Consider the following 72,089-nt stretch of genomic DNA (forward strand, 5'->3'; position numbering starts at 1 on the left):
TACTTGTCCTGACGCTAACCCTAGTTGTCCTGACGCTAACCCTACTTGTCCTGACGCTAACCCTAGTTGTCCTGACGCTAACCCTAGTTGTCCTGACGCTAACCCTAGTTGTCCTGACGCTAACCCTACTTGTTCTGACGCTAACCCGAGTTGTCCTGACGCTAACCCGAGTTGTCCTGACGCTAACCCGAGTTGTCCTGACGCTAACTCGAGTTGTCCTGATGCTAACCCTAGTTGTCCTGACGCTAACCCTAGTTGCCTGATGCTGACCCTAGTTGTCCTGACGCTAACCCTAGTTGTCCTGACGCTAACCCTAGTTGTCCTGACGCTAACCCTACTTGTCCTGACGCTAACCCTAGTTGTCCTGACGCTAACCCTAGTTGTCCTTACGCTAACCCTAGTTGTCCTGACGCTAACCCTACTTGTCCTGACGCTAACACGAGTTGTCCTGACGCTAACCCGAGTTGTCCTGACGCTATCCCGAGTTGTCCTGACGCTAACCCTAGTTGTCCTGACGCTAACCCTAGTTGTCCTGACGCTAACCCTAGTTGTCCTGACGCTAACCCTAGTTGTCCTGACGCTAACCCGAGTTGTCCTGACGCTAACCCTAGTTGTCCTGACGCTAACCCTAGTTGTCCTGACGCTAACCATACTTGTCCTGACGCTAACCCTACTTGTCCTGACGCTAACCCTAGTTGTCCTGACGCTAACCCGAGTTGTCCTGACGCTAACCCTAGTTGTGCTGACGCTAACCCGAGTTGTCCTGACGCTAACCCTAGTTGTCCTGACGCTAACCCTAGTTGTCCTGACGCTAACCCTAGTTGTCCTGACGCTAACCCTAGTTGTCCTGACGCTAACCCGAGTTGTCCTGACGCTAACCCTAGTTGTCCTGACGCTAACCCTAGTTGTCCTGACGCTAACCCGAGTTGTCCTGACGCTAACCCGAGTTGTATTGACGCTAACCCTAGTTGTCCTGACGCTAACCCGAGATGTCCTGATGCTAACCCGAGTTGTCCTGACGCTAACCCGAGTTGTCCTGACGCTAACCCGAGTTGTCCTGACGCTAACCCTAGTTGTCCTGACGCTAACCCGAGTTGTCCTGACGCTAACCCTAGTTGTCCTGACGCTAACCCTAGTTGTCCTGACGCTAACCCTAGTTGTCCTGACGGTAACCCTAGTTGTCCTGACGCTAACCCTAGTTGTACTGACGCTAACCCTACTTGTCCTGACGCTAACCCTACTTGTCCTGACGCTAACCCTACTTGTCCTGACGCTAACCCTACTTGTCCTGACGCTAACCCTACTTGTCCTGACGCTAACCCTACTTGTCCTGACGCTAACACTAGTTGTCCTGACGCTAACCCTACTTGTCCTGACGCTAACCCTAGTTGTCCTGACGCTAACCCTACTTGTCCTGACGCTAACCCTATTTGTCCTGACGCTAACCCTAGTTGTCCTGACGATAACCCTAGTTGTCCTGACGCTAACCCTAGTTGTCCTGACGCTAACCCTAGTTGTCCTGACGCTAACCCGAGTTGTCCTGAAGCTAACCCTAGTTGTCCTGACGCTAACCTGAGTTGTCCTGACGCTAACCCTAGTTGTCCTGACTCTAACCCTAGTTGTCTTGACGCTAACCCTAGTTGTCCTGACGCTAACCCTACTTGTCCTGACGCTAACCCGAGTTGTCCTGACGCTAACCCGAGTTGTCCTGACACTAACTCGAGTTGTCCTGACGCTAACCCGAGTTGTCCTGACGCTAACCCGAGTTGTCCTGACGCTAACCCGAGTTGTCCTGACGCTAACCCGAGTTGTCCTGACGCTAACCCGAGTTGTCCTGACGCTAACCCTAGTTGTCCTGACGCTAACCCTACTTGTCCTGACGCTAACCCTGCTTGTCCTGACGCTTACCCTACTTGTCCTGATGCTAACCCTACTTGTCCTGATGCTAACCCTAGTTGTCCTGACGCTAACCCTACTTGTCCTGACGCTAACCCTAGTTGTCCTGACGGTAACCCTAGTTGTCCTGACGCTAACCCTAGTTGTCCTGACGCTAACCCTAGTTGTCCTGACGCTAACCCTACTTGTTCTGACGCTAACCCGAGTTGTCCTGACGCTAACCCGAGTTGTCCTGACGCTAACCCGAGTTGTCCTGACGCTAACCCGAGTTGTCCTGACGCTAACTCGAGTTGTCCTGATGCTAACCCTAGTTGTCCTGACGCTAACCCTAGTTGCCTGATGCTGACCCTAGTTGTCCTGACGCTAACCCTAGTTGTCCTGACGCTAACCCTAGTTGTCCTGACGCTAACCCTACTTGTCCTGACGCTAACCCTAGTTGTCCTGACGCTAACCCTAGTTGTCCTTACGCTAACCCTAGTTGTCCTGACGCTAACCCTACTTGTCCTGACGCTAACACGAGTTGTCCTGACGCTAACCCGAGTTGTCCTGACGCTATCCCGAGTTGTCCTGACGCTAACCCTAGTTGTCCTGATGCTAACCCTAGTTGTCCTGACGCTAACCCTAGTTGTCCTGACGCTAACCCTAGTTGTCCTGACGCTAACCCGAGTTGTCCTGACGCTAACCCTAGTTGTCCTGACGCTAACCCTAGTTGTCCTGACGCTAACCCTACTTGTCCTGACGCTAACCCTACTTGTCCTGACGCTAACCCTAGTTGTCCTGACGCTAACCCTAGTTGTCCTGACGCTAACCCTAGTTGTCCTGACGCTAACCCTAGTTGTCCTGACGCTAACCCTAGTTGTCCTGATGCTAACCCTAGTTGTCCTGACGCTAACACTAGTTGTCCTGATGCTAACCCTACTTGTCCTGACGCTAACCCGAGTTGTCCTGACGCTAACCCGAGTTGTCCTGACGCTAACTCGAGTTGTCCTGACGCTAACCCGAGTTGTCCTGACGCTAACCCGAGTTTTCCTGACGCTAACCCGAGTTGTCGTGACGCTAACCCGAGTTGTCCTGACGCTAACCCTATTTGTCCTGACGCTAACCCGAGTTGTCCTGACGCTAACCCTAGTTGTCCTGACGCTAACCCTAGTTGTCCTGATGCTAACCGTAGTTGTCCTGACGCTAACCCTAGTTGTCCTGACGCTAACCATACTTGTCCTGACGCTAACCCTAGTTGTCCTGACGCTAACCCTTCTTGTCCTGACGCTAACCCTACTTGTCCTGACGCTAACCCTAGTTGTCCTGACACTAACCCTAGTTGTCCTGACGCTAACCCTAGTTGTCCTGACGCTAACCCTAGTTGTCCTGACGCTAACCCTACTTGTCCTGACGCTAACCCTACTTGTCCTGACGCTAACCCTACTTGTCCTGATGCTAACCCTACTTGTCCTGACGCTAACCCTAGTTGTCCTGACGCTAACCCTACTTGTCTTGACGCTAACCCTAGTTGTCCTGACGCTAACCCTAGTTGTCCTGACGCTAACCCTAGTTGTCCTGACGCTAACCCTACTTATCCTGACGCTAACACGAGTTGTCCTGACGCTAACCCGAGTTGTCCTGACGCTAACCCGAGTTGTCCTGACGCTAACTCGAGTTGTCCTGATGCTAACCCTAGTTGTCCTGACGCTAACCCTACTTGTCCTGACGCTAACCCTAGTTGTCCTGACGCTAACCCTAGTTGTCCTGACGCTAACCCTACTTGTCCTGACGCTAACCCTACTTGTCCTGACGCTAACCCTAGTTGTCCTGACGCTAACCCTACTTGTCCTGACGCTAACCCTAGTTGTCCTGACGCTAACCCTAGTTGTCCTGACGCTAACCCTACTTGTCCTGACGCTAACCCTACTTGTCCTGACGCTAACCCTAGTTGTCCTGACGCTAACCCTAGTTGTCCTGACGCTAACCCTACTTGTCCTGACGCTAACCCGAGTTGTCCTGACGCAAACCCGAGTTGTCCTGACACTAACTCGAGTTGTCCTGACGCTAACCCGAGTTGTCCTGACGCTAACCCGAGTTGTCCTGACGCTAACCCGAGTTGTCCTGGCGCTAACCCGAGTTGTCCTGACGCTAACCCGAGTTGTCCTGACGCTAACCCTAGTTGTCCTGACGCTAACCCTAGTTGTCCTGACGCTAACCATACTTGTCCTGACGCTAACCGTAGTTGTCCTGACGCTAACCCTAGTTGTCCTGACGCTAACCCGAGTTGTCCTGACGCTAACCCTAGTTGTCCTGACGCTAACCCTAGTTGTCCTGACGCTAACCCGAGTTGTCCTGACGCTAACCCGAGTTGTATTGACGCTAACCCTAGTTGTACTGACGCTAACCCGAGATGTCCTGACGCTAACCCGAGTTGTCCTGACGCTAACCGGAGTTGTCCTGACGCTAACCCTAGTTGTCCTGACGCTAACCCTAGTTGTCCTGACGCTAACCCGAGTTGTCCTGACGCTAACCCTAGTTGTCCTGACGCTAACCCTAGTTGTCCTGACGATAACCCTAGTTGTCCTGACGCTAACCCTAGTTGTCCTGACGCTAACCCTAGTTGTCCTGACGCTAACCCTACTTGTCCTGACGCTAAACCTACTTGTCCTGACGCTAACCCTAGTTGTCCTGACGCTAACCCTAGTTGTCCTGACGCTAACCCTACTTGTCCTGACGCTTACCCTACTTGTCCTGATGCTAACACTAGTTGTCCTGACGCTAACCCTACTTGTCCTGACGCTAACCCTAGTTGTCCTGACGCTAACCCTAGTTGTCCTGACGCTAACCCTACTTGTCCTGATGCTAACCCTACTTGTCCTGACGCTAAACCTAGTTGTCCTGACGCTAACCCTAGTTGTCCTGACGATAACCCTAGTTGTCCTGACGCTAACCCTAGTTGTCCTGACGCTAACCCTAGTTGTCCTGACGCTAACCCTAGTTGTCCTGACGCTAACCCGAGTTGTCCTGACGCTAACCCTAGTTGTCCTGACGCTAACCTGAGTTGTCCTGACGCTAACCCTAGTTGTCCTGACTCTAACCCTAGTTGTCTTGACGCTAACCCTAGTTGTCCTGACGCTAACCCTACTTGTCCTGACGCTAAACCGAGTTGTCCTGACGCTAACCCGAGTTGTCCTGACACTAACCCGAGTTGTCCTGACGCTAACCCGAGTTGTCCTGACGCTAACCCGAGTTGTCCTGACGCTAACCCGAGTTGTCCTGACGCTAACCCTAGTTGTCCTAACGCTAACCCTACTTGTCCTGAGGCTAACCCTGCTTGTCCTGACGCTAACCCTACTTGTCCTGATGCTAACCCTACTTGTCCTGACGCTAACCCTACTTGTCCTGACGCTAACCCTAGTTGTCCTGACGCTAACCCTAGTTGTCCTGACGCTAACCCTAGTTGTCCTGACGCTAACCCTACTTGTTCTGACGCTAACCCGAGTTGTCCTGATGCTAACCCGAGTTGTCCTGACGCTAACTCGAGTTGTCATGATGCTAACCCTAGTTGTCCTGACGCTAACCCTACTTGTCCTGACGCTAACCCTAGTTGTCCTGACGCTAACCCTAGTTGTCCTGACGCTAACTCTACTTGTCCTGACGCTAACCCTACTTGTCCTGACGCTAACCCTACTTGTCCTGACGCTAACCCTACTTGTCCTGACGCTAACCCTACTTGTCCTGACGCTAACCCTACTTGTCCTGACGCTAACCCTAGTTGTCCTGACGCTAACCCTAGTTGCCTGACGCTGACCCTAGTTGTCCTGACGCTAACCCTAGTTGTCCTGACGCTAACCCTAGTTGTCCTGACGCTAACCCTACTTGTCCTGACGCTAACCCTAGTTGTCCTGACGCTAACCCTAGTGTCCTGACGCTAACCCTAGTTGTCCTGACGCTAACCCTACTTGTCCTGACGCTAACACGAGTTGTCCTGACGCTAACCCGAGTTGTCCTGACACTAACTCGAGTTGTCCTGACGCTAACCCGAGTTATCCTGACGCTAACCCGAGTTGTCCTGACGCTAACCCGAGTTGTCCTGACGCTAACCCGAGTTGTCCTGGCGCTAACCCGAGTTGTCCTGACGCTAACACGAGTTGTCCTGATGCTAACCCGAGTTGTCCTGACGCTAACCCTAGTTGTCCTGACGCTAACCCTAGTTGTCCTGACGCTAACCCTAGTTGTCCTGACGCTAACCCGAGTTGTCCTGACGCTAACCCGAGTTGTCCTGACGCTAACCCTAGTTGTCCTGACGCTAACCATACGTGTCCTGACGCTAACCCTAGTTGTCCTGACGCTAACCCTAGTTGTCCTGACGCTAACCCGAGTTGTCCTGACGCTAACCCTAGTTGTCCTGACGCTAACCCGAGTTGTGCTGACGCTAACCCGAGTTGTATTGACGCTAACCCTAGTTGTCCTGACGCTAACCCGAGTTGTCCTGACGCTAACCCTAGTTGTCCTGACGCTAACCCGAGTTGTCCTGATGCTAACCCTAGTTGTCCTGACTCTAAACCTAGTTGTCCTGACGCTAACCCTACTTGTCCTGACGCTAACCCTAGTTGTCCTGACGCTAACCCTACTTGTCCTGACGCTAACCCTAGTTGTCCTGATGCTAACCCTAGTTGTCCTAACGCTAACCCTAGTTGTCCTGATGCTAACCATAGATGTCCTGACGCTAACCCTAGTTGTCCTGACGCTAACCCTAGTTGTCCTGACGCTAACCCTAGTTGTCCTGACGCTAACCCTACTTGTCCTGATGCTAACCCTACTTGTCCTGACGCTAACCCTACTTGTCCTGACGCTAACCCTAGTTGTCCTGACGCTAACCCTACTTGTCCTGACGCTAACCCTACTTGTCCTGATGCTAACCCTAGTTGTTCTGACGCTAACCCTACTTGTCCTGACGCTAACCCTATTTGTCCTGACGCTAACCCTAGTTGTCCTGACGCTAACCCTAGTTGTCCTGACGCTAACCCTACTTGTCCTGACGCTAACCCTAGTTGTCCTGACGTTAACCCTAGTTGTCCTGACGCTAACCCTAGTTGTCCTGACGTTAACCCTAGATGTCCTGACGCTAACCCTAGTTGTCCTGACGCTAACCCTAGTTGTCCTGACGCTAGCCCTAGTTGTCCTGACGCTAACCCTAGTTGTCCTCACGCTAACTCTACTTGTCCTGACGCTAACCCTACTTGTCCTGACGCTAACCCTAGTTGTCCTGACGCTAACCCTAGTTGTCCTGACGCTAACCCTACTTGTCCTGACGCCAACCCTAGTTGTCCTGACGCTAACCCTAGTTGTCCTGACGCTAACCCTAGTTGTCCTGACGCTAACCCTAGATGTCCTGACGCTAACCCTAGTTGTCCTGACGCTATCCCTACTTGTCGTGACGCTAACCCTACTTGTCGTGACGCTAACCCTAATTGTCGTGACGCTAACCCTAGTTGTCCTGACGCTAACCGTAGTTGTCCTGACGCTCACCCTAGTTGTCCTGACGCTAACCCTAGTTGTCCTGACGCTAACCCTACTTGTCCTGACGCTAACCCTAGTTGTCCTGACGCTAACCCTAGTTGTCCTGACGCTAACCCTACTTGTCGTGACGCTAACCCTAGTTGTCCTGACGCTAACCCTACTTGTCCTGACGCTAACCCTACTTGTCCTGACGCTAACCCTAGTTGTCCTGACGCTAACCCTAGTTGTCCTGACGCTAACCCTAGTTGTCCTGACGCTAACCCTACTTGTCCTGACTCTAACCGTAGTTGTCCTGACGCTAACCCTACTTGTCCTGACGCTAACCCTAGTTGTCCTGACGCTAACCCTACTTGTCTTGACGCTAACCCTACTTGTCCTGACGCTAACCCTAGTTGTCCTGACGCTAACCCTAGTTGTCCTGACGCTAACCCGAGTTGTCCTGACGCTAACCCAAGTTGTCCTGACGCTAACCCGAGTTGTCCTGACGCTAACCCGAGTTGTCCTGACGCTAACCCGAGTTGTCCTGACGCTAACCCGAGTTGTCCTGACGCTAACCCGAGTTGTCCTGACGCTAACCCTAGTTGTCCTGACGCTAACCCTAGTTGTCCTGACGCTAACCCTAGTTGTCCTGACGCTAACCCTACTTGTCCTGACGCTAACCCTAGTTGTCCTGACGCTAACCCGAGTTGTCCTGACGCTAACCCTAGTTGTCCTGACGCTAACCCTAGTTGTCCTGACGCTAACCCTAGTTGTCCTGACGCTAACCCTACTTGTCCTGACGCTAACCCTAGTTGTCCTGACGCTAACCCTATTTGTCCTGACGCTAACCCTACTTGTCCTGACGCTAACCCTACTTGTCCTGACGCTAAAACTACTTGTCCTGACGCTAACCCTAGTTGTCCTGACGCTAACCCTACTTGTCGTGACGCTAACCCTAGTTGTCCTGACGCTAACCCTACTTGTCCTGACGCTAACCCTACTTGTCCTGACGCTAACCCTAGTTGTCCTGACGCTAACCCTAGTTGTCTTGATGATAACCCTAGTTGTCCTGACGCTAACCCTAGTTGTCCTGACACTAACCCTAGTTGTCCTGACGCTAACCCTAGTTGTCCTGACGCTAACCATACTTGTCTTGACGCTAACCCTAGTTGTCCTGACGCTAACCCGAGTTGTCCTGATGCTAACCCTAGTTGTCCTGATGCTAACCCGAGTTGTCCTGACGCTAACCCGAGTTGTATTGACGCTAACCCTAGTTGTCCTGACGCTAACCCGAGTTGTCCTGACGCTAACCCGAGTTGTCCTGACGCTAACCCGAGTTGTCCTGACGCTAACCCTAGTTGTCCTGACGCTAACCCTACTTGTCCTGACGCTAAACCGAGTTGTCCTGACGCTAACCCGAGTTGTCCTGACGCTAACTCGAGTTGTCCTGATGCTAACCCTAGTTGTCCTGACGCTAACCCTACTTGTCCTGACGCTAACCCTAGTTGTCCTGACGCTAACCCTACTTGTCCTGACGCTAACCCTACTTGTCCTTACGCTAACCCTAGTTGTCCTGATGCTAACCCTAGTTGTCCTGATGCTAACCCTAGTTGTCCTGACGCTAACCCTACTTGTCCTGACGCTAACCCTAGTTGTCCTGACGCTAAACCTAGTTGTCCTGACGCTAACCCTAGTTGTCCTGACGCTAACCCTAGTTGTCCTGACGCTAACCCTAGTTGTCCTGACGCTAACCCTACTTGTTCTGACGCTAACCCTAGTTGTCCTGACGCTAACCCTAATTGTCCTGACGCTAACCCTAGTTGTCCTGAGGCTAACCCTACTTGTCCTGATGCTAACCCTACTTGTCCTGACGCTAACCCTAGTTGTCCTGACGATAACCCTAGTTGTCCTGACGCTAACCCTACTTGTCCTGACGCTAACCCTAGTTGTCCTGACGCTAACCCTAGTTGTCCTGACGCTAACCCTAGTTGTCCTGACGCTAAACCTAGTTGTCCTGACGCTAACCCTACTTGTCCTGACGCTAACCCGAGTTGTCCTGACGCTAACCCGAGTTGTCCTGACGCTAACTCGAGTTGTTCTGACGCTAACCCGAGTTGTCCTGACGCTAACCCGAGTTGTCCTGACGCTAACCCGAGTTGTCCTGACGCTAACCCGAGTTGTCCTGACGCTAACCCGAGTTGTCCTGACGCTAACTCGAGTTGTCCTGACGCTAACCCTAGTTGTACTGATGCTAACCCTAGTTGTCCTGACGCTAACCCTAGTTGTCCTGACGCAAACCCTACTTGTCCTGACGCTAACCCTACTTGTCCTGACGCTAACCCTAGTTGTCCTGACGCTAACCCGAGTTGTCCTGACGCTAACCCGAGTTGTCCTGACGCTAACCCGAGTTGTCCTGACGCTAACCCGAGTTGTCCTGACGCTAACCCGAGTTGTCCTGACGCTAACCCGAGTTGTCCTGACGCTAACCCTAGTTGTCCTGACGCTAACCCTAGTTGTCCTGACGCTAACCCAAGTTGTCCTGAAGCTAACCCTAGTTGTCCTGACGCTAACCCTAGTTGTCCTGACGCTAACCCTAGTTGTCCTGACGCTAACCCTACTTGTCCTGACGCTAACCCTAGTTGTCCTGACGCTAACCCTATTTGTCCTGACGCTAACCCTAGTTGTCCTGACGCTAACCCTATTTGTCCTGACGCTAACCCGAGTTGTCCTGACGCTAACCCTAGTTGTCCTGACGCTAACCCTAGTTGTCCTGACGCTAACCCTAGTTGTCCTGACGCTAACCCTACTTGTCCTGACGCTAACCCTAGTTGTCCTGACGCTAACCCTATTTGTCCTGACTCTAACCCTACTTGTCCTGACGCTAACCCTACTTGTCCTGACGCTAACCCTACTTGTCCTGACGCTAACCCTAGTTGTCCTGACGCTAACCCTACTTGTCGTGACGCTAACCCTAGTTGTCCTGACGCTAACCCTACTTGTCCTGACGCTAACCCTAGTTGTCCTGACGCTAACCCTAGTTGTCCTGATGATAACCCTAGTTGTCCTGACGCTAACCCTAGTTGTCCTGACGCTAACCCTAGTTGTCCTGACGCTAACCATACTTGTCTTGACGCTAACCCTAGTTGTCCTGACGCTAACCCTAGTTGTCCTGACACTAACCCGAGTTGTCCTGACGCTAACCCTAGTTGTCCTGACGCTAACCCGAGTTGTCCTGACGCTAACCCGAGTTGTATTGACGCTAACCCTAGTTGTCCTGACGCTAACCCGAGTTGTCCTGACGCTAACCCGAGTTGTCCTGACGCTAACCCTAGTTGTCCTAACGCTAACCCGAGTTGTCCTTACGCTAACCCTAGTTGTCCTGACGCTAACCCTAGTTGTCCTGACGCTAACCCTAGTTGTCCTGACGATAACCCTAGTTGTCCTGACGCTAACCCTAGTTGTCCTGACGCTAACCCTAGTTGTCCTGACGCTAACCCTACTTGTCCTGACGCTAACCCTACTTGTCCTGACGCTAACCCTAGTTGTCCTGACGCTAACCCTACTTGTCCTGACGCTAACCCTACTTGTCCTGACGCTAACCCTACTTGTCCTGACGCTAACCCTAGTTGTCCTGAAGCTAACCCTACTTGTCCTGATGCTAACCCTAGTTGTCCTGACGCTAACCCTAGTTGTCCTGACGCTAACCCTACTTGTCCTGACGCTAACCCTAGTTGTCCTGACGCTAACCCTACTTGTCCTGACGCTAACCCTACTTGTCCTGACGCTAACCCTAGTTGTCCTGACGATAACCCTAGTTGTCCTGACGCTAACCCTAGTTGTCCTGACGCTAACCCTAGTTGTCCTGACGCTAACCCGAGTTGTCCTGACGCTAACCCTAGTTGTCCTGACGCTAACCCGAGTTGTCCTGACGCTAACCCTAGTTGTCCTGACTCTAACCCCAGTTGTCTTGACGCTAACCCTAGTTGTCCTGACGCTAACCCTACTTGTCCTGACGCTAACCCGAGTTGTCCTGACGCTAACCCGAGTTGTCCTGACACTAACTCGAGTTGTCCTGACGCTAACCCGAGTTGTCCTGACGCTAACCCGAGTTGTCCTGACGCTAACCCGAGTTGTCCTGACGCTAACCCGAGTTGTCCTGACGCTAACCCGAGTTGTCCGGACGCTAACCCTAGTTGTCCTGACGCTAACCCTAGTTGTCCTGACGCTAACCCTACTTGTCCTGACGCTAACCCTACTTGTCCTGACGCTAACCCTAGTTGTCCTGACGCTAACCCGAGTTGTCCTGACGCTAACCCTAGTTGTCCTGACGCTAACCCTAGTTGTCCTGACGCTAACCCGAGTTGTCCTGACGCTAACCCGAGTTGTCCTGACGCTAACCCGAGTTGTCCTGATGCTAACTCGAGTTGTCCTGACACTAACCCTAGTTGTCCTGACGCTAACCCTACTTGTCCTGACGCTAACCCTAGTTGTCCTGACGCTAACCCTAGTTGTCCTGACGCTAACCCTACTTGTCCTGATGCTAACCCTACTTGTCCTGACGCTAACCCTAGTTGTCCTGACGCTAACCCTAGTTGTCCTGACGCTAACCCTAGTTGTCCTGACGCTAACCCTACTTGTCCTGACGCTAACCCTACTTGTCCTGACGCTAACCCTAGTTGTCCTGACGCTAACCCTAGTTGTCCTGACGCTAACCCTAGTTGTCCTGACGCTACCACTAGTTGTCCTGATGCTAACCCTACTTGTCCTGACGCTAACCCGAGTTGTCCTGACGCTAACCCGAGTTGTCCTGACACTAACTCGAGTTGTCCTGACGCTAACCCGAGTTGTCCTGACGCTAACCCGAGTTTTCCTGACGCTAACTCGAGTTGTCCTGACGCTAACCCGAGTTGTCCTGACGCTAACCCGAGTTTTCCTGACGCTAACCCGAGTCGTCCTGACGCTAACACGAGTTGTCCTGACGCTAACCCGAGTTGTCCTGACGCTAACCCGAGTTGTCCTGACGCTAACCCTAGTTGTCCTGACGCTAACCCTAGTTGTCCTGACGCTAACCGTAGTTGTCCTGACGCTAACCCTAGTTGTCCTGACGCTAACCCTAGTTGTCCTGACGCTAACCATACTTGTCCTGACGCTAACCCTAGTTGTCCTGACGCTAACCCTACTTGTCCTGACGCTAACCCTACTTGTCCTGACGCTAACCCTAGTTGTCCTGACGCTAACCCTAGTTGTCCTGACACTAACCCTAGTTGTCCTGACGCTAACCCTAGTTGTCCTGACGCTAACCCTACTTGTCCTGACGCTAACCCTACTTGTCCTGATGCTAACCCTACTTGTCCTGACGCTAACCCTAGTTGTCCTGACGCTAACCCTACTTGTCCTGACGCTAACCCTAGTTGTCCTGACGCTAACCCTAGTTGTCCTGACGCTAACCCTAGTTGTCTTGACGCTAACCCTACTTATCCTGACGCTAACACGAGTTGTCCTGACGCTAACCCGAGTTGTCCTGACGCTAACCCGAGTTGTCCTGACGCTAACTCGAGTTGTCCTGATGCTAACCCTAGTTGTCCTGACGCTAACCCTACTTGTCCTGACGCTAACCCTAGTTGTCCTGACGCTAACCCTAGTTGTCCTGACGCTAACCCTACTTGTCCTGACGCTAACCCTAGTTGTCCTGACGCTAACCGTACTTGTCCTGACGCTAACCCTAGTTGTCCTGACGCTAACCCTAGTTGTAGAGACGCTAACCCTACTTGTCCTGACGCTAACCCTAGTTGTCCTGACGCTAACCCTAGTTGTCCTGACGCTAACCCTAGTTGTCCTGACGCTAACCCTACTTGTCCTGACGCTAACCCGAGTTGTCCTGACGCAAACCCGAGTTGTCCTGACACTAACTCGAGTTGTCCTGACGCTAACCCGAGTTGTCCTGACGCTAACCCGAGTTGTCCTGACGCTAACCCGAGTTGTCCTGGCGCTAACCCGAGTTGTCCTGACGCTAACCCGAGTTGTCCTGACGCTAACCCTAGTTGTCCTGACGCTAACCCTAGTTGTCCTGACGCTAACCATACTTGTCCTGACGCTAACCCTAGTTGTCCTGACGCTAACCCTAGTTGTCCTGACGCTAACCCGAGTTGTCCTGACGCTAACCCTAGTTGTCCTGACGCTAACCCTAGTTGTCCTGACGCTAACCCGAGTTGTCCTGACGCTAACCCGAGTTGTATTGACGCTAACCCTAGTTGTCCTGACGCTAACCCGAGATGTCCTGATGCTAACCCGAGTTGTCCTGACGCTAACCCGAGTTGTCCTGACGCTAACACGAGTTGTCCTGACGCTAACCCTAGTTGTCCTGACGCTAACCCGAGTTGTCCTGACGCTAACCCTAGTTGTCCTGACGCAAACCCTAGTTGTCCTGACGCTAACCCTAGTTGTCCTGACGGTAACCCTAGTTGTCCTGACGCTAACCCTACTTGTCCTGACGCTAACCCGAGTTGTCCTGACGCTAACCCGAGTTGTCCTGACACTAACTCGAGTTGTCCTGACGCTAACCCGAGTTGTCCTGACGCTAACCCGAGTTGTCCTGACGCTAACCCGAGTTGTCCTGACGCTAACCCGAGTTGTCCGGACGCTAACCCTAGTTGTCCTGACGCTAACCCTAGTTGTCCTGACGCTAACCCTAGTTGTCCTGACGCTAACCCTACTTGTCCTGACGCTAACCCTACTTGTCCTGACGCTAACCCTAGTTGTCCTGACGCTAACCCGAGTTGTCCTGACGCTAACCCTAGTTGTCCTGACGCTAACCCTACTTGTCCTGACGCTAACCCTACTTGTCCTGACGCTAACCCTAGTTGTCCTGACGCTAACCCTAGTTGTCCTGACACTAACCCTAGTTGTCCTGACGCTAACCCTAGTTGTCCTGACGCTAACCCTAGTTGTCCTGACGCTAACCCTACTTGTCCTGACGCTAACCCTACTTGTCCTGATGCTAACCCTACTTGTCCTGACGCTAACCCTACTTGTCCTGACGCTAACCCTACTTGTCCTGACGCTAACCCTAGTTGTCCTGACGCTAACCCTAGTTGTCCTGACGCTAACCCTAGTTGTCTTGACGCTAACCCTACTTATCCTGACGCTAACACGAGTTGTCCTGACGCTAACCCGAGTTGTCCTGACGCTAACCCGAGTTGTCCTGACGCTAACTCGAGTTGTCCTGATGCTAACCCTAGTTGTCCTGACGCTAACCCTACTTGTCCTGACGCTAACCCTAGTTGTCCTGACGCTAACCCTAGTTGTCCTGACGCTAACCCTACTTGTCCTGACGCTAACCCTAGTTGTCCTGACGCTAACCGTACTTGTCCTGACGCTAACCCTAGTTGTCCTGACGCTAACCCTAGTTGTAGAGACGCTAACCCTACTTGTCCTGACGCTAACCCTAGTTGTCCTGACGCTAACCCTAGTTGTCCTGACGCTAACCCTAGTTGTCCTGACGCTAACCCTACTTGTCCTGACGCTAACCCGAGTTGTCCTGACGCAAACCCGAGTTGTCCTGACACTAACTCGAGTTGTCCTGACGCTAACCCGAGTTGTCCTGACGCTAACCCGAGTTGTCCTGACGCTAACCCGAGTTGTCCTGGCGCTAACCCGAGTTGTCCTGACGCTAACCCTAGTTGTCCTGACGCTAACCCTATTTGTCCTGACGCTAACCCTAGTTGTCCTGACGCTAACCCTATTTGTCCTGACGCTAACCCGAGTTGTCCTGACGCTAACCCTAGTTGTCCTGACGCTAACCCTAGTTGTCCTGACGCTAACCCTAGTTGTCCTGACGCTAACCCTACTTGTCCTGACGCTAACCCTAGTTGTCCTGACGCTAACCCTATTTGTCCTGACTCTAACCCTACTTGTCCTGACGCTAACCCTACTTGTCCTGACGCTAACCCTAGTTGTCCTGACGCTAACCCTACTTGTCGTGACGCTAACCCTAGTTGTCCTGACGCTAACCCTACTTGTCCTGACGCTAACCCTAGTTGTCCTGACGCTAACCCTAGTTGTCCTGATGATAACCCTAGTTGTCCTGACGCTAACCCTAGTTGTCCTGACGCTAACCCTAGTTGTCCTGACGCTAACCATACTTGTCTTGACGCTAACCCTAGTTGTCCTGACGCTAACCCTAGTTGTCCTGACACTAACCCGAGTTGTCCTGACGCTAACCCTAGTTGTCCTGACGCTAACCCGAGTTGTCCTGACGCTAACCCGAGTTGTATTGACGCTAACCCTAGTTGTCCTGACGCTAACCCGAGTTGTCCTGACGCTAACCCGAGTTGTCCTGACGCTAACCCTAGTTGTCCTAACGCTAACCCGAGTTGTCCTTACGCTAACCCTAGTTGTCCTGACGCTAACCCTAGTTGTCCTGACGCTAACCCTAGTTGTCCTGACGATAACCCTAGTTGTCCTGACGCTAACCCTAGTTGTCCTGACGCTAACCCTAGTTGTCCTGACGCTAACCCTACTTGTCCTGACGCTAACCCTAGTTGTCCTGACGCTAACCCTACTTGTCCTGACGCTAACCCTACTTGTCCTGACGCTAACCCTACTTGTCCTGACGCTAACCCTAGTTGTCCTGAAGCTAACCCTACTTGTCCTGATGCTAACCCTAGTTGTCCTGACGCTAACCCTAGTTGTCCTGACGCTAACCCTACTTGTCCTGACGCTAACCCTAGTTGTCCTGACGCTAACCCTACTTGTCCTGACGCTAACCCTACTTGTCCTGACGCTAACCCTAGTTGTCCTGACGATAACCCTAGTTGTCCTGACGCTAACCCTAGTTGTCCTGACGCTAACCCTAGTTGTCCTGACGCTAACCCGAGTTGTCCTGACGCTAACCCTAGTTGTCCTGACGCTAACCCGAGTTGTCCTGACGCTAACCCTAGTTGTCCTGACTCTAACCCCAGTTGTCTTGACGCTAACCCTAGTTGTCCTGACGCTAACCCTACTTGTCCTGACGCTAACCCGAGTTGTCCTGACGCTAACCCGAGTTGTCCTGACACTAACTCGAGTTGTCCTGACGCTAACCCGAGTTGTCCTGACGCTAACCCGAGTTGTCCTGACGCTAACCCGAGTTGTCCTGACGCTAACCCGAGTTGTCCGGACGCTAACCCTAGTTGTCCTGACGCTAACCCTAGTTGTCCTGACGCTAACCCTACTTGTCCTGACGCTAACCCTACTTGTCCTGACGCTAACCCGAGTTGTCCTGACGCTAACCCGAGTTGTCCTGACGCTAACCCTAGTTGTCCTGACGCTAACCCGAGTTGTCCTGACGCTAACCCGAGTTGTCCTGACGCTAACCCGAGTTGTCCTGATGCTAACTCGAGTTGTCCTGACACTAACCCTAGTTGTCCTGACGCTAACCCTACTTGTCCTGACGCTAACCCTAGTTGTCCTGACGCTAACCCTAGTTGTCCTGACGCTAACCCTACTTGTCCTGATGCTAACCCTACTTGTCCTGACGCTAACCCTAGTTGTCCTGACGCTAACCCTAGTTGTCCTGACGCTAACCCTACTTGTCCTGACGCTAACCCTACTTGTCCTGACGCTAACCCTACTTGTCCTGACGCTAACCCTAGTTGTCCTGACGCTAACCCTAGTTGTCCTGACGCTAACCCTAGTTGTCCTGACGCTACCACTAGTTGTCCTGATGCTAACCCTACTTGTCCTGACGCTAACCCGAGTTGTCCTGACGCTAACCCGAGTTGTCCTGACACTAACTCGAGTTGTCCTGACGCTAACCCGAGTTGTCCTGACGCTAACCCGAGTTGTCCTGACGCTAACCCGAGTTTTCCTGACGCTAACTCGAGTTGTCCTGACGCTAACCCGAGTTGTCCTGACGCTAACCCGAGTTTTCCTGACGCTAACCCGAGTCGTCCTGACGCTAACACGAGTTGTCCTGACGCTAACCCGAGTTGTCCTGACGCTAACCCGAGTTGTCCTGACGCTAACCCTAGTTGTCCTGACGCTAACCCTAGTTGTCCTGACGCTAACCGTAGTTGTCCTGACGCTAACCCTAGTTGTCCTGACGCTAACCCTAGTTGTCCTGACGCTAACCATACTTGTCCTGACGCTAACCCTAGTTGTCCTGACGCTAACCCTACTTGTCCTGACGCTAACCCTACTTGTCCTGACGCTAACCCTAGTTGTCCTGACGCTAACCCTAGTTGTCCTGACACTAACCCTAGTTGTCCTGACGCTAACCCTAGTTGTCCTGACGCTAACCCTAGTTGTCCTGACGCTAACCCTACTTGTCCTGATGCTAACCCTACTTGTCCTGACGCTAACCCTAGTTGTCCTGACGCTAACCCTACTTGTCCTGACGCTAACCCTAGTTGTCCTGACGCTAACCCTAGTTGTCCTGACGCTAACCCTAGTTGTCTTGACGCTAACCCTACTTATCCTGACGCTAACACGAGTTGTCCTGACGCTAACCCGAGTTGTCCTGACGCTAACCCGAGTTGTCCTGACGCTAACTCGAGTTGTCCTGATGCTAACCCTAGTTGTCCTGACGCTAACCCTACTTGTCCTGACGCTAACCCTAGTTGTCCTGACGCTAACCCTAGTTGTCCTGACGCTAACCCTACTTGTCCTGACGCTAACCCTAGTTGTCCTGACGCTAACCGTACTTGTCCTGACGCTAACCCTAGTTGTCCTGACGCTAACCCTAGTTGTAGAGACGCTAACCCTACTTGTCCTGACGCTAACCCTAGTTGTCCTGACGCTAACCCTAGTTGTCCTGACGCTAACCCTAGTTGTCCTGACGCTAACCCTACTTGTCCTGACGCTAACCCGAGTTGTCCTGACGCAAACCCGAGTTGTCCTGACACTAACTCGAGTTGTCCTGACGCTAACCCGAGTTGTCCTGACGCTAACCCGAGTTGTCCTGACGCTAACCCGAGTTGTCCTGGCGCTAACCCGAGTTGTCCTGACGCTAACCCGAGTTGTCCTGACGCTAACCCTAGTTGTCCTGACGCTAACCCTAGTTGTCCTGACGCTAACCATACTTGTCCTGACGCTAACCCTAGTTGTCCTGACGCTAACCCTAGTTGTCCTGACGCTAACCCGAGTTGTCCTGACGCTAACCCTAGTTGTCCTGACGCTAACCCTAGTTGTCCTGACGCTAACCCGAGTTGTCCTGACGCTAACCCGAGTTGTATTGACGCTAACCCTAGTTGTCCTGACGCTAACCCGAGATGTCCTGATGCTAACCCGAGTTGTCCTGACGCTAACCCGAGTTGTCCTGACGCTAACACGAGTTGTCCTGACGCTAACCCTAGTTGTCCTGACGCTAACCCGAGTTGTCCTGACGCTAACCCTAGTTGTCCTGACGCAAACCCTAGTTGTCCTGACGCTAACCCTAGTTGTCCTGATGGTAACCCTAGTTGTCCTGACGCTAACCCTACTTGTCCTGACGCTAACCCGAGTTGTCCTGACGCTAACCCGAGTTGTCCTGACACTAACTCGAGTTGTCCTGACGCTAACCCTAGTTGTCCTGACGCTAACCCGAGTTGTCCTGATGCTAACCCGAGTTGTCCTGACGCTAACCCGAGTTGTCCTGACGCTAACCCGAGTTGTCCGGACGCTAACCCTAGTTGTCCTGACGCTAACCCTAGTTGTCCTGACGCTAACCCTAGTTGTCCTGACGCTAACCCTACTTGTCCTGACGCTAACCCTACTTGTCCTGACGCTAACCCTAGTTGTCCTGACGCTAACCCGAGTTGTCCTGACGCTAACCCTAGTTGTCCTGACGCTAACCCTAGTTGTCCTGACGCTAACCCGAGTTGTCCTGACGCTAACCCGAGTTGTCCTGACGCTAACCCGAGTTGTCCTGACGCTAACCCGAGTTGTCCTGATGCTAACCCGAGTTGTCCTGACGCTAACCCTAGTTGTCCTGATGCTAACCCTACTTGTCCTGACGCTAACCCTAGTTGTCCTGACGCTAACCCTAGTTGTCCTGACGCTAACCCTACTTGTCCTGATGCTAACCCTACTTGTCCTGACGCTAACCCTAGTTGTCCTGACGCTAACCCTAGTTGTCCTGACGCTAACCCTACTTGTCCTGACGCTAACCCTACTTGTCCTGACGCTAACCCTAGTTGTCCTGACGCTAACCCTAGTTGTCCTGACGCTAACCCTAGTTGTCCTGACGCTAACCCTAGTTGTCCTGACGCTACCACTAGTTGTCCTGATGCTAACCCTACTTGTCCTGACGCTAACCCGAGTTGTCCTGACGCTAACCCGAGTTGTCCTGACGCTAACTCGAGTTGTCCTGACGCTAACCCGAGTTGTCCTGACGCTAACCCGAGTTTTCCTGACGCTAACCCGAGTCGTCCTGACGCTAACACGAGTTGTCCTGACGCTAACCCGAGTTGTCCTGACGCTAACCCGAGTTGTCCTGACGCTAACCCTAGTTGTCCTGACGCTAACCCTAGTTGTCCTGACGCTAACCGTAGTTGTCCTGACGCTAACCCTAGTTGTCCTGACGCTAACCATACTTGTCCTGACGCTAACCCTAGTTGTCCTGACGCTAACCCTACTTGTCCTGACGCTAACCCTACTTGTCCTGACGCTAACCCTAGTTGTCCTGACGCTAACCCTAGTTGTCCTGACACTAACCCTAGTTGTCCTGACGCTAACCCTAGTTGTCCTGACGCTAACCCTACTTGTCCTGACGCTAACCCTACTTGTCCTGATGCTAACCCTACTTGTCCTGACGCTAACCCTAGTTGTCCTGACGCTAACCCTACTTGTCCTGACGCTAACCCTAGTTGTCCTGACGCTAACCCTAGTTGTCCTGACGCTAACCCTAGTTGTCTTGACGCTAACCCTACTTATCCTGACGCTAACACGAGTTGTCCTGACGCTAACCCGAGTTGTCCTGACGCTAACCCGAGTTGTCCTGACGCTAACTCGAGTTGTCCTGATGCTAACCCTAGTTGTCCTGACGCTAACCCTACTTGTCCTGACGCTAACCCTAGTTGTCCTGACGCTAACCCTAGTTGTCCTGACGCTAACCCTACTTGTCCTGACGCTAACCCTAGTTGTCCTGACGCTAACCGTACTTGTCCTGACGCTAACCCTAGTTGTCCTGACGCTAACCCTAGTTGTAGAGACGCTAACCCTACTTGTCCTGACGCTAACCCTAGTTGTCCTGACGCGAACCCTAGTTGTCCTGACGCTAACCCTAGTTGTCCTGACGCTAACCCTACTTGTCCTGACGCTAACCCGAGTTGTCCTGACGCAAACCCGAGTTGTCCTGACACTAACTCGAGTTGTCCTGACGCTAACCCGAGTTGTCCTGACGCTAACCCGAGTTGTCCTGACGCTAACCCGAGTTGTCCTGGCGCTAACCCGAGTTGTCCTGACGCTAACCCGAGTTGTCCTGACGCTAACCCTAGTTGTCCTGACGCTAACCCTAGTTGTCCTGACGCTAACCATACTTGTCCTGACGCTAACCCTAGTTGTCCTGACGCTAACCCTAGTTGTCCTGACGCTAACCCGAGTTGTCCTGACGCTAACCCTAGTTGTCCTGACGCTAACCCTAGTTGTCCTGACGCTAACCCGAGTTGTCCTGACGCTAACCCGAGTTGTATTGACGCTAACCCTAGTTGTCCTGACGCTAACCCGAGATGTCCTGATGCTAACCCGAGTTGTCCTGACGCTAACCCGAGTTGTCCTGACGCTAACACGAGTTGTCCTGACGCTAACCCTAGTTGTCCTGACGCTAACCCGAGTTGTCCTGACGCTAACCCTAGTTGTCCTGACGCAAACCCTAGTTGTCCTGACGCTAACCCTAGTTGTCCTGACGGTAACCCTAGTTGTCCTGACGCTAACCCTAGTTGTCCTGACGCTAACCCTAGTTGTACTGACGCTAACCCTACTTGTCCTGACGCTAACCCTACTTGTCCTGACGCTAACCCTACTTGTCCTGACGCTAACCCTAGTTGTCCTGACGCTAACCCTAGTTGTCCTGACGCTAACCCTACTTGTCCTGACGCTAACCCTACTTGTCCTGACGCTAACACTAGTTGTCCTGATGCTAACCCTACTTGTCCTGACGCTAACCCTAGTTGTCCTGATGCTAACCCTACTTGTCCTGACGCTAACCCTAGTTGTCCTGACGCTAACCCTAGTTGTCCTGACGATAACCCTAGTTGTCCTGACGCTAACCCTAGTTGTCCTGACGCTAACCCTAGTTGTCCTGACGCTAACCCGAGTTGTCCTGAAGCTAACCCTAGTTGTCCTGACGCTAACCCGAGTTGTCCTGACGCTAACCCTAGTTGTCCTGACTCTAACCCTAGTTGTCTTGACGCTAACCCTAGTTGTCCTGACGCTAACCCTACTTGTCCTGACGCTAACCCGAGTTGTCCTGACGCTAACCCGAGTTGTCCTGACACTAACTCGAGTTGTCCTGACGCTAACCCGAGTTGTCCTGACGCTAACCCGAGTTGTCCTGACGCTAACCCGAGTTGTCCTGACGCTAACCCTAGTTGTCCTGACGCTAACCCTACTTGTCCTGACGCTAACCCTGCTTGTCCTGACGCTAACCCTACTTGTCCTGATGCTAACCCTACTTGTCCTGACGCTAACCCTAGTTGTCCTGACGCTAACCCTACTTGTCCTGACGCTAACCCTAGTTGTCCTGACGCTAACCCTAGTTGTCCTGACGCTAACCCTAGTTGTCCTGACGCTAACCCTACTTGTTCTGACGCTAACCCGAGTTGTCCTGACGCTAACCCGAGTTGTCCTGACGCTAACCCGAGTTGTCCTGACGTTAACTCGAGTTGTCCTGATGCTAACCCTAGTTGTCCTGACGCTAACCCTAGTTGCCTGATGCTGACCCTAGTTGTCCTGACGCTAACCCTAGTTGTCCTGACGCTAACCCTAGTTGTCCTGACGCTAACCCTACTTGTCCTGACGCTAACCCTAGTTGTCCTGACGCTAACCCTAGTTGTCCTTACGCTAACCCTAGTTGTCCTGACGCTAACCCTACTTGTCCTGACGCTAACACGAGTTGTCCTGACGCTAACCCGAGTTGTCCTGACGCTATCCCGAGTTGTCCTGACGCTAACCCGAGTTGTCCTGACGCTAACCCGAGTTGTCCTGGCGCTAACCCGAGTTGTCCTGACGCTAACCCTAGTTGTCCTGACGCTAACCCTAGTTGTCCTGACGCTAACCCTAGTTGTCCTGACGCTAACCCGAGTTGTCCTGACGCTAACCCTAGTTGTCCTGACGCTAACCCTAGTTGTCCTGACGCTAACCCTACTTGTCCCGACGCTAACCCTACTTGTCCCGACGCTAACCCTAGTTGTCCTGACGCTAACCCTAGTTGTCCTGACGCTAACCCTAGTTGTCCTGATGCTAACCCTAGTTGTCCTGATGCTAACCCTAGTTGTCCTGACGCTAACACTAGTTGTCCTGATGCTAACCCTACTTGTCCTGACGCTAACCCGAGTTGTCCTGACGCTAACCCGAGTTGTCCTGACACTAACTCGAGTTGTCCTGACGCTAACCCGAGTTGTCCTGACGCTAACCCGAGTTTTCCTGACGCTAACCCGAGTTGTCCTGACGCTAACCCGAGTTGTCCTGACACTAACCCGAGTTGTCCTGACGCTAACCCGAGTTGTCCTGACACTAACCCGAGTTGTCCTGACGCTAACCCGAGTTGTCCTGACGCTAACCCGAGTTGTCCTGACGCTAACCCGAGTTGTCCTGACGCTAACCCTAGTTGTCCTGACGCTAACCCTACTTGTCCTGACGCTAACCCTGCTTGTCCTGACGCTAACCCTACTTGTCCTGATGCTAACCCTACTTGTCCTGACGCTAACCCTAGTTGTCCTGACGCTAACCCTAGTTGTCCTGACGCTAACCCTAGTTGTCCTGACGCTAACCCTACTTGTTCTGACGCTAACCCGAGTTGTCCTGACGCTAACCCGAGTTGTCCTGACGCTAACTCGAGTTGTCCTGATGCTAACCCTAGTTGTCCTGACGCTAACCCTAGTTGCCTGATGCTGACCCTAGCTGTCCTGACGCTAACCCTAGTTGTCCTGACGCTAACCCTAGTTGTCCTGACGCTAACCCTACTTGTCCTGACGCTAACCCTAGTTGTCCTGACGCTAACCCTAGTTGTCCTTACGCTAACCCTAGATGTCCTGACGCTAACCCTAGATGTCCTGACGCTAACCCGAGTTGTCCTGACGCTATCCCGAGTTGTCCTGACGCTAACCCGAGTTGTCCTGACGCTAACCCGAGTTGTCCTGGCGCTAACCCGAGTTGTCCTGACGCTAACCCTAGTTGTCCTGACGCTAACCCTAGTTGTCCTGACGCTAACCCTAGTTGTCCTGATGCTAACCCGAGTTGTCCTGACGCTAACCCTAGTTGTCCTGACGCTAACCCTAGTTGTCCTGACGCTAACCCTAGTTGTCCTGACGCTAACCCTACTTGTCCTGACGCTAACCCTAGTTGTCCTGACGCTAACCCTAGTTGTCCTGACGCTAACCCTAGTTGTCCTGATGCTAACCCTAGTTGTCCTGACGCTAACACTAGTTGTCCTGATGCTAACCCTACTTGTCCTGACGCTAACCCGAGTTGTCCTGACGCTAACCCGAGTTGTCCTGACACTAACCCGAGTTGTCCTGACGCTAACCCGAGTTGTCCTGACGCTAACCCGAGTTGTCCTGACGCTAACCCGAGTTGTCCTGACGCTAACCCGAGTTGTCCTGACGCTAACCCGAGTTGTCCTGACGCTAACCCGAGTTGTCCTGACGCTAACCCTAGTTGTCCTGACGCTAACCCTAGTTGTCCTGACGCTAACCGTAGTTGTCCTGACGCTAACCCTAGTTGTCCTGACGCTAACCATACTTGTCCTGACGCTAACCCTAGTTGTCCTGACGCTAACCCTACTTGTCCTGACGCTAACCCTAGTTGTCCTGACGCTAACCCTAGTTGTCCTGACACTAACCCTAGTTGTCCTGACGCTAACCCTAGTTGTCCTGACGCTAACCCTAGTTGTCCTGACGCTAACCCTACTTGTCCTGACGCTAACCCTACTTGTCCTGACGCTAACCCTACTTGTCCTGACGCTAACCCTAGTTGTCCTGACGCTAACCCTACTTGTCCTGACGCTAACCCTAGTTGTCCTGACGCTAACCCTAGTTGTCCTGACGCTAACCCTAGTTGTCCTGACGCTAACCCTACTTGTCCTGACGCTAACACGAGTTGTCCTGACGCTAACCCGAGTTGTCCTGACGCTAACCCGAGTTGTCCTGACGCTAACTCGAGTTGTCCTGATGCTAACCCTAGTTGTCCTGACGCTAACCCTACTTGTCCTGACGCTAACCCTACTTGTCCTGACGCTAACCCTAGTTGTCCTGACGCTAACCCTAGTTGTCCTGACGCTAACCCTACTTGTCCTGACGCTAACCCTACTTGTCCTGACGCTAACCCTAGTTGTCCTGACGCTAACCCTACTTGTCCTGACGCTAACCCTAGTTGTCCTGACGCTAACCCTAGTTGTCCTGACGCTAACCCTACTTGTCCTGACGCTAACCCTACTTGTCCTGACGCTAACCCTAGTTGTCCTGACGCTAACCCTAGTTGTCCTGACGCTAACCCTAGTTGTCCTGACGCTAACCCTACTTGTCCTGACGCTAACCCGAGTTGTCCTGACGCAAACCCGAGTTGTCCTGACACTAACTCGAGTTGTCCTGACGCTAACCCGAGTTGTCCTGACGCTAACCCGAGTTGTCCTGACGCTAACCCGAGTTGTCCTGGCGCTAACCCGAGTTGTCCTGACGCTAACCCGAGTTGTCCTGACGCTAACCCTAGTTGTCCTGACGCTAACCCTACTTGTCCTTACGCTAACCCTAGTTGTCCTGACGCTAACCATACTTGTCCTTACGCTAACCCTAGTTGTCCTGACGCTAACCCTAGTTGTCCTGACGCTAACCCGAGTTGTCCTGACGCTAACCCTACTTGTCCTGACGCTAACCCTAGTTGTCCTGACGCTAACCCGAGTTGTCCTGACGCTAACCCGAGTTGTATTGACGCTAACCCTAGTTGTCCTGACGCTAACCCGAGATGTCCTGACGCTAACCCGAGTTGTCCTGACGCTAACCCGAGTTGTCCTGACGCTAACCCGAGTTGTCCTGACGCTAACCCTAGTTGTCCTGACGCTAACCCGAGTTGTCCTGACGCTAACCCTAGTTGTCCTGACGCTAACCCTAGTTGTCCTGACGCTAACCCTACTTGTCCTGACGCTAACCCTACTTGTCCTGACGCTAACCCTAGTTGTCCTGACGCTAACCCTACTTGTCCTGACGCTAACCCTAGTTGTCCTGACGCTAACCCTAGTTGTCCTGACGCTAACCCTAGTTGTCCTGATGCTAACCCTAGTTGTCCTGACGCTAACCCTAGTTGTCCTGACGCTAACCCTACTTGTCCTGACGCTAACCCTACTTGTCCTGATGCTAACCCTACTTGTCCTGACGCTAACCCTAGTTGTCCTGACGCTAACCCTACTTGTCCTGACGCTAAACCTAGTTGTCCTGACGCTAACCCTAGTTGTCCTGACGCTAACCCTAGTTGTCCTGACGCTAACCCTACTTATCCTGACGCTAACACGAGTTGTCCTGACGCTAACCCGAGTTGTCCTGACGCTAACCCGAGTTGTCCTGACGCTAACTCGAGTTTTCCTGATGCTAACCCTAGTTGTCCTGACGCTAACCCTACTTGTCCTGACGCTAACCCTAGTTGTCCTGACGCTAACCCTAGTTGTCCTGACGCTAACCCTACTTGTCCTGACGCTAACCCTAGTTGTCCTGACGCTAACCCTAGTTGTCCTGACGCTAACCCTACTTGTCCTGACGCTAACCCTAGTTGTCCTGACGCTAACCCTAGTTGTCCTGACGCTAACCCTACTTGTCCTGACGCTAACCCTACTTGTCCTGACGCTAACCCTAGTTGTCCTGACGCTAACCCTAGTTGTCCTGACGCTAACCCTACTTGTCCTGACGCTAACCCGAGTTGTCCTGACGCAAACCCGAGTTGTCCTGACACTAACTCGAGTTGTCCTGACGCTAACCCGAGTTGTCCTGACGCTAACCCGAGTTGTCCTGACGCTAACCCGAGTTGTCCTGGCGCTAACCCGAGTTGTCCTGACGCTAACCCGAGTTGTCCTGACGCTAACCCTAGTTGTCCTGACGCTAACCCTAGTTGTCCTGACGCTAACCATACTTGTCCTTACGCTAACCCTAGTTGTCCTGACGCTAACCCTAGTTGTCCTGACGCTAACCCGAGTTGTCCTGACGCTAACCCTACTTGTCCTGACGCTAACCCTAGTTGTCCTGACGCTAACCCGAGTTGTCCTGACGCTAACCCGAGTTGTATTGACGCTAACCCTAGTTGTCCTGACGCTAACCCGAGATGTCCTGACGCTAACCCGAGTTGTCCTGACGCTAACCCGAGTTGTCCTGACGCTAACCCGAGTTGTCCTGACGCTAACCCTAGTTGTCCTGACGCTAACCCGAGTTGTCCTGACGCTAACCCTAGTTGTCCTGACGCTAACCCTAGTTGTCCTGACGCTAACCCTAGTTGTCCTGACGCTAACCCTAGTTGTCCTGACGCTAACCCTAGTTGTCCTGACGCTAACCCTACTTGTCCTGACGCTAACCCTAGTTGTCCTGACGCTAACCCTACTTGTCCTGATGCTAACCCTACTTGTCCTGACGCTAACCCTACTTGTCCTGACGCTAACACTAGTTGTCCTGACGCTAACCCTACTTGTCCTGACGCTAACCCTAGTTGTCCTGACGCTAACCCTACTTGTCCTGACGCTAACCCTAGTTGTCCTGATGCTAACCCTACTTGTCCTGACGCTAAACCTACTTGTCCTGACGCTAACCCTAGTTGTCCTGACGCTAACCCTAGTTGTCCTGACGCTAACCCTAGTTGTCCTGACGCTAACCCTAGTTGTCCTGACGCTAACCCGAGTTGTCCTGAAGCTAACCCTAGTTGTCCTGACGCTAACCCGAGTTGTCCTGACGCTAACCCTAGTTGTCCTGACTCTAACCCTAGTTGTCTTGACGCTAACCCTAGTTGTCCTGACGCTAACCCTACTTGTCCTGACGCTAACCCGAGTTGTCCTGACGCTAACCCGAGTTGTCCTGACACTAACTCGAGTTGTCCTGACGCTAACCCGAGTTGTCCTGACGCTAACCCGAGTTGTCCTGACGCTAACCCGAGTTGTCCTGACGCTAACCCGAGTTGTCCTGACGCTAACCCTAGTTGTCCTGACGCTAACCCTACTTGTCGTGACGCTAACCCTGCTTGTCCTGACGCTAACCCTACTTGTCCTGATGCTAACCCTACTTGTCCTGACGCTAACCCTAGTTGTCCTGACGCTAACCCTACTTGTCCTGACGCTAACCCTAGTTGTCCTGACGCTAACCCTAGTTGTCCTGACGCTAACCCTAGTTGTCCTGACGCTAACCCTACTTGTTCTGACGCTAACCCGAGTTGTCCTGACGCTAACCCGAGTTGTCCTGACGCTAACTCGAGTTGTCATGATGCTAACCCTAGTTGTCCTGACGCTAACCCTACTTGTCCTGACGCTAACCCTAGTTGTCCTGACGCTAACCCTAGTTGTCCTGACGCTAACTCTACTTGTCCTGACGCTAACCCTACTTGTCCTGACGCTAACCCTAGTTGTCCTGACGCTAACCCTACTTGTCCTGACGCTAACCCTACTTGTCCTGACGCTAACCCTAGTTGTCCTGACGCTAACCCTAGTTGCCTGACGCTGACCCTAGTTGTCCTGACGCTAACCCTAGTTGTCCTGACGCTAACCCTAGTTGTCCTGACGCTAACCCTACTTGTCCTGACGCTAACCCTAGTTGTCCTGACGCTAACCCTAGTGTCCTGATGCTAACCCTAGTTGTCCTGACGCTAACCCTACTTGTCCTGACGCTAACACGAGTTGTCCTGACGCTAACCCGAGTTGTCCTGACACTAACTCAAGTTGTCCTGACGCTAACCCGAGTTATCCTGATGCTAACCCGAGTTGTCCTGACGCTAACCCGAGTTGTCCTGACGCTAACCCGAGTTGTCCTGGCGCTAACCCGAGTTGTCCTGACGCTAACACGAGTTGTCCTGACGCTAACCCGAGTTGTCCTGACGCTAACCCTAGTTGTCCTGACGCTAACCCTAGTTGTCCTGACGCTAACCCGAGTTGTCCTGACGCTAACCCTAGTTGTCCTGACGCTAACCATACTTGTCCTGACGCTAACCCTAGTTGTCCTGACGCTAACCCTAGTTGTCCTGACGCTAACCCGAGTTGTCCTGACGCTAACCCTAGTTGTCCTGACGCTAACCCGAGTTGTGCTGACGCTAACCCGAGTTGTATTGACGCTAACCCTAGTTGTCCTGACGCTAACCCGAGTTGTCCTGACGCTAACCCGAGTTGTCCTGACGCTAACCCTAGTTGTCCTGACGCTAACCCGAGTTGTCCTGACGCTAACCCGAGTTGTATTGACGCTAACCCTAGTTGTCCTGACGCTAACCCTAGTTGTCCTGACGCTAACCCTAGTTGTCCTGACGCTAACCCTAGTTGTCCTGACGCTAACACGAGTTGTCCTGACGCTAACCCGAGTTGTCCTGACACTAACTCGAGTTGTCCTGACGCTAACCCGAGTTGTCCTGACGCTAACCCGAGTTGTCCTGACGCTAACCCGAGTTGTCCTGACGCTAACCCTAGTTGTCCTGACGCTAACCCGAGTTGTCCTGACGCTAACCCTACTTGTCCTGACGCTAACCCTAGTTGTCCTGACGCTAACCCTATTTGTCCTAACGCTAACCCTACTTGTCCTGACGCTAACCCTAGTTGTCCTGACTCTAACCCTAGTTGTCCTGACGCTAACCCTACTTGTCCTGACGCTAACCCTACTTGTCCTGACGCTAACCCTACTTGTCCTGACGCTAACCCTAGTTGTCCTGACGCTAACCCTAGTTGTCCTGACGCTAACCCTACTTGTCCTGACGCTAACCCTAGTTGTCCTGACGCTAACCCTACTTGTCCTGACGCTAACCCTAGTTGTCCTGACGCTAACCCTACTTGTCCTGACGCTAAACCTAGTTGTCCTGACGCTAACCCTAGTTGTCCTGACGATAACCCTAGTTGTCCTGACGCTAACCATGCTTGTCCTGACGCTAACCCTAGTTGTCCTGACGCTAACCCGAGTTGTCCTGACGCTAACCCTAGTTGTCCTGACGCTAACCCGAGTTGTCCTGACGCTAACCCTAGTTGTCCTGACTCTAAACCTAGTTGTCCTGACGCTAACCCTACTTGTCCTGACGCTAACCCTAGTTGTCCTGACGCTAACCCTACTTGTCCTGACGCTAACCCTAGTTGTCCTGATGCTAACCCTAGTTGTCCTGACGCTAACCCTAGTTGTCCTGATGCTAACCATAGATGTCCGGACGCTAACCCTAGTTGTCCTGACGCTAACCCTAGTTGTCCTGACGCTAACCCTAGTTGTCCTGACGCTAACCCTACTTGTCCTGATGCTAACCCTACTTGTCCTGACGCTAACCCTACTTGTCCTGACGCTAACCCTAGTTGTCCTGACGCTAACCCTACTTGTCCTGACGCTAACCCTACTTGTCCTGATGCTAACCCTACTTGTCCTGACGCTAACCCTATTTGTCCTGACGCTAACCCTATTTGTCCTGACGCTAACCCTAGTTGTCCTGACGCTAACCCTACTTTTCCTGACGCTAACCCTAGTTGTCCTGACGTTAACCCTAGTTGTCCTGACGCTAACCCTAGTTGTCCTGACGTTAACCCTAGATGTCCTGACGCTAACCCTAGTTGTCCTGACGCTAACCCTAGTTGTCCTGACGCTAACCCTACTTGTCCTGACGCTAACCCTAGTTGTCCTGACGCTAACCCTACTTGTCCTGACGCTAACCCTACTTGTCCTGACGCTAACCCTAGTTGTCCTGACGCTAACCCTAGTTGCCTGACGCTGACCCTAGTTGTCCTGACGCTAACCCTAGTTGTCCTGACGCTAACCCTAGTTGTCCTGACGCTAACCCTACTTGTCCTGACGCTAACCCTAGTTGTCCTGACGCTAACCCTAGTGTCCTGATGCTAACCCTAGTTGTCCTGACGCTAACCCTACTTGTCCTGACGCTAACACGAGTTGTCCTGACGCTAACCCGAGTTGTCCTGACACTAACTCAAGTTGTCCTGACGCTAACCCGAGTTATCCTGATGCTAACCCGAGTTGTCCTGACGCTAACCCGAGTTGTCCTGGCGCTAACCCGAGTTGTCCTGACGCTAACACGAGTTGTCCTGACGCTAACCCGAGTTGTCCTGACGCTAACCCTAGTTGTCCTGACGCTAACCCTAGTTGTCCTGACGCTAACCCGAGTTGTCCTGACGCTAACCCTAGTTGTCCTGACGCTAACCATACTTGTCCTGACGCTAACCCTAGTTGTCCTGACGCTAACCCTAGTTGTCCTGACGCTAACCCGAGTTGTCCTGACGCTAACCCTAGTTGTCCTGACGCTAACCCGAGTTGTGCTGACGCTAACCCGAGTTGTATTGACGCTAACCCTAGTTGTCCTGACGCTAACCCGAGTTGTCCTGACGCTAACCCGAGTTGTCCTGACGCTAACCCTAGTTGTCCTGACGCTAACCCGAGTTGTCCTGACGCTAACCCGAGTTGTATTGACGCTAACCCTAGTTGTCCTGACGCTAACCCTAGTTGTCCTGACGCTAACCCTAGTTGTCCTGACGCTAACCCTACTTGTCCTGACGCTAACACGAGTTGTCCTGACGCTAACCCGAGTTGTCCTGACACTAACTCGAGTTGTCCTGACGCTAACCCGAGTTGTCCTGACGCTAACCCGAGTTGTCCTGACGCTAACCCGAGTTGTCCTGACGCTAACCCGAGTTGTCCTGACGCTAACCCTAGTTGTCCTGACGCTAACCCGAGTTGTCCTGACGCTAACCCTACTTGTCCTGACGCTAACCCTAGTTGTCCTGACGCTAACCCTAGTTGTCCTGACGCTAACCCTATTTGTCCTAACGCTAACCCTACTTGTCCTGACGCTAACCCTAGTTGTCCTGACTCTAACCCTAGTTGTCCTGACGCTAACCCTACTTGTCCTGACGCTAACCCTACTTGTCCTGACGCTAACCCTAGTTGTCCTGACGCTAACCCTACTTGTCCTGACGCTAACCCTAGTTGTCCTGACGCTAACCCTAGTTGTCCTGACGCTAACCCTACTTGTCCTGACGCTAACCCTAGTTGTCCTGACGCTAACCCTACTTGTCCTGACGCTAACCCTAGTTGTCCTGACGCTAACCCTACTTGTCCTGACGCTAAACCTAGTTGTCCTGACGCTAACCCTAGTTGTCCTGACGATAACCCTAGTTGTCCTGACGCTAACCATGCTTGTCCTGACGCTAACCCTAGTTGTCCTGACGCTAACCCGAGTTGTCCTGACGCTAACCCTAGTTGTCCTGACGCTAACCCGAGTTGTCCTGACGCTAACCCTAGTTGTCCTGACTCTAAACCTAGTTGTCCTGACGCTAACCCTACTTGTCCTGACGCTAACCCTAGTTGTCCTGACGCTAACCCTACTTGTCCTGACGCTAACCCTAGTTGTCCTGATGCTAACCCTAGTTGTCCTGACGCTAACCCTAGTTGTCCTGATGCTAACCATAGATGTCCGGACGCTAACCCTAGTTGTCCTGACGCTAACCCTAGTTGTCCTGACGCTAACCCTAGTTGTCCTGACGCTAACCCTACTTGTCCTGATGCTAACCCTACTTGTCCTGACGCTAACCCTACTTGTCCTGACGCTAACCCTAGTTGTCCTGACGCTAACCCTACTTGTCCTGACGCTAACCCTACTTGTCCTGATGCTAACCCTACTTGTCCTGACGCTAACCCTATTTGTCCTGACGCTAACCCTAGTTGTCCTGACGCTAACCCTAGTTGTCCTGACGCTAACCCTACTTTTCCTGACGCTAACCCTAGTTGTCCTGACGTTAACCCTAGTTGTCCTGACGCTAACCCTAGTTGTCCTGACGTTAACCCTAGATGTCCTGACGCTAACCCTAGTTGTCCTGACGCTAACCCTAGTTGTCCTGACGCTAGCCCTAGTTGTCCTGACGCTAACCCTAGTTGTCCTCACGCTAACTCTACTTGTCCTGACGCTAACCCTACTTGTCCTGACGCTAACCCTAGTTGTCCTGACGCTAACCCTAGTTGTCCTGACGCTAACCCTACTTGTCCTGACGCCAACCCTAGTTGTCCTGACGCTAAACCTAGTTGTCCTGACGCTAACCCTAGTTGTCCTGACGCTAACCCTAGATGTCCTGACGCTAACCCTAGTTGTCCTGACGCTAACCCTAGTTGTCCTGACGCTATCCCTACTTGTCGTGACGCTAACCCTACTTGTCCTGACGCTAACCCTAATTGTCCTGACGCTAACCCTAGTTGTCCTGACGCTAACCGTAGTTGTCCTGACGCTCACCCTAGTTGTCCTGACGCTAACCCTAGTTGTCCTGACGCTAACCCTACTTGTCCTGACGCTAACCCTAGTTGTCCTGACGCTAACCCTAGTTGTCCTGACGCTAACCCTACTTGTCGTGACGCTAACCCTAGTTGTCCTGACGCTAACCCTACTTGTCCTGACGCTAACCCTACTTGTCCTGACGCTAACCCTAGTTGTCCTGACGCTAACCCTAGTTGTCCTGACGCTAACCCTAGTTGTCCTGACGCTAACCCTACTTGTCCTGACTCTAACCCTAGTTGTCCTGACGCTAACCCTACTTGTCCTGACGCTAACCCTAGTTGTCCTGACGCTAACCCTAGTTGTCCTGACGCTAACCCTACTTGTCCTGACGCTAACCCTAGTTGTCCTGACGCTAACCCTAGTTGTCCTGACGCTAACCCTAGTTGTCCTGACGCTAACCCTACTTGTCCTGACTCTAACCCTAGTTGTCCTGACGCTAACCCTACTTGTCCTGACGCTAACCCTACTTGTCCTGACGCTAACCCTAGTTGTCCTGACGCTAACCCTAGTTGTCCTGAAGCTAACCCTACTTGTCCTGACGCTAACCCTAGTTGTCCTGACGCTAACCCTAGTTGTCCTGATGCTAACCCTAGTTGTCCTGACGCTAACCCTAGATGTCCTGACGCTAACCCTAGTTGTCCTGACGCTAACCCTAGTTGTCCTGACGCTATCCCTACTTGTCGTGACGCTAACCCTACTTGTCCTGACGCTAACCCTAATTGTCCTGACGCTAACCCTAGTTGTCCTGACGCTAACCGTAGTTGTCCTGACGCTCACCCTAGTTGTCCTGACGCTAACCCTAGTTGTCCTGACGCTAAACATACTTGTCCTGACGCTAACCCTAGTTGTCCTGACGCTAACCCTAGTTGTCCTGACGCTAACCCTACTTGTCGTGACGCTAACCCTAGTTGTCCTGACGCTAACCCTACTTGTCCTGACGCTAACCCTAGTTGTCCTGACGCTAACCCTAGTTGTCCTGACGCTAACCCTAGTTGTCCTGACGCTAACCCTAGTTGTCCTGACGCTAACCCTACTTGTCCTGACTCTAACCCTAGTTGTCCTGACGCTAACCCTACTTTTCCTGACGCTAACCCTAGTTGTCCTGACGCTAACCGTACTTGTCCTGACGCTAACCCTAGTTGTCCTGACGCTAACCCTAGTTGTCCTGACGCTAACCCTAGTTGTCCTGACGCTAACCCTACTTGTCCTGACTCTAACCCTAGTTGTCCTGACGCTAACCCTACTTGTCCTGACGCTAACCCTACTTGTCCTGACGCTAACCCTAGTTGTCCTGACGCTAACCCTAGTTGTCCTGAAGCTAACCCTACTTGTCCTGACGCTAACCCTAGTTGTCCTGACGCTAACCCTAGTTGTCCTGATGCTAACCCTAGTTGTCCTGACGCTAACCCTACTTGTCCTGACGCTAACCCTACTTGTCCTGACGCTAACCCTAGTTGTCCTGATGCTAACCCTACTTGTCCTGACGCTAACCCTACTTGTCCTGACGCTAACCCTAGTTGTCCTGACGCTGACCCTAGTTGTCCTGACGCTAACCCTACTTGTCCTGACTCTAACCCTAGTTGTCCTGACGCTAACCCTACTTGTCCTGACGCTAACCCTACTTGTCCTGACGCTAACCCTAGTTGTCCTGACGCTAACCCTAGTTGTCCTGAAGCTAACCCTACTTGTCCTGACGCTAACCCTAGTTGTCCTGACGCTAACCCTAGTTGTCCTGATGCTAACCCTAGTTGTCCTGACGCTAACCCTACTTGTCCTGACGCTAACCCTACTTGTCCTGACGCTAACCCTAGTTGTCCTGATGCTAACCCTACTTGTCCTGACGCTAACCCTACTTGTCCTGACGCTAACCCTAGTTGTCCTGACGCTGACCCTAGTTGTCCTGACGCTAACCCTTGTTGTCCTGACGCTAACCCTTGTTGTCCTGACGCTAACCCTAGTTGTCCTGACGCTAACCCTACTTGTCCTGACTCTAACCTTAGTTGTCCTGACGCTAACCCTACTTGTCCTGACGCTAACCCTACTTGTCCTGACGCTAACCCTAGTTGTCCTGACGCTAACCCTACTTGTCCTGACGCTAACCCTAGTTGTCCTGACGCTAACCCTAGTGTCCTGACGCTAACCCTAATTGTCCTGACGCTAACCCTACTTGTCCTGACGCTAACACGAGTTGTCCTGACGCTAACCCGAGTTGTCCTGACGCTAACTCAAGTTGTCCTGACGCTAACCCGAGTTATCCTGACGCTAACCCGAGTTGTCCTGACGCTAACCCGAGTTGTCCTGACGCTAACCCGAGTTGTCCTGGCGCTAACCCGAGTTGTCCTGACGCTAACACGAGTTGTCCTGACGCTAACCCGAGTTGTCCTGACGCTAACCCTAGTTGTCCTGACGCTAACCCTAGTTGTCCTGACGCTAACCCTAGTTGTCCTGACGCTAACCCTAGTTGTCCTGACGCTAACCATACTTGTCCTGACGCTAACCCTAGTTGTCCTGACGCTAACCCTAGTTGTCCTGACGCTAACCCGAGTTGTCCTGACGCTAACCCGAGTTGTGCTGACGCTAACCCGAGTTGTATTGACGCTAACCCTAGTTGTCCTGACGCTAACCCGAGTTGTCCTGACGCTAACCCGAGTTGTCCTGACGCTAACCCTAGTTGTCCTGACGCTAACCCGAGTTGTCCTGACGCTAACCCGAGTTGTATTGACGCTAACCCTAGTTGTCCTGACGCTAACCCTAGTTGTCCTGACGCTAACCCTAGTTGTCCTGACGCTAACCCTACTTGTCCTGACGCTAACACGAGTTGTCCTGACGCTAACCCGAGTTGTCCTGACACTAACTCGAGTTGTCCTGACGCTAACCCGAGTTGTCCTGACGCTAACCCGAGTTGTCCTGACGCTAACCCGAGTTGTCCTGACGCTAACCCTAGTTGTCCTGACGCTAACCCGAGTTGTCCTGACGCTAACCCTACTTGTCCTGACGCTAACCCTAGTTGTCCTGACGCTAACCCTAGTTGTCCTGACGCTAACCCTACTTGTCCTGACGCTAACCCTAGTTGTCCTGACGCTAACCCTACTTGTCCTGACGCTAACCCTAGTTGTCCTGACGCTAACCCTAGTTGTCCTGACGCTAACCCTAGTTGTCCTGACGCTAACCCTAGTTGTCCTGACGCTAACCCTACTTGTCCTGACGCTAACCCTAGTTGTCCTGACGCTAACCCTACTTGTCCTGACGCTAACCCTAGTTGTCCTGACTCTAACCCTAGTTGTCCTGACGCTAACCCTACTTGTCCTGACGCTAACCCTACTTGTCCTGACGCTAACCCTAGTTGTCCTGACGCTAACCCTACTTGTCCTGACGCTAACCCTAGTTGTCCTGACGCTAACCCTAGTTGTCCTGACGCTAACCCTACTTGTCCTGACGCTAACCCTAGTTGTCCTGACGCTAACCCTACTTGTCCTGACGCTAACCCTAGTTGTCCTGACGCTAACCCTACTTGTCCTGACGCTAAACCTAGTTGTCCTGACGCTAACCCTAGTTGTCCTGACGATAACCCTAGTTGTCCTGACGCTAACCATGCTTGTCCTGACGCTAACCCTAGTTGTCCTGACGCTAACCCGAGTTGTCCTGACGCTAACCCTAGTTGTCCTGACGCTAACCCGAGTTGTCCTGACGCTAACCCTAGTTGTCCTGACTCTAAACCTAGTTGTCCTGACGCTAACCCTACTTGTCCTGACGCTAACCCTAGTTGTCCTGACGCTAACCCTACTTGTCCTGACGCTAACCCTAGTTGTCCTGATGCTAACCCTAGTTGTCCTGACGCTAACCCTAGTTGTCCTGATGCTAACCATAGATGTCCTGACGCTAACCCTAGTTGTCCTGACGCTAACCCTAGTTGTCCTGACGCTAACCCTAGTTGTCCTGACGCTAACCCTACTTGTCCTGATGCTAACCCTACTTGTCCTGACGCTAACCCTACTTGTCCTGACGCTAACCCTAGTTGTCCTGACGCTAACCCTACTTGTCCTGATGCTAACCCTACTTGTCCTGATGCTAACCCTAGTTGTTCTGACGCTAACCCTACTTGTCCTGACGCTAACCCTATTTGTCCTGACGCTAACCCTAGTTGTCCTGACGCTAACCCTAGTTGTCCTGACGCTAACCCTACTTGTCCTGACGCTAACACGAGTTGTCCTGACGCTAACCCGAGTTGTCCTGACACTAACTCGAGTTGTCCTGACGCTAACCCGAGTTGTCCTGACGCTAACCCGAGTTGTCCTGACGCTAACCCGAGTTGTCCTGACGCTAACCCTAGTTGTCCTGACGCTAACCCGAGTTGTCCTGACGCTAACCCTACTTGTCCTGACGCTAACCCTACTTGTCCTGACGCTAACCCTAGTTGTCCTGACGCTAACCCTAGTTGTCCTGACGCTAACCCTACTTGTCCTAACGCTAACCCTACTTGTCCTGACGCTAACCCTAGTTGTCCTGACTCTAACCTTAGTTGTCCTGACGCTAACCCTACTTGTCCTGACGCTAACCCTACTTGTCCTGACGCTAACCCTAGTTGTCCTGACGCTAACTCTACTTGTCCTGACGCTAACCCTAGTTGTCCTGACGCTAACCCTAGTTGTCCTGACGCTAACCCTACTTGTCCTGACGCTAACCCTAGTTGTCCTGACGCTAACCCTACTTGTCCTGACGCTAACCCTAGTTGTCCTGACGCTAACCCTACTTGTCCTGACGCTAAACCTAGTTGTCCTGACGCTAACCCTAGTTGTCCTGACGATAACCCTAGTTGTCCTGACGCTAACCATGCTTGTCCTGACGCTAACCCTAGTTGTCCTGACGCTAACCCGAGTTGTCCTGACGCTAACCCTAGTTGTCCTGACGCTAACCCTAGTTGTCCTGACGCTAACCCGAGTTGTCCTGACGCTAACCCTAGTTGTCCTGACTCTAAACCTAGTTGTCCTGACGCTAACCCTACTTGTCCTGACGCTAACCCTAGTTGTCCTGACGCTAACCCTACTTGTCCTGACGCTAACCCTAGTTGTCCTGATGCTAACCCTAGTTGTCCTGACGCTAACCCTAGTTGTCCTGATGCTAACCATAGATGTCCTGACGCTAACCCTAGTTGTCCTGACGCTAACCCTAGTTGTCCTGACGCTAACCCTAGTTGTCCTGACGCTAACCCTAGTTGTCCTGACGCTAACCCTACTTGTCCTGATGCTAACCCTACTTGTCCTGACGCTAACCCTACTTGTCCTGACGCTAACCCTAGTTGTCCTGACGCTAACCCTACTTGTCCTGATGCTAACCCTACTTGTCCTGATGCTAACCCTAGTTGTTCTGACGCTAACCCTACTTGTCCTGACGCTAACCCTATTTGTCCTGACGCTAACCCTAGTTGTCCTGACGCTAACCCTAGTTGTCCTGACGCTAACCCTACTTTTCCTGACGCTAACCCTAGTTGTCCTGACGTTAACCCTAGTTGTCCTGACGCTAACCCTAGTTGTCCTGACGTTAACCCTAGATGTCCTGACGCTAACCCTAGTTGTCCTGACGCTAACCCTAGTTGTCCTGACGCTAGCCCTAGTTGTCCTGACGCTAACCCTAGTTGTCCTCACGCTAACTCTACTTGTCCTGACGCTAACCCTACTTGTCCTGACGCTAACCCTAGTTGTCCTGACGCTAACCCTAGTTGTCCTGACGCTAACCCTACTTGTCCTGACGCCAACCCTAGTTGTCCTGACGCTAACCCTAGTTGTCCTGACGCTAACCCTAGTTGTCCTGACGCTAACCCTAGATGTCCTGACGCTAACCCTAGTTGTCCTGACGCTAACCCTAGTTGTCCTGACGCTATCCCTACTTGTCGTGACGCTAACCCTACTTGTCCTGACGCTAACCCTAATTGTCCTGACGCTAACCCTAGTTGTCCTGACGCTAACCGTAGTTGTCCTGACGCTCACCCTAGTTGTCCTGACGCTAACCCTAGTTGTCCTGACGCTAACCCTACTTGTCCTGACGCTAACCCTAGTTGTCCTGACGCTAACCCTAGTTGTCCTGACGCTAACCCTACTTGTCGTGACGCTAACCCTAGTTGTCCTGACGCTAACCCTACTTGTCCTGACGCTAACCCTACTTGTCCTGACGCTAACCCTAGTTGTCCAGACGCTAACCCTAGTTGTCCTGACGCTAACCCTAGTTGTCCTGACGCTAACCCTAGTTGTCCTGACTCTAACCCTAGTTGTCCTGACGCTAACCCTACTTGTCCTGACGCTAACCCTAGTTGTCCTGACGCTAACCCTACTTGTCCTGACGCTAACCCTAGTTGTCCTGACGCTAACCCTAGTTGTCCTGACGCTAACCCTAGTTGTCCTGACGCTAACCCTACTTGTCCTGACTCTAACCCTAGTTGTCCTGACGCTAACCCTACTTGTCCTGACGCTAACCCTACTTGTCCTGACGCTAACCCTAGTTGTCCTGACGCTAACCCTAGTTGTCCTGAAGCTAACCCTACTTGTCCTGACGCTAACCCTAGTTGTCCTGACGCTAACCCTAGTTGTCCTGATGCTAACCCTAGTTGTCCTGACGCTAACCCTACTTGTCCTGACGCTAACCCTACTTGTCCTGACGCTAACCCTAGTTGTCCTGATGCTAACCCTACTTGTCCTGACGCTAACCCTAGTTGTCCTGACGCTAACCCTAGTTGTCCTGATGCTATCCCTACTTGTCGTGACGCTAACCCTACTTGTCCTGACGCTAACCCTAATTGTCCTGACGCTAACCCTAGTTGTCCTGACGCTAACCGTAGTTGTCCTGACGCTCACCCTAGTTGTCCTGACGCTAACCCTAGTTGTCCTGACGCTAAACATACTTGTCCTGACGCTAACCCTAGTTGTCCTGACGCTAACCCTAGTTGTCCTGACGCTAACCCTAGTTGTCCTGACGCTAACCCTACTTGTCGTGACGCTAACCCTAGTTGTCCTGACGCTAACCCTACTTGTCCTGACGCTAACCCTAGTTGTCCTGACGCTAACCCTAGTTGTCCTGACGCTAACCCTAGTTGTCCTGACGCTAACCCTAGTTGTCCTGACGCTAACCCTACTTGTCCTGACTCTAACCCTAGTTGTCCTGACGCTAACCCTAGTTGTCCTGACGCTAACCCTACTTGTCCTGACGCTAACCCTACTTGTCCTGACGCTAACCCTACTTGTCCTGACGCTAACCCTAGTTGTCCTGACGCTAACCCTAGTTGTCCTGACGCTAACCCTAGTTGTCCTGACGCTAACCCTACTTGTCCTGACTCTAACCCTAGTTGTCCTGACGCTAACCCTACTTGTCCTGACGCTAACCCTACTTGTCCTGACGCTAACCCTAGTTGTCCTGACGCTAACCCTAGTTGTCCTGAAGCTAACCCTACTTGTCCTGACGCTAACCCTAGTTGTCCTGACGCTAACCCTAGTAGTCCTGATGCTAACCCTAGTTGTCCTGACGCTAACCCTACTTGTCCTGACGCTAACCCTACTTGTCCTGACGCTAACCCTACTTGTCCTGACGCTAACCCTAGTTGTCCTGATGCTAACCCTACTTGTCCTGACGCTAACCCTACTTGTCCTGACGCTAACCCTACTTGTCCTGACGCTAACCCTAGTTGTCCCGACGCTGACCCTAGTTGTCCTGACGCTAACCCTTGTTGTCCTGACGCTAACCCTTGTTGTCCTGACGCTAACCCTAGTTGTCCTGACGCTAACCCTACTTGTCCTGACTCTAACCTTAGTTGTCCTGACGCTAACCCTACTTGTCCTGACGCTAACCCTACTTGTCCTGACGCTAACCCTAGTTGTCCTGACGCTAACCCTACTTGTCCTGACGCTAACCCTAGTTGTCCTGACGCTAACCCTAGTTGTCCTGACGCTAACCCTACTTGTCGTGACGCTAACCCTAGTTGTCCTGACGCTAACCCTACTTGTCCTGACGCTAACCCTAGTTGTCCTGACGCTAACCCTAGTTGTCCTGACGCTAACCCTACTTGTCCTGACTCTAACCCTAGTTGTCCTGACGCTAACCCTACTTGTCCTGACGCTAACCCTACTTGTCCTGACGCTAACCCTAGTTGTCCTGACGCTAACCCTACTTGTCCTGACGCTAACCCTAGTTGTCCTGACGCTAACCCTAGTTGTCCTGACGCTAACCCTACTTGTCCTGACGCTAACCCTAATTGTCCTGACGCTAACCCTACTTGTCCTGACGCTAACCCTACTTGTCCTGACGCTAACCCTACTTGTCCTGACGCTAACCCTACTTGTCCTGACGCTAACCCTACTTGTCCTGACGCTAACCCTACTTGTCCTGATGCTAACCCTAGTTGTTCTGACGCTAACCCTACTTGTCCTGACGCTAACCCTAGTTGTCCTGACGCTAACCCTAGTTGTCCTGACGCTAACCCTACTTGTCCTGACGCTAACCCTAGTTGTCCTGACGCTAACCCTAGTTGTCCTGACGCTAACCCTAGTTGTCCTGACGTTAACCCTAGATGTCATGACGCTAACCCTAGTTGTCCTGACGCTAACCCTAGTTGTCCTGACGCTAGCCCTAGTTGTCCTGACGCTAACCCTAGTTGTCCTCACGCTAACTCTACTTGTCCTGACGCTAACCCTACTTGTCCTGACGCTAACCCTAGTTGTCCTGACGCTAACCCTACTTGTCCTGATGCTAACCCTACTTGTCCTGACGCTAACCCTACTTGTCCTGACGCTAACCCTAGTTGTCCTGACGCTAACCCTACTTGTCCTGATGCTAACCCTACTTGTCCTGATGCTAACCCTAGTTGTTCTGACGCTAACCCTACTTGTCCTGACGCTAACCCTATTTGTCCTGACGCTAACCCTAGTTGTCCTGACGCTAACCCTAGTTGTCCTGACGCTAACCCTACTTTTCCTGACGCTAACCCTAGTTGTCCTGACGTTAACCCTAGTTGTCCTGACGCTAACCCTAGTTGTCCTGACGTTAACCCTAGATGTCCTGACGCTAACCCTAGTTGTCCTGACGCTAACCCTAGTTGTCCTGACGCTAGCCCTAGTTGTCCTGACGCTAACCCTAGTTGTCCTCACGCTAACTCTACTTGTCCTGACGCTAACCCTACTTGTCCTGACACTAACCCTAGTTGTCCTGATGCTAACCCTAGTTGTCCTGACGCTAACCCTACTTGTCCTGACGCTAACCCTACTTGTCCTGACGCTAACCCTAGTTGTCCTGATGCTAACCCTACTTGTCCTGACGCTAACCCTAGTTGTCCTGACGCTAACCCTAGTTGTCCTGACGCTAACCCTAGATGTCCTGACGCTAACCCTAGTTGTCCTGACGCTAACCCTAGTTGTCCTGACGCTATCCCTACTTGTCGTGACGCTAACCCTACTTGTCCTGACGCTAACCCTAATTGTCCTGACGCTAACCCTAGTTGTCCTGACGCTAACCGTAGTTGTCCTGACGCTCACCCTAGTTGTCCTGACGCTAACCCTAGTTGTCCTGACGCTAAACATACTTGTCCTGACGCTAACCCTAGTTGTCCTGACGCTAACCCTAGTTGTCCTGACGCTAACCCTACTTGTCGTGACGCTAACCCTAGTTGTCCTGACGCTAACCCTACTTGTCCTGACGCTAACCCTAGTTGTCCTGACGCTAACCCTAGTTGTCCTGACGCTAACCCTAGTTGTCCTGACGCTAACCCTACTTGTCCTGACTCTAACCCTAGTTGTCCTGACGCTAACCCTACTTGTCCTGACGCTAACCCTACTTGTCCTGACGCTAACCCTACTTGTCCTGACGCTAACCCTACTTGTCCTGACGCTAACCCTAGTTGTCCTGACGCTAACCCTAGTTGTCCTGACGCTAACCCTAGTTGTCCTGACGCTAACCCTACTTGTCCTGACTCTAACCCTAGTTGTCCTGACGCTAACCCTACTTGTCCTGACGCTAACCCTAGTTGTCCTGACACTAACCCTAGTTGTCCTGAAGCTAACCCTACTTGTCCTGACGCTAACCCTAGTTGTCCTGACGCTAACCCTAGTTGTCCTGATGCTAACCCTAGTTGTCCTGACGCTAACCCTACTTGTCCTGACGCTAACACTACTTGTCCTGACGCTAACCCTAGTTGTCCTGATGCTAACCCTACTTGTCCTGACGCTAACCCTACTTGTCCTGACGCTAACCCTACTTGTCCTGACGCTAACCCTAGTTGTCCTGACGCTGACCCTAGTTGTCCTGACGCTAACCCTTGTTGTCCTGACGCTAACCCTTGTTGTCCTGACGCTAACCCTAGTTGTCCTGACGCTAACCCTACTTGTCCTGACTCTAACCTTAGTTGTCCTGACGCTAACCCTACTTGTCCTGACGCTAACCCTACTTGTCCTGACGCTAACCCTAGTTGTCCTGACGCTAACCCTACTTGTCCTGACGCTAACCCTATTTGTCCTGACGCTAACCCTAGTTGTCCTGACGCTAACCCTAGTTGTCCTGACGCTAACCCTACTTTTCCTGACGCTAACCCTAGTTGTCCTGACATTAACCCTAGTTGTCCTAACGCTAACCCTAGTTGTCCTGACGTTAACCCTAGATGTCCTGACGCTAACCCTAGTTGTCCTGACGCTAACCCTAGTTGTCCTGACGCTAGCCCTAGTTGTCCTGACGCTAACCCTAGTTGTCCTCACGCTAACTCTACTTGTCCTGACGCTAACCCTACTTGTCCTGACGCTAACCCTAGTTGTCCTGACGCTAACCCTAGTTGTCCTGACGCTAACCCTACTTGTCCTGACGCCAACCCTAGTTGTCCTGACGCTAACCCTAGTTGTCCTGACGCTAACCCTAGTTGTCCTGACGCTAACCCTAGATGTCCTGACGATAACCCTAGTTGTCCTGACGCTAACCCTAGTTGTCCTGACGCTATCCCTACTTGTCGTGACGCTAACCCTACTTGTCCTGACGCTAACCCTAATAGTCCTGACGCTAACCCTAGTTGTCCTGACGCTAACCGTAGTTGTCCTGACGCTCACCCTAGTTGTCCTGACGCTAACCCTAGTTGTCCTGATGCTAACCCTACTTGTCCTGACGCTAACCCTAGTTGTCCTGACGCTAACCCTAGTTGTCCTGACGCTAACCCTACTTGTCGTGACGCTAACCCTAGTTGTCCTGACGCTAACCCTACTTGTCCTGACGCTAACCCTACTTGTCCTGACGCTAACCCTAGTTGTCCTGACGCTAACCCTAGTTGTCCTGACGCTAACCCTAGTTGTCCTGACGCTAACCCTACTTGTCCTGACTCTAACCCTAGTTGTCCTGACGCTAACCCTACTTGTCCTGACGCTAACCCTAGTTGTCCTGACGCTAACCCTACTTGTCCTGACGCTAACCCTACTTGTCCTGACGCTAACCCTAGTTGTCCTGACGCTAACCCTACTTGTCCTGACGCTAACCCTAGTTGTCCTGACGCTAACCCTACTTGTCCTGACTCTAACCCTAGTTGTCCTGACGCTAACCCTACTTGTCCTGATGCTAACCCTACTTGTCCTGACGCTAACCCTAGTTGTCCTGATGCTAACCCTAGTTGTCCTGACGCTAACCCTACTTGTCCTGACGCTAACCCTACTTGTCCTGACGCTAACCCTAGTTGTCCTGATGCTAACCCTACTTGTCCTGACGCTAACCCTAGTTGTCCTGACGCTAACCCTAGTTGTCCTGACGCTAACCCTAGATGTCCTGACGCTAACCCTAGTTGTCCTGACGCTAACCCTAGTTGTCCTGACGCTATCCCTACTTGTCGTGACGCTAACCCTACTTGTCCTGACGCTAACCCTAATTGTCCTGACGCTAACCCTAGTTGTCCTGACGCTAACCGTAGTTGTCCTGACGCTCACCCTAGTTGTCCTGACGCTAACCCTAGTTGTCCTGACGCTAAACATACTTGTCCTGACGCTAACCCTAGTTGTCCTGACGCTAACCCTAGTTGTCCTGACGCTAACCCTACTTGTCGTGACGCTAACCCTAGTTGTCCTGACGCTAACCCTACTTGTCCTGACGCTAACCCTAGTTGTCCTGACGCTAACCCTAGTTGTCCTGACGCTAACCCTACTTGTCCTGACTCTAACCCTAGTTGTCCTGACGCTATCCCTACTTGTCCTGACGCTAACCCTAGTTGTCCTGACGCTAACCCTACTTGTCCTGACGCTAACCCTACTTGTCCTGACGCTAACCCTAGTTGTCCTGACGCTAACCCTAGTTGTCCTGACGCTAACCCTAGTTGTCCTGACGCTAACCCTACTTGTCCTGACTCTAACCCTAGTTGTCCTGACGCTAACCCTACTTGTCCTGACGCTAACCCTACTTGTCCTGACGCTAACCCTAGTTGTCCTGACGCTAACCCTAGTTGTCCTGAAGCTAACCCTACTTGTCCTGACGCTAACCCTAGTTGTCCTGACGCTAACCCTAGTTGTCCTGATGCTAACCCTAGTTGTCCTGACGCTAACCCTACTTGTCCTGACGCTAACCCTACTTGTCCTGACGCTAACCCTAGTTGTCCTGATGCTAACCCTACTTGTCCTGACGCTAACCCTACTTGTCCTGATGCTAACCCTACTTGTCCTGACGCTAACCCTAGTTGTCCTGACGCTGACCCTAGTTGTCCTGACGCTAACCCTTGTTGTCCTGACGCTAACCCTTGTTGTCCTGACGCTAACCCTAGTTGTCCTGACGCTAACCCTACTTGTCCTGACTCTAACCTTAGTTGTCCTGACGCTAACCCTACTTGTCCTGACGCTAACCCTACTTGTCCTGACGCTAACCCTAGTTGTCCTGACGCTAACCCTAGTTGTCCTGACGCTAACCCTACTTGTCCTGACGCTAACCCTAGTTGTCCTGACGCTAACCCTACTTGTCCTGACGCTAACCCTAATTGTCCTGACGCTAACCCTACTTGTCCTGACGCTAACCCTACTTGTCCTGACGCTAACCTTACTTGTCCTGACGCTAACCCTACTTGTCCTGACGCTAACCCTACTTGTCCTGACGCTAACCCTACTTGTCCTGATGCTAACACTAGTTGTTCTGACGCTAATCCTACTTGTCCTGACGCTAACCCTAGTTGTCCTGACGCTAACCCTAGTTGTCCTGACGCTAACCCTACTTGTCCTGACGCTAACCCTAGTTGTCCTGACGCTAACCCTAGTTGTCCTGACGCTAACCCTAGTTGTCCTGACGTTAACCCTAGATGTCATGACCCTAACCCTAGTTGTCCTGACGCTAACCCTAGTTGTCCTGACGCTAGCCCTAGTTGTCCTGACGCTAACCCTAGTTGTCCTCACGCTAACTCTACTTGTCCTGACGCTAACCCTAGTTGTCCTGATGCTAACCCTACTTGTCCTGACGCCAACCCTAGTTGTCCTGACGCTAACCCTAGTTGTCCTGACGCTAACCCTAGTTGTCCTGACGCTAACCCTAGATGTCCTGACGCTAACCCTAGTTGTCCTGACGCTAAACCTAGTTGTCCTGACGCTATCCCTACTTGTCGTGACGCTAACCCTACTTGTCCTGACGCTAACCCTAGTTGTCCTGACTCTAACCCTAGTTGTCCTGACGCTAACCCTAGATGTCCTGACGCTAACCCTAGTTGTCCTGACGCTAACCGTAGTTGTCCTGACGCTAACCCTAGTTGTCCTGACGCTAACCCTACTTGTCCTGACGCTAACCCTACTTGTCCTGACGCTAACCCTAGTTGTCCTGACGCTAACCCTAGTTGTCCTGACGCTAACCCTACTTGTCGTGACGCTAACCCTAGTTGTCCTGACGCTAACCCTACTTGTCCTGACGCTAACCCTACTTGTCCTGACTCTAACCCTAGTTGTCCTGACGCTAACCCTACTTGTCCTGACGCTAACCCTAGTTGTCCTGACGCTAACCCTAGTTGTCCTGACGCTAACCCTAGATGTCCTGACGCTAACCCTAGTTGTCCTGACGCTAACCCTAGTTGTCCTGACGCTATCCCTACTTGTCGTGACGCTAACCCTACTTGTCCTGACGCTAACCCTAATTGTCCTGACGCTAACCCTAGTTGTCCTGACGCTAACCGTAGTTGTCCTGACGCTCACCCTAGTTGTCCTGACGCTAACCCTAGTTGTCCTGACGCTAAACATACTTGTCCTGACGCTAACCCTAGTTGTCCTGACGCTAACCCTAGTTGTCCTGACGCTAACCCTACTTGTCGTGACGCTAACCCTAGTTGTCCTGACGCTAACCCTACTTGTCCTGACGCTAACCCTAGTTGTCCTGACGCTAACCCTAGTTGTCCTGACGCTAACCCTAGTTGTCCTGACGCTAACCCTAGTTGTCCTGACGCTAACCCTACTTGTCCTGACTCTAACCCTAGTTGTCCTGACGCTAACCCTAGTTGTCCTGACGCTAACCCTACTTGTCCTGACGCTAACCCTACTTGTCCTGACGCTAACCCTAGTTGTCCTGACGCTAACCCTAGTTGTCCTGACGCTAACCCTAGTTGTCCTGACGCTAACCCTACTTGTCCTGACTCTAACCCTAGTTGTCCTGACGCTAACCCTACTTGTCCTGACGCTAACCCTACTTGTCCTGACGCTAACCCTAGTTGTCCTGACGCTAACCCTAGTTGTCCTGAAGCTAACCCTACTTGTCCTGACGCTAACCCTAGTTGTCCTGACGCTAACCCTAGTTGTCCTGATGCTAACCCTAGTTGTCCTGACGCTAACCCTACTTGTCCTGACGCTAACCCTACTTGTCCTGACGCTAACCCTAGTTGTCCTGATGCTAACCCTACTTGTCCTGACGCTAACCCTACTTGTCCTGATGCTAACCCTACTTGTCCTGACGCTAACCCTAGTTGTCCTGACGCTGACCCTAGTTGTCCTGACGCTAACCCTTGTTGTCCTGACGCTAACCCTTGTTGTCCTGACGCTAACCCTAGTTGTCCTGACGCTAACCCTACTTGTCCTGACTCTAACCTTAGTTGTCCTGACGCTAACCCTACTTGTCCTGACGCTAACCCTACTTGTCCTGACGCTAACCCTAGTTGTCCTGACGCTAACCCTACTTGTCCTGACGCTAACCCTAGTTGTCCTGACGCTAACCCTAGTTGTCCTGACGCTAACCCTACTTGTCCTGACGCTAACCCTACTTGTCCTGACGCTAACCCTACTTGTCCTGACGCTAACCCTACTTGTCCTGACGCTAACCTTACTTGTCCTGACGCTAACCCTACTTGTCCTGACGCTAACCCTACTTGTCCTGACGCTAACCCTACTTGTCCTGATGCTAACACTAGTTGTTCTGACGCTAATCCTACTTGTCCTGACGCTAACCCTAGTTGTCCTGACGCTAACCCTAGTTGTCCTGACGCTAACCCTACTTGTCCTGACGCTAACCCTAGTTGTCCTGACGCTAACCCTAGTTGTCCTGACGCTAACCCTAGTTGTCCTGACGTTAACCCTAGATGTCATGACCCTAACCCTAGTTGTCCTGACGCTAACCCTAGTTGTCCTGACGCTAGCCCTAGTTGTCCTGACGCTAACCCTAGTTGTCCTCACGCTAACTCTACTTGTCCTGACGCTAACCCTACTTGTCCTGACGCTAACCCTAGTTGTCCTGATGCTAACCCTACTTGTCCTGACGCCAACCCTAGTTGTCCTGACGCTAACCCTAGTTGTCCTGACGCTAACCCTAGTTGTCCTGACGCTAACCCTAGATGTCCTGACGCTAACCCTAGTTGTCCTGACGCTAAACCTAGTTGTCCTGACGCTATCCCTACTTGTCGTGACGCTAACCCTACTTGTCCTGACGCTAACCCTAGTTGTCCTGACGCTAACCCTAGTTGTCCTGACGCTAACCCTAGATGTCCTGACGCTAACCCTAGTTGTCCTGACGCTAACCGTAGTTGTCCTGACGCTAACCCTAGTTGTCCTGACGCTAACCCTACTTGTCCTGACGCTAACCCTACTTGTCCTGACGCTAACCCTAGTTGTCCTGACGCTAACCCTAGTTGTCCTGACGCTAACCCTACTTGTCGTGACGCTAACCCTAGTTGTCCTGACGCTAACCCTACTTGTCCTGACGCTAACCCTACTTGTCCTGACTCTAACCCTAGTTGTCCTGACGCTAACCCTACTTGTCCTGACGCTAACCCTACTTGTCCTGACGCTAACCCTAGTTGTCCTGACGCTAACCCTAGTTGTCCTGAAGCTAACCCTACTTGTCCTGACGCTAACCCTAGTTGTCCTGACGCTAACCCTAGTTGTCCTGATGCTAACCCTAGTTGTCCTGACGCTAACCCTACTTGTCCTGACGCTAACCCTACTTGTCCTGACGCTAACCCTAGTTGTCCTGATGCTAACCCTACTTGTCCTGACGCTAACCCTACTTGTCCTGACGCTAACCCTACTTGTCCTGACGCTAACCCTAGTTGTCCTGACGCTGACCCTAGTTGTCCTGACGCTAACCCTAGTTGTCCTGACGCTAACCCTAGTTGTCCTGATGCTAACCATAGTTGTCCTGACGCTAACCCTACTTGTCCTGACGCTAACCCTACTTGTCCTGACGCTAACCCTAGTTGTCCTGACGCTAACCCTAGTTGTCCTGACGCTAACCCTAGTTGTCCTGACGCTAACCCTAGTTGTCCTGACGCTAACCCTAGTTGTCCTGACGCTAACCCTAGTTGTCCTCACGCTAACTCTACTTGTCCTGACGCTAACCCTACTTGTCCTGACGCTAACCCTAGTTGTCCTGACGCTAACCCTAGTTGTCCTGACGCTAACCCTACTTGTCCTGACGCCAACCCTAGTTGTCCTGACGCTAACCCTAGTTTTCCTGACGCTAACCCTAGTTGTCCTGACGCTAACCCTAGATGTCCTGACGCTAACCCTAGTTGTCCTGACGCTAACCCTACTTGTCCTGACGCTAACCCTACTTGTCCTGACGCTAACCCTAGTTGTCCTGACGCTAACCGTAGTTGTCCTGACGCTAACCCTAGTTGTCCTGACGTTAACCCTAGTTGTCCTGACGCTAACCCTAGTTGTTCTGATGCTAACCCTAGTTGTCCTGACGCTAACCCTTCTTGTCCTGACGCTAACCCTAGTTGTCCTGACGCTAACCCTAGTTGTCCTGACGCTAACCCTACTTGTCCTGACGCCAACCCTAGTTGTCCTGATGCTAACCCTAGTTGTCCTGACGCTAACCCGAGTTGTCCTGACGCTAACTCGAGTTGTCCTGACGCTAACCCGAGTTATCCTGACGCTAACCCGAGTTGTCCTGACGCTAACCCGAGTTGTCCTGACGCTAACCCGAGTTGTCCTGGCGCTAACCCGAGTTGTCCTGACGCTAACACGAGTTGTCCTGACGCTAACCCGAGTTGTCCTGACGCTAACCCTAGTTGTCCTGACGCTAAACCTAGTTGTCCTGACGCTAACCCTAGTTGTCCTGACGCTAACCCGAGTTGTCCTGACGCTAACCCTAGTTGTCCTGACGCTAACCCTAGTTGTCCTGACGCTAACCATACTTGTCCTGACGCTAACCCTAGTTGTCCTGACGCTAACCCTAGTTGTCCTGATGCTAACCCGAGTTGTCCTGACGCTAACCCTAGTTGTCCTGACGCTAACCCGAGTTGTGCTGACGCTAACCCGAGTTGTATTGACGCTAACCCTAGTTGTCCTGACGCTAACCCGAGTTGTCCTGACGCTAACCCGAGTTGTCCTGACGCTAACCCTAGTTGTCCTGACGCTAACCCGAGTTGTCCTGACGCTAACCCAAGTTGTATTGACGCTAACCCTAGTTGTCCTGACGCTAACCCTAGTTGTCCTGACGCTAACCCTAGTTGTCCTGACGCTAACCCTACTTGTCCTGACGCTAACACGAGTTGTCCTGACGCTAACCCGAGTTGTCCTGACACTAACTCGAGTTGTCCTGACGCTAACCCGAGTTGTCCTGACGCTAACCCGAGTTGTCCTGACGCTAACCCGAGTTGTCCTGGCGCTAACCCGAGTTGTCCTGACGCTAACACGAGTTGTCCTGACGCTAACCCGAGTTGTCCTGACGCTAACCCTAGTTGTCCTGACGCTAACCCTAGTTGTCCTGACGCTAACCCTAGTTGTCCTGACGCTAACCCGAGTTGTCCTGACGCTAACCCGAGATGTCCTGACGCTTACCCGAGTAGTCCTGACGCTAACCCGAGTTGTCCTGACGCTAACCCGAGTAGTCCTGACGCTAACCCGAGTTGTCCTGACGCTAACCCGAGTTGTCCTGACGCTAACCCTAGTTGTCCTGACGCTAACCCTACTTGTCCTGACGCTAACCCTACTTGTCCTGACGCTAACCCTAGTTGTCCTGATGCTAACCCTACTTGTCCTGACGCTAACCCTACTTGTCCTGATGCTAACCCTACTTGTCCTGACGCTAACCCTAGTTGTCCTGACGCTGACCCTAGTTGTCCTGACGCTAACCCTTGTTGTCCTGACGCTAACCCTTGTTGTCCTGACGCTAACCCTAGTTGTCCTGACGCTAACCCTACTTGTCCTGACTCTAACCTTAGTTGTCCTGACGCTAACCCTACTTGTCCTGACGCTAACCCTACTTGTCCTGACGCTAACCCTAGTTGTCCTGACGCTAACCCTACTTGTCCTGACGCTAACCCTAGTTGTCCTGACGCTAACCCTAGTTGTCCTGACGCTAACCCTACTTGTCCTGACGCTAACCCTAATTGTCCTGACGCTAACCCTACTTGTCCTGACGCTAACCCTACTTGTCCTGACGCTAACCTTACTTGTCCTGACGCTAACCCTACTTGTCCTGACGCTAACCCTACTTGTCCTGACGCTAACCCTACTTGTCCTGATGCTAACACTAGTTGTTCTGACGCTAATCCTACTTGTCCTGACGCTAACCCTAGTTGTCCTGACGCTAACCCTAGTTGTCCTGACGCTAACCCTACTTGTCCTGACGCTAACCCTAGTTGTCCTGACGCTAACCCTAGTTGTCCTGACGCTAACCCTAGTTGTCCTGACGTTAACCCTAGATGTCATGACCCTAACCCTAGTTGTCCTGACGCTAACCCTAGTTGTCCTGACGCTAGCCCTAGTTGTCCTGACGCTAACCCTAGTTGTCCTCACGCTAACCCTAGTTGTCCTCACGCTAACTCTACTTGTCCTGACGCTAACCCTACTTGTCCTGACGCTAACCCTAGTTGTCCTGATGCTAACCCTACTTGTCCTGACGCCAACCCTAGTTGTCCTGACGCTAACCCTAGTTGTCCTGACGCTAACCCTAGTTGTCCTGACGCTAACCCTAGATGTCCTGACGCTAACCCTAGTTGTCCTGACGCTAAACCTAGTTGTCCTGACGCTATCCCTACTTGTCGTGACGCTAACCCTACTTGTCCTGACGCTAACCCTAGTTGTCCTGACGCTAACCCTAGTTGTCCTGACGCTAACCCTAGATGTCCTGACGCTAACCCTAGTTGTCCTGACGCTAACCGTAGTTGTCCTGACGCTAACCGTAGTTGTCCTGACGCTAACCCTAGTTGTCCTGACGCTAACCCTACTTGTCCTGACGCTAACCCTACTTGTCCTGACGCTAACCCTAGTTGTCCTGACGCTAACCCTAGTTGTCCTGACGCTAACCCTACTTGTCGTGACGCTAACCCTAGTTGTCCTGACGCTAACCCTACTTGTCCTGACGCTAACCCTACTTGTCCTGACTCTAACCCTAGTTGTCCTGACGCTAACCCTACTTGTCCTGACGCTAACCCTACTTGTCCTGACGCTAACCCTAGTTGTCCTGACGCTAACCCTAGTTGTCCTGAAGCTAACCCTACTTGTCCTGACGCTAACCCTAGTTGTCCTGACGCTAACCCTAGTTGTCCTGATGCTAACCCTAGTTGTCCTGACGCTAACCCTACTTGTCCTGACGCTAACCCTACTTGTCCTGACGCTAACCCTAGTTGTCCTGATGCTAACCCTACTTGTCCTGACGCTAACCCTACTTGTCCTGACGCTAACCCTACTTGTCCTGACGCTAACCCTAGTTGTCCTGACGCTGACCCTAGTTGTCCTGACGCTAACCCTAGTTGTCCTGACGCTAACCCTAGTTGTCCTGATGCTAACCATAGTTGTCCTGACGCTAACCCTACTTGTCCTGACACTAACCCTACTTGTCCTGACGCTAACCCTACTTGTCCTGACGCTAACCCTAGTTGTACTGACGCTAACCCTAGTTGTCCTGACGCTAACCCTAGTTGTCCTGACGCTAACCCTAGTTGTCCTGACGCTAACCCTAGTTGTCCTCACGCTAACTCTACTTGTCCTGACGCTAACCCTACTTGTCCTGACGCTAACCCTAGTTGTCCTGACGCTAACCCTAGTTGTCCTGACGCTAACCCTACTTGTCCTGACGCCAACCCTAGTTGTCCTGACGCTAACCCTAGTTTTCCTGACGCTAACCCTAGTTGTCCTGACGCTAACCCTAGATGTCCTGACGCTAACCCTAGTTGTCCTGACGCTAACCCTACTTGTCCTGACGCTAACCCTACTTGTCCTGACGCTAACCCTAGTTGTCCTGACGCTAACCGTAGTTGTTCTGACGCTAACCCTAGTTGTCCTGACGTTAACCCTAGTTGTCCTGACGCTAACCCTAGTTGTCCTGATGCTAACCCTAGTTGTCCTGACGCTAACCCTACTTGTCCTGACGCTAACCCTAGTTGTCCTGACGCTAACCCTAGTTGTCCTGACGCTAACCCTACTTGTCCTGACGCCAACCCTAGTTGTCCTGACGCTAACCCGAGTTGTCCTGACGCTAACTCGAGTTGTCCTGACGCTAACCCGAGTTGTCCTGACGCTAACCCGAGTTATCCTGACGCTAACCCGAGTTGTCCTGACGCTAACCCGAGTTGTCCTGACGCTAACCCGAGTTGTCCTGGCGCTAACCCGAGTTGTCCTGACGCTAACACGAGTTGTCCTGACGCTAACCCGAGTTGTCCTGACGCTAACCCTAGTTGTCCTGACGCTAAACCTAGTTGTCCTGACGCTAACCCTAGTTGTCCTGACGCTAACCCGAGTTGTCCTGACGCTAACCCTAGTTGTCCTGACGCTAACCCTAGTTGTCCTGACGCTAACCATACTTGTCCTGACGCTAACCCTAGTTGTCCTGACGCTAACCCTAGTTGTCCTGATGCTAACCCGAGTTGTCCTGACGCTAACCCTAGTTGTCCTGACGCTAACCCGAGTTGTGCTGACGCTAACCCGAGTTGTATTGACGCTAACCCTAGTTGTCCTGACGCTAACCCGAGTTGTCCTGACGCTAACCCGAGTTGTCCTGACGCTAACCCTAGTTGTCCTGACGCTAACCCGAGTTGTCCTGACGCTAACCCGAGTTGTATTGACGCTAACCCTAGTTGTCCTGACGCTAACCCTAGTTGTCCTGACGCTAACCCTAGTTGTCCTGACGCTAACCCTACTTGTCCTGACGCTAACACGAGTTGTCCTGACGCTAACCCGAGTTGTCCTGACACTAACTCGAGTTGTCCTGACGCTAACCCGAGTTGTCCTGACGCTAACCCGAGTTGTCCTGACGCTAACCCGAGTTGTCCTGGCGCTAACCCGAGTTGTCCTGACGCTAACACGAGTTGTCCTGACGCTAACCCGAGTTGTCCTGACGCTAACCCGAGTTGTCCTGACGCTAACCCTAGTTGTCCTGACGCTAACCCTAGTTGTCCTGACGCTAACCCTAGTTGTCCTGACGCTAACCCGAGTTGTCCTGACGCTAACCCGAGATGTCCTGACGCTTACCCGAGTAGTCCTGACGCTAACCCGAGTTGTCCTGACGCTAACCCGAGTTGTCCTGACGCTAACCCGAGTTGTCCTGACGCTAACCTGAGTTGTCCTGACACTAACCCGAGTTGTCCTGACGCTAACCCTAGTTGTCCTGACGCTAACCCTAGTTGTCGTGACGTTAACCCTAGTTGTCCTGACGCTAACCCTAGTTGTCCTGACGCTAACCCTAGTTGTCCTGACGCTAACCCGAGTTGTCCTGACGCTAACCCGAGTTGTCCTGACGCTAACCCTAGTTGTCCTGACGCTAACCCGAGTTGTCCTGACGCTAACCCGAGTTGTCCTGACGCTAAGCCGAGTTGTCCTGACGCTAACCCGAGTTGTCCTGACGCTTACCCGAGTTGTCCTGACGCTTACCCGAGATATCTTGACGCTAACCCGAGTTGTCCTGACGCTAACCCTAGTTGTCCTGACGCTAACCCGAGTTGTCCTGACGCTAACCGAGTTGTCCTGACGCTAACCCTAGTTGTCCTGGCGCTAACCCGAGTTGTCCTGACGCTAACCCTAGTTGTCCTGACGCTAACCCTAGTTGTCCTGACGCTAACCCTAGTTGTCCTGATGCTAACCCTAGTTGTCGTGACGCTAACCCTAGTTGTCCTGACGCTAACCCTAGTTGTCCTGACGCTAACCCTAGTTGTCGTGACGCTAACCCTAGTTGTCGTGACGCTAACCCTAGTTGTCCTGACGCTAACCCTAGTTGTCGTGACGCTAACCCTAGTTGTCCTGACGCTAACCCTAGTTGTCCTGATGCTAACCCTAGTAGTCCTGACGCTAACCCTAGTTGTCCTGACGCTAACCCTAGTTGTCCAGACGCTAACCCTAGTTGTCCTGACGCTAACCCTATTTGTCCTGACGCTAACCCTAGTTGTCCTGACGCTAACCCTAGTTGTCGTGACGTTAACCCTAGTTGTCCTGACGCTAACCCTAGTTGTCCTGACGCTAACCCTAGTTGTCCTGACGCTAAACCGAGTTGTCCTGACGCTAACCCGAGTTGTCCTGACGCTAACCCGAGATGTCCTGACGCTTACCCGAGTAGTCCTGACGCTAACCCGAGTTGTCCTGACGCTAACCCGAGTTGTCCTGACGCTAACCCGAGTTGTCCTGACGCTAACCTGAGTTGTCCTGACACTAACCTGAGTTGTCCTGACGCTAACCCGAGTTGTCCTGACGCTAACCCTACTTGTCCTGACGCTAACCCTAGTTGTCCTGACGCTAACCCTAGTTGTCCTGACGCTAACCCTACTTGTCCTGACGCTAACCCTAGTTGTCCTGACGCTAACCCTAGTTGTCCTGACGCTAACCCTACTTGTCCTGATGCTAACCCTACTTGTCCTGATGCTAACCCTACTTGTCCTGACGTTAACCCTAGTTGTCCTGACGCTAACCCTAGTTGTCCTGACGCTAACCCTACTTGTCCTGACGCTAACCCTAGTTGTCCTGACGCTAACCCTACTTGTCCTGATGCTAACCCTAGTTGTTCTGACGCTAACCCTAGTTGTCCTGACGCTAACCCTAGTTGTCCTGACGCTAACCCTACTTGTCCTGACGCTAACCCTAGTTGTCCTGACGCTAACCCTACTTGTCCTGACACTAACCCTAGTTGTCCTGACGCTAACCCTAGTTGTCCTGACGCTAACCCGAGTTGTCCTGACGCTAACCCGAGATGTCCTGACGCTAACCGAGTTGTCCTGACGCTAACCCTAGTTGTCCTGACGCTAACCCGAGTTGTCCTGACGCTAACCATAGTTGTCCTGACGCTAACCCGAGTTGTCCTGACGCTAACCCTAGTTGTCCTGACGCTAACCCGAGTTGTCCTGACGCTAACCCGAGTTGTCCTGACGCTAACATTAGTTGTCCTGACGCTAACCCTAGTTGTCCTGACGCTAACCCTAGTTGTCCTGACGCTAACCCTAGTTGTCCTGACGCTAACCCTAGTTGTCCTGACGCTAACCCTAGTTGTCCTGACGCTAACCCGAGTTGTCCTGACGCTAACCCGAGTTGTCCAGACGCTAACCTGAGTTGTCCTGACGCTAACCCGAGTTGTCCTGACGCTAACCCGAGTTGTCCTGACGCTAACCCGAGTTGTCCTGACGCTAACCTTAGTTGTCCTGACGCTAACCCTAGTTGTCCTGACGCTAACCCTAGTTGTCCTGACGCTAACCCGAGTTGTCCTGACGCTAACCCTAGTTGTCCTGACGCTAACCCTAGTTGTCCTGACGCTAACCCTAGCTGTCCTGACGCTAACCCTAGTTGTCCTGACGCTAACCCTACTTGTCCTGACGCTAACCCTAGTTGTCCTGATGCTAACCCGAGTTGTCCTGATGCTAACCCGAGTTGTCCTGACGCTAACCCTAGTTGTCCTGACGCTAACCCGAGTTGTCCTGACGCTAACCCTAGTTGTCCTGATGCTAACCCGAGTTGTCCTGACGCTAACCCGAGTTGTCCTGACGCTAAGCCGAGTTGTCCTGACGCTTACCCGAGTTGTCCTGACGCTTACCCGAGATATCTTGACGCTAACCCGAGTTGTCCTGACGCTAACCCGAGTTGTCCTGACGCTAACCCGAGTTGTCCTGACGCTAACCCGAGTTGTCCTGACGTTAACCCGAGTTGTCCTGACGCTAACCGAGTTGTCCTGACGCTAACCCTAGTTGTCCTGGCGCTAACCCGAATTGTCCTGACGCTAACCCTAGTTGTCCTGACGCTAACCCGAGTTGTCCTCACGCTAACCCTAGTTGTCCTGACGCTAACCCTAGTTGTCGTGATGCTAACCCTAGTTGTCCTGACGCTAACCCTAGTTGTCCTGACGCTAACCCTAGTTGTCGTGACGCTAACCCTAGTTGTCCTGACGCTAACCCTAGTTGTCCTGACGCTAACCCTAGTTGTCCTGATGCTAACCCTAGTAGTCCTGACGCTAACCCTAGTTGTCCTGACGCTAACCCTAGTTGTCCAGACGCTAACCCTAGTTGTCCTGACGCTAACCCTATTTGTTCTGACGCTAACCCTAGTTGTCCTGACGCTAACCCTAGTTGTCGTAACGTTAACCCTAGTTGTCCTGACGCTAACCCTAGTTGTCCTGACGCTAACCCTAGTTGTCCTGACGCTAAACCGAGTTGTCCTGACGCTAACCCGAGTTGTCCTGACGCTAACCCGAGATGTCCTGACGCTTACCCGAGTAGTCCTGATGCTTACCCGAGTTGTCCTGACGCTAACCCGAGTTGTCCTGACGCTAACCCGAGTTGTCATGACGCTAACCCGAGTTGTCCTGACGCTAACCCGAGTTGTCCTGACGCTAACCCGGGTTGTCCTGACGCTAACCCGAGTTGTCCTGACGCTAACCCGAGTTGTCCTGACGCTAACCCGAGGTGTCCTGACGCTAACCCGAGTTGTCCTGACGCTTACCCGAGTTGTCCTGATGCTAACCCGAGTTGTCCTGACGCTAACCCCAGTTGTCCTGACGCTAACCCGGGTTGTCCTGACGCTAACCCGAGTTGTCCTGACGCTAACCCGAGTTGTCCTGACGCTAACCCGAGTTGTCCTGACGCTAACCCTAGCTGTCCTGACGCTAACCCGAGTTGTCCTGACGCTAACCCGAGTTGTCCTGACGCTAACCCGAGTTGTCCTGACGCTAACCTGAGTTGTCCTGACACTAACCCGAGTTGTCCTGATGCTAACCCGAGTTGTCCTGACGCTAACCCTACTTGTCCTGACGCTAACCCTAGTTGTCCTGACGCTAACCCTAGTTGTCCTGACGCTAACCCTACTTGTCCTGACGCTAACCCTAGTTGTCCTGACGCTAACCCTAGTTGTCCTGACGCTAACCCTACTTGTCCTGATCCTAACCCTACTTGTCCTGATGCTAACCCTACTTGTCCTGACGTTAACCCTAGTTGTCCTGACGCTAACCCTAGTTGTCCTGACGCTAACCCTACTTGTCCTGACGCTAACCCTAGTTGTCCTGATGCTAACCCTACTTGTCCTGACGCTAACCCTAGTTGTCCTGACGCTAACCCTAGTTGTCCTGACGCTAATCCTAGTTGTCCTGACGTTAACCCTACTTGTCCTGACGCTAACCCTAGTTGTCCTGACGCTAACCCTACTTGTCCTGACACTAACCCTAGTTGTCCTGACGCTAACCCTAGTTGTCCTGACGCTAACCCGAGTTGTCCTGACGCTAAACCGAGTTGTCCTGACGCTAACCCGAGTTGTCCTGACGCTAACCCTAGTTGTCCTGACGCTAACCCGAGTTGTCCTGACGCTAACCCTAGTTGTCCTGACGCTAACCCTAGTTGTCCTGACGCTAACCCGAGTTGTCCTGACGCTAACCCTAGTTGTCCTGACGCTAACCCTAGTTGTCCTGACGCTAACCCGAGTTGTCCTGACGCTAACCCGAGTTGTCCAGACGCTAACCCGAGTTGTCCTGACGCTAACCCGAGTTGTCCTGACGCTAACCCGAGTTGTCCTGACGCTAACCTTAGTTGTCCTGACGCTAACCCTAGTTGTCCTGACGCTAACCCTAGTTGTCCTGATGCTAACCCGAGTTGTCCTGACGCTAACCCTAGTTGTCCTGACGCTAACCCTAGTTGTCCTGACGCTAACCCTAGCTGTCCTGACGCTAACCCTAGTTGTCCTGACGCTAACCCTACTTGTCCTGACGCTAACCCTAGTTGTCCTGAAGCTAACCCGAGTTGTCCTGACGCTAACCCTAGTTGTCCTGACGCTAACCCGAGTTGTCCTGACGCTAACCCGAGTTGTCCTGACGCTAACCCTAGTTGTCCTGACGCTAACCCTAGTTGTCCTGACGGTAACGCGAGTTGTCCTGACGCTAACCCGAGTTGTCCTGACGCTAACCCGAGTTGTCCTGACGCTAACCCGAGTTGTCCTGACGCTTACCCGAGTTGTCCTGACGCTAACCCGAGTTGTCCTGACGCTAACCCGAGTTGTCCTGACGCTAACCCGAGTTGTCCTGACGCTAACCCTAGTTGTCCTGGCGCTAACCCGAGTTGTCCTGACGCTAACCCTAGTTGTCGTGACGCTAACCCTAGTTGTCGTGACGCTAACCCTAATTGTCCTGACGCTAACCCTAGTTGTCGTGACGCTAACCCTAGTTGTCCTGACGCTAACCCTAGTTGTCCTGACGCTAACCCTAGTTGTCCTGACGCTAACCCTAGTTGTCGTGACGCTAACCCTAGTTGTCCTGACGCTAACCCTAGCTGTCCTGACGCTAACCCTAGTTGTCCTGACGCTAACCCTAGTTGTCCTGACGCTAACCCTAGTTGTCCAGACGCTAACCCTAGTTGTCCTGACGCTAACCATATTTGTCCTGACGCTAACCCTAGTTGTCCTGACGCTAAGCCTAGTTGTCGTGACGCTAACCCTAGTTGTCCTGATGCTAACCCTAGTTGTCCTGACGCTAACCCTAGTTGTCGTGACGCTAACCCGAGTTGTCCTGACGCTAACCCGAGTTGTCCTGACGCTAACCCGAGATGTCCTGACGCTTACCCGAGTAGTCCTGACGCTTACCCGAGTTGTCCTGACGCTAACCCGAGTTGTCCTGACGCTAACCCGAGTTGTCCTGACGCTAACCCGAGTTGTCCTGACGCTAACCCGAGTTGTCCTGACGCTAACCCGAGTTGTCCTGACGCTAACCCGAGGTGTCCTGACGCTAACCCGAGTTTTCCTGACGCTTACCCGAGTTGTCCTGACGCTAACCCGAGTTGTCCTGACGCTAACCTGAGTTGTCCTGACGCTAACCCGGGTTGTCCTGACGCTAACCCGAGTTGTCCTGACGCTAACCCGAGTTGTCCTGACGCTAACCCGAGTTGTCCTGACGCTAACCCTAGCTGTCCTGACGCTAACCCGAGTTGTCCTGACGCTAACCCGAGTTGTCCTGACGCTAACCCGAGATGTCCTGACGCTAACCCGAGTTGTCCTGACGCTTACCCGAGTTGTCCTGACGCTAACCCGAGTTGTCCTGACGCTAACCCGAGATGTCCTGACGCTAACCCGAGTTGTCCTGACGCTTACCCGAGTTGTCCTGACGCTAACCCGAGTTGTCCTGACGCTAACCCGAGTTGTCCTGACGCTAACCCCAGTTGTCCTGACGCTAACCCTAGTTGTCCTGGCGCTAACCCGAGTTGTCCTGACGCTAACCCTAGTTGTCCTGACGCTAACCCTAGTTGTCCTGACGCTAACCCTAGCTGTCCTGACGCTAACCCTAGTTGTCCTGACGCTAACCCTAGTTGTCCAGACGCTAACCCTAGTTGTCCTGACGCTAACCCTATTTGTCCTGACGCTAACCCTAGTTGTCCTGACGCTAAGCCTAGTTGTCGTGATGCTAACCCTAGTTGTCCTGATGCTAACCCTAGTTGTCCTGACGCTAACCCTAGTTGTCGTGACGCTAACCCGAGTTGTCCTGACGCTAACCCGAGTTGTCCTGACGCTAACCCGAGATGTCCTGACGCTTACCCGAGTAGTCCTGACGCTTACCCGAGTTGTCCTGACGCTAACCCGAGTTGTCCTGACGCTAACCAGAGTTGTCCTGACGCTAACCCGAGTTGTCCTGACGCTAACCCGAGTTGTCCTGACGCTAACCCGAGTTGTCCTGACGCTAACCCGAGGTGTCCTGACTCTAACCCGAGTTGTCCTGACGCTTACCCGAGTTGTCCTGATGCTAACCCGAGTTGTCCTGACGCTAACCCGAGTTGTCCTGACGCTAACCCGGGTTGTCCTGACGCTAACCCGAGTTGTCCTGACGCTAACCCGAGTTGTCCTGACGCTAACCCGAGTTGTCCTGACGCTAACCCTAGCTGTCCTGACGCTAACCCGAGTTGTCCTGACGCTAACCCGAGTTGTCCTGACGCTAACCCGAGTTGTCCTGACGCTAACCTGAGTTGTCCTGACACTAACCCGAGTAGTCCTGATGCTAACCCGAGTTGTCCTGACGCTAACCCTACTTGTCCTGACGCTAACCCTAGTTGTCCTGATGCTAACCCTAGTTGTCCTGACGCTAACCCTACTTGTCCTGACGCTAACCCTAGTTGTCCTGACGCTAACCCTAGTTGTCCTGACGCTAACCCTACTTGTCCTGACGCTAACCCTACTTGTCCTGATGCTAACCCTACTTGTCCTGACGTTAACCCTAGTTGTCCTGACGCTAACCCTAGTTGTCCTGACGCTAACCCTACTTGTCCTGACGCTAACCCTAGTTGTCCTGACGCTAACCCTACTTGTCCTGACGCTAACCCTAGTTGTCCTGACGCTAACCCTAGTTGTCCTGACGCTAACCCGAGTTGTCCTGACGCTAACCCTAGTTGTCCTGACGCTAACCCGAGTTGTCCTGACGCTAACCCTAGTTGTCCTGACGCTAACCCTAGTTGTCCTGACGCTAACCCTAGTTGTCCTGACGCTAACCCGAGTTGTCCTGACGCTAACCCTAGTTGTCCTGACGCTAACCCGAGTTGTCCTGACGCTAACCCTAGTTGTCCTAACGCTAACCCTAGTTGTCCTGACGCTAACCCGAGTTGTCCTGACGCTAACCCGAGTTGTCCAGACGCTAACCCGAGTTGTCCTGACGCTAACCCGAGTTGTCCTGACGCTAACCCGAGTTGTCCTGACGCTAACCTTAGTTGTCCTGACGCTAACCCTAGTTGTCCTGACGCTAACCCTAGTTGTCCTGACGCTAACCCGAGTTGTCCTGACGCTAACCCTAGTTGTCCTGACGCTAACCCTAGCTGTCCTGACGCTAACCCTAGTTGTCCTGACGCTAACCCTACTTGTCCTGACGCTAACCCTAGTTGTCCTGAAGCTAACCCGAGTTGTCCTGACGCTAACCCGAGTTGTCCTGACGCTAACCCGAGTTGTCCTGACGCTAACCCGAGTTGTCCTGACGCTAACCCTAGTTGTCCTGACGCTAACCCGAGTTGTCCTGACGCTAACCCGAGTTGTCCTGACGCTAACCCGAGTTGTCCTGACGCTTACCCGAGTTGTCCTGACGCTAACCCGAGTTGTCCTGACGCTAACCCGAGTTGTCCTGACGCTAACCCTAGTTGTCCTGACGCTAACCCGAGTTGTCCTGACGCTAACCCTAGTTGTCCTGACGCTAACCCGAGTTGTCCTGACGCTAATCCTAGTTGTCCTGACGCTAACCCTAGTTGTCATGACGCTAACCCTAGTTGTCCTGACGCTAACCCTAGTTGTCCTGACGCTAACCCTAGTTGTCCTGATGCTAACCCTAGTTGTCGTGACGCTAACCCTAGTTGTCCTGACGCTAACCCTAGCTGTCCTGACGCTAACCCTAGTTGTCCTGACGCTAACCCTAGTTGTCCAGACGCTAACCCTAGTTGTCCTGACGCTAACCCTATGTGTCCTGACGCTAACCCTAGTTGTCCTGACGCTAAGCCTAGTTGTCGTGACGCTAACCCTAGTTGTCCTGACGCTAACCCTAGTTGTCCTGACGCTAACCCTAGTTGTCGTGACGCTAACCCGAGTTGTCCTGACGCTAACCCGAATTGTCCTGACGCTAAACCGAGTTGATCTGACGCTAACCCGAGTAGTCCTGACGCTAACCCGAGTTGTCCTGACGCTAACCCGAGTTGTCCTGACGCTAACCCGAGTTGTCCTGAGGCTAACCCGAGTTGTCCTGACGCTAACCCGAGTTGTCCTGACGCTAACCCTAGTTGTCCTGACGCTAACCCGAGTTGTTCTGACGCTAACCCGAGTTGTCCTGACGCTAACCCTAGTTGTCCTGACGCTAACCCTAGTTGTCCTGACGCTAACCCTAGTTGTCCTGTCTCTAACCCTAGTTGTCCTGACGCTAACCCTAGTTGTCCTGACGCTAACCCGAGTTGTCCTGACGCTAACCCGAGTTGTCCTGACGCTAACCCTAGTTGTCCTGACGCTAACCCGAGTTGTCCTGACGCTAACCCGAGTTGTCCTGACGCTAACCCTAGTTGTCCTGACGCTAACCCGAGTTGTCCTGACGCTAACCCGAGTTGTCCTGAGGCTAACCCGAGTTGTCCTGACGCTAACCCGAGTTGTCCTGACGCTAACCCTAGTTGTCCTGACGCTAACCCGAGTTGTTCTGACGCTAACCCGAGTTGTCCTGACGCTAACCCTAGTTGTCCTGACGCTAACCCTAGTTGTCCTGACGCTAACCCTAGTTGTCCTGTCTCTAACCCTAGTTGTCCTGACGCTAACCCTAGTTGTCCTGACGCTAACCCGAGTTGTCCTGACGCTAACCCGAGTTGTCCTGACGCTAACCCTAGTTGTCCTGACGCTAACCCGAGTTGTCCTGACGCTAACCCGAGTTGTCCTGACGCTAACCCTAGTTGTCCTGACGCTAACCCGAGTTGTCCTGACGCTAACCCTAGTTGTCCTGGCGCTAACCCTAGTTGTCCTGGCGCTAACCCTAGTTGTCCTGATGCTAACCCTAGTTGTCCTGACGCTAACCCTAGTTGTCCTGACGCTAACCCTAGTTGTCCTGATGCTAGACCTAGTTGTCCAGACGCTAACTCTAGTTGTCCTGACGCTAACCCTAGTTGTCCTGACGCTAACCCTAGTTGTCCTGACGCTAACCCTAGTTGTCCTGGCGCTAACCCTAGTTGTCCTGGCGCTAACCCTAGTTGTCCTGGCGCTAACCCTAGTTGTCCTGGCGCTAACCCTAGTTGTCCTGGCGCTAACCCTAGTTGTCCTGGCGCTAACCCTAGTTGTCCTGGCGCTAACCCTAGTTGTCCTGACGCTAACCCTAGTTGTCCTGACGTTAACCCTAGCTGTCCTGACGCTAACCCTAGTTGTCCTGACGCTAACCCTAGCTGTCCTGACGCTAACCCTAGCTGTCCTGGCGCTCACCCTAGTTGTCCTGGCGCTAACCCTAGTTGTCCTGAAGCTAACCCTAGTTGTCCTGACGCTAACCCTAGTTGTCCTGGCGCTAACCCTAGTTGTCCTGACGCTAACCCTAGTTGTCCTGGCGCTAACCCTAGTTGTCCTGGAGCTAACCCTAGTTGTCCTGGCGCTAACCCTAGTTGTCCTGGCGCTAACCCTAGTTGTCCTGGCACTAACCCTAGTTGTCCTGGCGCTAACCCTAGTTGTCCTGGCGCTAACCCTAGTTGTCCTGGCGCTAACCCTAGTTGTCCTGGCGCTAACCCTAGTTGTCCTGGCGCTAACCCTAGTTGTCCTGGCGCTAACCCTAGTTGTCCTGGCGCTAACCCTAGTTGTCCTGGTGCTAACCCTAGTTGTCCTGGCGCTAACCCTAGTTGTCCTGGCGCTAACCCTAGTTGTCCTGGCGCTAACCCTAGTTGTCCTGGCGCTAACCCTAGTTGTCCTGACTAGTGTTGAGCATTCCGATACTGAGATATCGGGTATCGGCCGATATTCGCGGTATCGGAATTCCGATACTTAATTCCGATATTTTTACAATATCGAATACCGGAATCGGAAGTTCCCATAATGCCTGAGCTCTGCATTGTCTCTGAAGGATGACAAGTTGGATGGCAGCGCGATCCAGCCTGTCATCAGAATGCCATCCCAGCGGGGGAGAATTCTCCTGATTGTTTAAAAGCCGGCGCGCGGTAAAAAGCCGCCGGCTTTTAAACAATCACACAGCCCCATACTGCTACCCCGAAGCCTCCCACCCCGATCCTCCGCTCCCCTCGCCACCTCCAATCCCAATCGTAAATTAGGACCGGGCGGGGAGCGCAGCACCAAGGAGCGAAGGACCCGGGCGGGGAAGTCGGCAGTGAAAAGACTTCACCGCCGGCTTTCCCGTTCTGTGCTGCGCTTTCCCGCCGGTTATTTCAAATGAACAGCTGAGGTAGCAGGTGATGCCGATCAGCTGTTCATTTGAAGTCGCCGCGGTGTCCTCAGAGGGTTCATGTGAGTTCATGCTTGACTGCATGAACTCACATGAACTTTCCCACGGCCGCACAGGTCAGCCTCACCTCCCAGACCCGTCATGATTGGTGTGTGCGGGTGTCTGTGCGTCTGTCTGCGAGTGTGTGCGGTGTCTGTGAAATGTCTGCGAGTGTGTGCGGTGTCTGTGAGATGTCTGCGAGTGTGTGCGGGTGTGCGCGGTGTCTGTGCGATGTGTCTGTGCGATGCCTGCGTGTATGTGCGGGGTGTCTGTGCGATGTTTGTGCGGGTGTGCGCGGTGTCTGTGCATGCAGGCAGACATAGGCCGATGTGACACTACTACTCCCATCGGCCTATGTCTGTCCCCTGTCCACTCGTGCCAGCAGGATCAGCTCGATGGGAGCAGTAGTTCCCATCAGCCTGATCCTGCTATATAAATTGCCCTACTGTGTCCCCAATAAATGTTAAATACATGTCATTGGTGGCCAGTGGTTACCTACAATAAATTAGTTCATACATTAACTGTCCCCGCCGATCGCCACCTAAAATAAAGTAAAAAATAAAAAACTACAACTATACTCACCTAGACACCTAATTCCCCGAAGCCATCGATCTCCTGTAATAAGATATAAAATAATAAACCACAACCTTATCCTTACCCCTCCATAGTAGTCTACGAGTGTCCCACGAAGATCTCCAGTTCAGAGCAGCCACATAGAATGTGACCGCTCTGAACCGCTGCCGCCGCTAGAATGACGGGGCCGTAAGGGTTCGCCGGAGTTCAGGCAGCGCTGCTCCGGTTAGCTCCTTTACGGCCCTGCTGTATCGTGAGAAATTCCCATGGTACAGCACTGCCGTAAAGGAGGTCTCCGGAGCTGCGCTGCCTGAATGCACTCCAGTGACCTCAGTCAGTGGCTCCCGCTGCCGGGAGCGGACGTGTTCCCGGCAGTGTGAGCTTACCGCAGCCATGCACAGCTGTCACCATCTCCAGATGTGACAGCTGTGCATGGGAGATCAGCGCAGGAACGTGGACAGGTAACTATTATTTTTAGTAAACTAAGAATTAAATAAAATTGTGTGTTTTATTTCAAATAAATTATTTTTTTCTGCGTGTAGTGTGTTTTTTCTTTTTAACACTTTGTAGGTCAGTAATGGGGGTGTCTTATAGACGCACATCATTACTAACCTGGGCTTCATGGCAGCTGGCGTGGACATGAACCCCACCACTATTACCCCCTGCCACCGCACCAGGGCAGCGTGGAAGAGCGAGGCTAAGTGCCAGAATTGGCGCATCATATGGATGCGCCATTTCTGGGGCGGCTGACGGCTGGTGTTTCTAGCCTGGGAGGGGGCCATTATTCATGGCACCCTTCCTGGGCTATTAATATCAGCCCCCAGCTGTCTGCCTAGCCTTTGCTAGCTATTAAAATAGGGGGGACCCCACGTCATTTTTTGGGGGGGTCCCCCATTTTAATAGCTAGTAAAGGCTAGGTATTCAGCTGGGGGCTGATATTAGTAGCCTGGGAAGCTCCGTGGGTTTTACCCCCTTCCCAGGCTTCAAACATCTGCCCCAGCCGTCTGCTTAACCTCCGCTAGAGACTAAAATTCTGGGGGATCCCACGCCATTTTTTTTTTAAATAAATCCTTTATTTTAACACTAAATGACATTTGAGGAGTTAATAAAGATGCAGTCCCTAAATTATTATTTATTTTTTAATTAATTTTTCCCAAAACTTTTGACGTGGGCTTCGCCATATTTTTGTATGCCAGCCAGGTACAGCATCCAGCTTCTATGAACGCGCCATTTTCCGGGGCGGCTGCAGACTGCAATTTTCAGCGGGGGGGGGGGGGGGGGCAGAAAGCTTGGGCCTCCCTGCGCTGCAGATTCCATCCCCCAGCTGCCTAGTTGTACCTGGCTGGACACAAAAATAGGGAGAAGCTCCACGTTTTTTTTTTTTTAATTATTTCATGAAATTCATGGAATAATTAAGAAAAAAAGGGCTTCCCTATATTGTTGTGTCCAACCAGGTACAAATAGGCTGCTGGTGGTTGGGGGCAGCCCGTTCCTGCCTGCTGTACCTGGCTGGACACAAATATAGTGCAAAGCCCCACGTCAATTTTTTTTTAATTATTTCAGTAAGTTCATGAAATAATTAAAAAAAATTTATGTGGGGCTTCGCCCTATATTTGTGTCCAGTCAGGTACAGCAGGCAGGAACGGGCTGCCCCCAACCACCAGCTGCCTATTTGTACCTAGCCGGACACAACAATATAGGGAAGCCCTTTTTTTCTTAATTATTCCATGAATTTCATGAAATAATTAAAAAAAAAAATACGTGGGGCTTCGCCCTATTTTTGTGTCCAGCCAGGTACAACTAGGCAGCTGGGGGCAGGAATCTGCAGCGCAGGGAGGCCCAAGCTTTCTGGGCCCCACCCGCTGCAAATTGCAGTCCGCAGCCGCCCCGGAAAATGGCGCGTTCATAGAAGCGCCATCTTCTGGCGCTGTACCCAACTCATCCAGGGCCCTGGTGCGGTGGCTCACTGGGTAATAAAGGGGTTAAGGCCAGCTTGGCATTATCAGCTGGCCCTAAGCCCGAAATTCATGGGGTCACGCCAATATTAGACATGACCGCCATGAATTTCTAGTAAAGTATTTAAAAAAAACGCAAACACCCAGAAAAAAGTCCTTTAATTGAAATAAAGACACAATTCTTTATTGTTCTAAATTAAACCATACTTACAGTCACGCCCATTCCAGCTGAAGCCAACGATCTCCTTCAATAAAAGAAAAATAATAAAGCAACATCATCCTTACCTTTCCATGGTTCCCACGACAGCTTCAGCTCTGCTACATCGAGATGACAGGCTGGACCGCAGCAGAACGCTGCCATCCAGCCTGTCATCTCGCAAACACTGAGAAGCGCAGGCATGCTTGCGCTCCTCAGTGTCAGGCTGTGACGGCATAAAGATGAGCCGAGGTCATGTCCAATGAACTCAGCTCACCTCATGCACGTCACTGACACCGTGGGAAAATTCTCCTGCACTCAGCGCTTCAGCGTGAGAATTCTCCCACGCTGTCAGTAACATACATGAGGTGAGGTCATGTCCAATGAACTCAGCTCATCTCATGCACGTCACTGACAGCGTGGGAAAATTCTCCTGCACTCAGCGCTTCAGCGTGAGAATTCTCCCACGCTGTCAGTGACGTACATGAAGTGAGCTGAGTTCATTGGACATGACCTCGGCTCATCTTTATGCCGTCACAGCCAGACACTGAGGAGCGCAAGCATGGCTGCGCTTCTCAGTGTCTGCGGGATGACAGGCTGGATGGCAGCGTTCTGCTGCGGTCCAGCCTGTCATCTCGATGTAGCAGAGCTGAAGCTGTCGTGGGAACCATGGAAAGGTAAGGATGATGTTGCTGTATTATTTTACTTTTATTGCAGGAGATCGTTGGCTTCAGCTGGAATGGGCGTGACTGTAAGTATGGTTTAATTTAGAACAATAAAGAATTGTGTGTTTATTTCAATTAAAGGACTTTTTTCTGGGTGTTTGTGTTTTTTTTAAATACTTTACTAGAAATTCATGGTGGTCATGTCTAATATTGGCGTGACCCCATGAATTTCGGGCTTAGGGCCAGCTGATAATCCAAGCTGGCCTTAACCCCTTTATTACCCAGTGAGCCACCGCACCAGGGCCCTGGATGAGTTGGGTACAGCGCCAGAAGATGGCGCTTCTATGAACGCGCCATTTTCCGGGGAGCTGCGGACTGCAATTTGCAGCGGGTGGGGCCCAGAAAGCTTGGGCCTCCCTGCGCTGCAGATTCCAGCCCCCAGCTGCCTAGTGGTACCTGGCTGGACACAAAAATAGTGCGAAGCTCCACGTATTTTTTTTTTAAATTCATGAAATTAATGGAATAATTAAGAAAAAAAGGGTTTCCCTATATTGTTGTGTCCGGCTAGGTACAAATAGGCTGCTGGTGGTTGGGGGCAGCCCGTTCCTGCCTGTTGTACCTGACTGGACACAAATATAGGGCGAAGCCCCACATCAATTTTTTTTAATTATTTCATGAATTTCCTGAAATAATTAAAAAAAAATTTACGTGGGGCTTCGCACTATATTTGTGTCCAGCCAGGTACAGCAGGCAGGAACGGGCTGCCCCCAACCACCAGCTGCCTATTTGTACCTGGTTGGACACAACAATATAGGGAAGCCCTTTTTTTCTTAATTATTTCATGAATTTCATGAAATAATTTTAAAAAAAAAATACGTGAAGCTTCTCCCTATTTTTGTGTCCAGCCAGGTACAACTAGGCAGCTGGGGGATGGAATCTGCAGCGCAGGGAGGCCCAAGCTTTCTGCCCCCCCCCTGCTGAAAATTGCAGTCCGCAGCCACCCCGGAAAATGGCGCGTTCATAGAAGCTGGATGCTCTACCTGGCTGGCATACAAAAATATGGCGAAGCCCACGTCAAAAGTTTTGGGAAAAATTAATTAAAAAATAAATAATAATTTAGGGACTGCATCTTTATTAACTCCTCAGATGTCATTTAGTGTTAAAATAAAGGATTTATTTTAAAAAAAATTGATGTGGGGCTTCGCCCTATATTTGTGTCCAGCCAGGCACAGCAGGCAGGAACGGGCTGCCCCCAACCACCAGCTGCCTATTTGTACCTGGCTGGACACAACAATATAGGGAAGCCCTTTTTTAAAAAAATTATTTCATGAAAGAATTAAAAAAAAATTGACGTGGGGCTTCGCACTATATTTGTGTCCAGACAGGTACAGCAGGCAGGAACGGGCTGCCCCCAACCACCAGCTGCCTATTTGTACCTGGTTGGACACAACAATATAGGGAAGCCCTTTTTTTCTTAATTATTCCATGAATTTCATGAAATAATTTAAAAAAAAAATGCGTGGGGCTTCGCCCTATTTTTGTGCCCAGCCAGGTACAACTAGGCGGCTGGGGGCTGGAATCCGCAGCGCAGGGAGACCCAAGCTTTCTGGGCCACCCCCGCTGCAAATTGCAGTCCGCAGCCGCCCCAGAAAATGGCGCGTCCATAGAAGCGCCATCTTCTGGCGCTCTACCCAACTCATCCAGGGCCCTGGTGCGGTGGCTCACTGGGTAATAAAGGGGTGAAGGCCAGCTTGGCATTATCAGCTGGCCCTAAGCCCGAAATTCATGGGGTCACGCCAATATTAGACATGACCACCATGAATTTCTAGTAAAGTATTTAAAAAAACACAACACCCAGAAAAAAGTCCTTTAATTGAAATAAACACACAATTCTTTATTGTTCTAAATTAAACCATACTTACCATCACGCCCATTCCAGCTGAAGCCAACGATCTCCTGCAATAAAAGTAAAATAATAAAGGAACCTCATCCTTACCTTTCCATGGCTCCCACGACAGCTTCAGCTCTGCTACATCGAGATGACAGGCTGGACCGCAGCAGAACGCTGCCATCCAGCCTGTCATCCCGCAGACACTGAGAAGCGCAGGCATACTTGCACTCCTCAGTGTCTGGCTGTGACGGCATAAAGATGAGCCGAGGTCATGTCCAATGAACTCAGCCCACCTCATGCACGTCACTGACAGCGTGGAAAAATTCTCACGCTGAAGCGCTGAGTGCAGGAGAATTTTCCCACGCTGTCAGTGACGTGCATGAGGTGAGGTCATGTCCAATGAACTCAGCTCACCTCATGCACGTCACTGACAGCGTGGGAAAATTCTCCTGCACTCAGCGCATCAGCGTGAGAATTTTCCCACGCTGTCAGTGACGTGCATGAGGTGAGCTGAGTTCATTGGACATGACCTCACCACATGTATGTCACTGACAGCGTGGGAGAATTCTCCTGCACTCAGCGCTTCAGCGTGAGAATTTTCCCACGCTGTCAGTGACGTGCATGAGGTGAGCTGAGTTCATTGGACATGACCTCGGCTCATCTTTATGCCGTCACAGCCAGACACTGAGGAGCGCAAGCATGCCTGCGCTTCTCAGTGTCCGCGGGATGACAGGCTGGATGGCAGCGTTTTGCTGCGGTCCAGCCTGTCATCTCGATGTAGCAGAGCTGAAGCTGTCGTGGGAACCATGGAAAGGTAAGGATGATGTTGCTTTATTATTTTTCTTTTATTGCAGGAGATCGTTGGCTTCAGCTGGAATGGGCGTGACTGTAAGTATGGTTTAATTTAGAACAATAAAGAATTGTGTGTTTATTTCAATTAAAGGACTTTATTCTGGGTGTTTGTGTTTTTCTTTAACTTTGACTATGGGGTTAGTAATGGGGGTGTCTTATAGACGCCTCTCCATTACTAATCTGGGCTT

The sequence above is a fragment of the Phyllobates terribilis genome, unplaced genomic scaffold, assembly GCF_046119375.1.
Source record: "Phyllobates terribilis strain yellow unplaced genomic scaffold, ASM4611937v1 Scaffold_67__1_contigs__length_7525285, whole genome shotgun sequence".
NCBI classification, from domain to species: Eukaryota; Metazoa; Chordata; class Amphibia; order Anura; family Dendrobatidae; genus Phyllobates; species Phyllobates terribilis.